Source organism: Theobroma umbraticum, unplaced genomic scaffold (assembly GCF_002168275.2).
Source record: "Theobroma umbraticum cultivar Fairchild unplaced genomic scaffold, ASM216827v3 scaffold_130.0, whole genome shotgun sequence".
In the NCBI taxonomy this organism is placed as follows: domain Eukaryota; kingdom Viridiplantae; phylum Streptophyta; class Magnoliopsida; order Malvales; family Malvaceae; genus Theobroma; species Theobroma umbraticum.
Genome location: NW_018397264.1, coordinates 1,348,494 through 1,401,581, shown reverse-complemented (window position 1 = coordinate 1,401,581; position 53,088 = coordinate 1,348,494). Strand labels below are relative to the sequence as shown.

Genomic DNA, 53,088 nt, shown 5'->3' with positions numbered 1-53,088 from the left:
AAAAAAACAATAAACCAGATTTTAAGTCCTCAGACCCACAAAAAAGATATTACGAATTCAGGGTCATTAAACATATATTAGCAATTTTATATATGTTAGTAAATAAATATAACACAGTTGCATCTATACACTCAGTTCCAAAATCAGCCATAATCAGGTGAGCTATACAAACAAAAAGAAAATTGCTAACCTCTTTGCCTAAGCTATGCCCTTCCTTCGAAACATGCTTGGAATTGAGTACAGAGCCTAAAATCTCAAATGCAAATCAACATGCTTCAAGCTTCTTCCACAAATAGAAAGCTCTTCTGATTATTGGGTCAGCTGAGAATCCTTCTGCATAGGCACTAATGGCAGTCAAAAGGCTTGTGAATTTCTCACCATTGTCCTGTACAAATTAAAACACAGTTTTGAGGTTTCTATATTTCAAAATAAAAATAACATGCAAATAATCCTGGACTTTAAGGACATTCATTTTGTTATTCAGTATTCCTTCCATACCAAACAAGCAATATCCAGATGACTAGCTTCATCATGCCAGTTGTAGCCAATCTTTCACCAATAGTAAATTTCATCAAATAACAATGATTTGGCCGTCAGAGCATGCAAATCTTTTAAAATAAAGATCAACTCATTCTACAAACCTCTGGTTTCTTAAATGTGAGATCTGTGGTGGCAAATGGTACCATATAGAATGGAAGATCACATCGCAGCATTGCCTACAATAACAAAAAGTTTCAAGTATCATGATGGAGTTCATAGATCACAATCTGTTCCAACTCCTGTCAAAACACACAGAAGCCGAGGAACTGAATAAGTGTAAATTGCAAGTTTCTAAACAATGACAGCATGTCGAGGATTCAACATTTCTGAACTGAAATGAATCTTTCCAACATGAGTAAAAAAAGTAGAGATTCTAAAAAATTTATAGGGGAAAATAGATAGGTGAATGGAGTTCACCAGGATCAGGAAGAGTGACAATGGCTCATTAAGTAACAAGATGCACTCACACACTATAAAACTAATCAACCTAACCTGCATTCTCACAAGGCTCAACCAAGTGCTTTTCAAATAGACTCAAGCCAAGTCAGATTTCAAATAGGGCTATATGGTTTCAGTTCAAGCTTTGATCTAAAAGCTTTCTAGGCAGAGACAAAATATTAAGCAACTTACTCTTTTCAGCTTTTATCTAAAGCTTATTGCTTTTGTAACCTAAAATGTGCTCAAGGAAACAGACGCATGCTATGCATGAGGAAATATATTGTGTGATCTATTAAGGAAGCTTTTTATGCACCATATGGTCAATAATTTAATTTTTCTTGACAGTGTATGCAGATGATGCCAAGTTTCAACTTGTTATGACTATATCCATCAGATTAACAGCTTCTGAGTAACTTCACTTTTTCTTCAGTCTAAATGTTGGGCTGTAAAAATATTTCCTTTTTGTTCCTCTAAATTTGAGAGAGGAAAGGTCCTCTACCACTTGCTAATTCCCTCATCCTTGGTGAACATATGATTGCATCCTAGGTCTGTCATAGAGACAAAGACATTCACCAACTAATCTCCCTCAATATCATATTCCTTCAAAATAGTACAACCAAGGTAACCCACGAATATCGAAGCCTATGATGGTTTTCTCTCTTTTTCTACATTTTCTGTAAGCCCAAATTATTAGAACAGTGGGAGCACCTCCTCCTCATTAAAAATGCTACGACAGCTTAGTAGCAGTTTCTAGCTCTTAGGAATCCAAGCTGCTAGTGCAGTGGAAGCACTCTCTCATCTACAACATAAGAAAAGATGCATCCACCAGGAGAAATGCCCCCAGACATTCCAGAATGCAGCCTTGATGGTCAGGACTTTGTAATTAAAGTTGCCTAGCCAACATCTCCACCACAAATGATGTGGATGGTACAAGATCTAAGTTGTTTAACAATATTAGACAGGCATTTTCATCATCAAATAAAGGGTCAAATCATCTAGTATGACTGAAAAATGACATGCTCAACATGATAAAGATTTAATTAATGAACATACATTGGTCATTAACATGAATTACGAAAGAAATTTCTTTTCACTTCAAATAGGTATTTTCCACAAGAAGCAAAGGATGAATAGATTACCAGGTTCTTGCTTAATATAGCTTGATCAGCATTTGCTTTCAAGGCCTGCAAAACATAACAGATAACTTTGGACCATCAGTTATTTGCTTAGCACGACAGGAAAAAAAGAGGGAGAGGGGTGGGAGAGAAGAGAGAGAGAGGAGGGGGAGGGGGAGAGGGAATGTAGGATCCTCATTATTTCATGTTAAAATCGAAAATGAATGTAACAAAATTTAAAACAACCAAGCAAGCATGCAGAAAATTTTCACAGAGCTATAATTATATCACCCTGTTTCCTTCCCCCACAAACCAAAAAGAACATCCACATGCCTTAGAACGAATTAAATCTTTTTATATTAAACACTAGAACAGAGTCTATTTGTGAACATAGAATGTATCCTTAAGGTAACAAGGAGATTTTCCTTTGCTGGTAAGATGAACAAATTCACCCGTGCAGTATTGAGTCTTGTTTGTAAATTCAGGGTGTTAGTTTAGGCCCTCACTGAAAATCTAAAAAAAAATTTATAGTCCAGTTAACGTCAAGTCATGAAAAAAAAAAGGAAACTTAAAGCAAAAATTGTTGGCAATAAATTACAAAATGAGACGAGCTGCCACATGGGTTAAAAAGGATGATCAGTTTAGAATATCCATTTTTAGATAATCTTCTCAAATCTTCTCCTTATTATTCTATGTGACAACTGCACATTGAATTAAAGGGATAATTCTTATACCAACCAACTATTCCCACTTAAATCAAACATGACTTTGAAATTAAACAATCATTTCTTGAAACTCCAGCTTTAGGGTATTAATTCGTTCTGAGATGGCTAAAACTTAATATATATGAACCATGATTCCTGAGTGTTGGAGCCGTATATAGGTTCAAACCTAGCAATATATGTCAACATGCTATAAAAAATAATGAATCCTGAATTGATTCAATAAATATAAACCATATGAGGTCTGGTGCAAGTCAACCTATTTATAGGCCAGGTTATGTAATTTCTGGGACTTAGGATGTTCTTGAATATATATCCAAATCAAAACCCAACCAATCAGCTCGTGCCTTATGCAAATGGCCTCAATCTCATTGGTCAGTTCACCTAGATAACTGACCAATGAGATTGTAAACAAAAAGGAAAATTTTAGTAACATGCATCTATTCATGTTGTGTTCATCCTAAGCTGATTCTACCTTCCTGATGTGGTCAACTTCAACTTGATCAACACACTGCAGTAAATTCTCCAATGTGCCTGCATGTGTAATGAAAGATCACAAACCAATATCCAAAAACACAACAGCCTACAAAGGAAAAATAACAAAAGCAGTACCAAAGTAGCGTAGAATAGAGAAGATTACACACAATGCATGAAAATCAGTAACCCTAGGATAAATGTCAATAAGCAACCCAAGGCTAAACCTTTTGGACTTTGCTTACAACATTAATAGTTACAGTAATCCATGATCTCAAATCCCATTCCTCAAATCACATAGCGATACATCTCTAATATATGACGGATATGACAAGGACATTGACATTTTTGTTTATTAAACATTTCATTGACAAGAGCACTTGACTCCATTTGAGATGACAAGCGTCTTGAACCACATTTATCAAGTTTTCACTTGCTACTCAGGCAACTTCTGTTTCTCCTCGCTTTCAATGGAACCAAGTAAAAGCTGATTATATTATAACGAGGGTCATTTTTGAATTGGGCTTATGAAGAGGGTTATTTCTCACAAATTCCTCTTAAATTTATTCTGGCAAGGGGTTATCAGTTGCCACTGATGTCCAGGTCTAGGTCTATAGATAGCACAAGGGCTTGCTGCAAATCATGATGATATTTGCATATGCTAAGGGAGGTGCACAAAATACACAAGAGAGAAAGAGAGGGCACAGACCATTTCTCAGTTGCTTAAGAGTGCGAATACAAACGCATTCAATTGTTTTTGGATATGACAAGCCACTTCGTTAAAACCATGTGAAAGGATTTTCAAAGATAAATCTATAAAAGAAGTCTATATAACAATGAAAATTATTAAGATTACATAGAGGCATGGTATACCCAAAGGAATCTCAACAAAAGACTACTCAAGCATTGCTCAAAACTGCAACCTACAGGATACTTTTCCCAATCTTGAAAATAGTGCCAACTATTGTTGCTTATAATGAAGGGGTAAAATTAATTTGTACTTTATTATAATTCCAGGAGCACTGGCACACTCATAATCTAGCTGACTTCCATTCATCAGAAAAGAGGCCAGAAAAGGAGTTTTAAAACATAAGAAAGGGGTAGATTGTTCCATCTGATAGAATGAAAACAGATGCAGCTTTTCAGTTCTCAACAAAACAACATACCAAATTTACTGATCAACTGCACAGCATGGACATTTCCAATACCATCAACTCCTGCAGTTAAAAGGCATTGATGAATCAATAATTTGAGGCACAGTCTGATCGCAAAAGGAAGTAAATTAGGAAGGAAAACTCCATAGCAAATCAAAGGTAATGAAAAAATATGTATGCTTAACTTAAAGTTGGAAGAACTCAATCTTCAAGATAACTAAAGGAGTGCAGAAAAAAAATCAAGAAAAAAGGAAGACACTCCAACTCATTCCAAACTTAGAATTTAAGAAACCACAACAAACATCACATGCATCTAAACAACATACTTGCATTGTATATCAATATCTCAGCATCACTACTGCCATACATGTAACATCCATAATTCCAAAGAAAAAAGGTTCAAGCCTCATATATCTAAGATAATAAGAAGGAACTCAGGAGTCGCAATTTATTTCAGTAATCAATCACCTCCTTTTGATACAGCATCAGTTTCCACTAGTATAGATAAGCAAGACTTAATTCTATGGTTTCTGTCTTTGTGAAAACCAACTTTTTACATGTTTTTCAAATGGGGACAAAGCAGTGACTAAAACATATGAACTTCATTTCTCCTTATACTTCCTGCCAAGATACTCTAGTACTAACAAGCTACCATGCTTTTACTACAGGCATGGCCATCAAATCAGATCCAGCTGATCCTAAATCAAGGCGACTGGCAAAAATAAAAGTGAATCTCTACACACAAAACGTAAGTGACGTTTCTATAGAATATCTCTACAAGTTGAAGACTTCTCCACACCCAAATAAAGAGAAAATTCCTATCACAACTCTCAACACCAAAGAACATATTACACCTATTTTTTCTATTGAATGACTAGGAAGAAAGATTCAAATATATAAAAGGTCCTTAATTCAAAGTTTGGTTTTTAAAACAAAAATATATCAATGAAGTTTCAGTTCGACAACTAGCATAAGCATTTCTACAATAACCAGGAAAAATCTTAGTCTACAAAGATGCTTCGTTTTGGTTAATTACATTTACCAATTTACACCTATTCCTTAGGATCTCTGGAAAATATGTCCTTCAAGTATGATTATGGTAGTAGGTTTAACCCCAAGACTAGTGGCATGGCCATTTCTAAATTAAGTTCATTTTCTTGGGGTTATGTAGAAAGTAGCCTTGATGGGTCCATGAGTCATATTCCACAAATGGCATTATCTCTACCGTTTGTTGCAGACTTACAGTACCTGTCAATCACCCTAAAATATACAGTTCTTATAGTATAAAGCGAGATGGAAGCTTATTAGCTGCATTAAATGTGCTAATCTTGTATATAAAACCAAACCTCATTTTGGATGAAAATACTTCCCATACAAAGCTCTGTATTTCTCCACTGTGTTTCCAGCTTCTGATTTCAATTCCTAGTTCTCACTTCTCACCAGCTACTTCCTCATTCTTACATCCTATTCCCTACTCCATACTTCCCACTTCCCATTCCTCATGTCTGATTCCTACTTTCTTCATCATGTACTCAAAGGTGTGCAACAATCCTCCTCTCTATCCTTTCCACCTCATCTCCTTTATTCACTTTTCATACTTTCTCACCCCAACACCAAAAGAACCATTTACAAGAAACATAGCTCATACGAGAGACGGTGAACGCAAACAGGCAAACATCTTAAATAGGAAATGAGTTAATACTGCATATAACTTTAAACTTATACATTATGAATAAATAAAAAAATGTATAGCTTCTGTGAATGGGAAGATAAAAAACTAGGCTACGGTATAAAAACACTGCCCATGTCAATTTGTGATGCTTCTCCATTTATAAACTAATTTAATGGAATAATAAAGAATGCAGGAGAGAAAGGTGGTGAACAAATTCTTTCTTTTTTTGTTTTCTGAGTCTTAGAAACTAATATAATGAAACCACCTGGAATATTATCACATCTGTCACCCATAAGAGCGATCATATCAACGAACTGGGAAGGTTTCAGATCTCCATATCTTTTGGAGAAATCCTCGAGTCCAAATGAAACCATCCTGGGAAAGCAAAGTAATACAAATCTAAGCTCAGGTACTCAAGAACATGGCAATATATCTACAACAGAAAAGAAAAACAAATCTAGTTATCTTAGGCAGAAGAAAGCACAATACGAACAGATTAGTAATTTAGTAAAATTCTACAAGTTTCACACTTTTCAATACAATGAGCCACTTAACCATCAGACTATAAATCTACACAATTGACAGAAACAACCACGATACATGATTTAGAGACATCCAACTCTATAATGAATGACATACGATACAACAGGTAAAACGAAACTAACTTGGCAAATAAGATAATGACACACAGCTACTTTTACTTTTAAATCCAATTGCATCATATACTGGCCTCAAACGAAGTATCTTGAATAGGGTATCTACTTTCCTATACTACTTTTCAGTAATTAATTAATGAACCTAAGCAAGTAGAAATATTCAAACTGTTAATTATTAGTTTATTACTACCATATCATCAAAACTCATGACGAAAATGAACAAATAACAAAAAGGTTGTTTAACTGTCTCAAAAACCCTGTTGAATGATCCCATTGAAAAAGTTCAATTCTCACAAGAAATCAGCTCCAGACTTTGAAGCTGCATTTATTTATTTGTCAAATAATTGGTTCTCGGTTTTGTATATAAATCTGAGGGCTTTAAATTTACCATATCATTTAATTCCTACCTGGAAAAACAATTTATATTTGTAGTAAACTAAGAGACCATAATTATTGATTACTAATTAACTTCTAAATCATTATATAAATAGTAATAATGATTATAATGATAATCAAAGGGGCAATATAACTTTTGCTTTAGAGTTTTGCCACTTTAAGATTCAGCGTGTCTTCAAAAGATAACAAAAACACAATGCATCTTGAACATGAAGCAGTCTACTTCAAGTTTGCAAAACTTTGGACAATATAATACTTGGGTAGGAGCACACAAACCAAAGATCTTTAATCTTCCAAGATAGCAGCCTCCTTAAAATAAAGGCTAAATGCCTTAAATTAAGATCTAACCTTTAGTCCAATGATCAATTAGGGACCTAACCTTTGATTTTATATAATTAAGTACTTCCACTAGTTAATTTGTTTAAGTAATTGAGGAGAATTATTATTGATGCTGGTGATACTTCTAATTTGCCTCAAGTGGAGACTCAACCTAATGAGTTGGACATTCCAATAGCTCTGAGGAAAAGGGCTAAATCATGCACCCAACATCCTACTTCTAATTACTTATCTTATAGCCGATTGTCACAAGCATTCCAAGCTTTGACAGAAAAAGTTGAAAGGGATGAGATTCCAAAAAATATTCAAGAAGCTTTTGAAAAACCAGAATGGAGGGCTGCTGCACTTGAAGAAATGAGAGCCCTAAAAAGGAATGAAACTTGGGATGTAGTGGAGTTACCTGAAGGTAAGAGTTCTGTAGGATGTAAATGAGTGTTTACCGTTAAGTATAAGTCAGAAGGTGAACCAGAGAGGCACAAGGCTCGTCCAGTTGCCAAAGGATTCACTCAAGATTTTGGAGTGGATTACACAGAAACGTTTGCTCCAGTTGCAAAGTTAAACACTATAAGAGTGCTACTATCACTAGCAGCTCATCTTGACTAGGCACTACATCAAACGGATGTCAAAAATGCCTCCAAACGGAGAGCTTGATGAGGAGGTTTACATGGATTTGCCTCCAGGTTTTGAAGGGGCAAGTGGTAAAAAAAAAGTATGTAGATTGAAAAAGTCACTAAATGGATTACAACAATAGCCAAGGGCTTATTTAGACCGTTTTGCAAAGACTATAAAGAGGCATGGTTACCATCAGGTACAAACTGATCATACTCTTTTTTTCGAGCATTCACAAGATGGAAAGAAAACTATCTTGATCATGTATGTGGATGATATTATTTTAACTGGAGACGATAAAGAAGAAATGGAGAGAGCTTAAGAAAACTCTTAGAAGTGAATTTGAAATCAAAGACCTCAGGCAACTAAGATATTTCTTAATGATGGAAGTGGCCAGAAGCATGAAACGTATTATTACCTCCTAAAGAAAATACACATTAGACCTTTTGAAAGAGACAATAATGCTTGGTTCAAAGCCAGCTGAAACACCCATAGTTATGAACATGAACCTTGGAAGAGCAAGGAGTGGAATTCCATGAGATAGGGGGAGATATCAATGTCTAGTGGGAAGATTGATTTCCTTATCTCACACAAGACTAGCTATTGCATTTGCTGTAACTGTAGTGAGCCAGTATATGCATTCTCCGACTGAAGAACATCTTGAGGCAGTCAATCGAATCTTTCAGTATCTAAAATCTACGCCTAGTAAATCTTCAAGAAAAATGAGCTGAGAAGTGTGAAGGCATTTACTGATGCAGATTGGACAGGTTCAGTTGAGGATAGAAGGTCCACACCAGGTTATTGTACAAAGGTTTGGGGGAACCTGGTTACTTGGAGAAGCAAGAAGCAACCAGTTGTAGCTCGTAGCAGTGCAGAAGCAGACTTTAGAGCTCTTGCACAAGGAACCTGTGAGCTGATTTGGTTAAAGAAGCTAATGGAAGAACTGAAAGTGACTAGTATGGGACCTAAGAAGCTATATTGTGACAATAAAGCTGCAATGAGTATTGCACATAATCTGGTTCATCATGACTGAACAAAGCATGTGGAGGTAGATTGACATTTTATCAAAGAGAAATAGAAGATAGGGTAATTTGCATGACCTATGTGCATACCAAAAAACAAATAGCTGATGTTCTAACAAAAGGGCTGCCTGGATGAAGTTTAGAAGTGCTAGTAGACAAGCGGGGAATGATCAGCATCTATTCACCAGCTTGAGAGGGAGTGTTGACAGCTCATGAATTTATTTTTATTGATTATATTCCAGATCTGTAGGAGTTAGTTTAGGGATATTATTTCCTTTCTCTATTTTCCTTCTTTTGCTGGATTATTTCCAGATTTCTTGTTCCCTAATTTCTCGTACTTTACCAGATTCTCAGATCTAGCTTTACATAGTTTTTCTTCTATATACTTAGCACCGAGTAATTCCAATAGAGATATTAGACGATTTTGTTTCATTCTCTGTTTTCAACTTTTGTCTTTCATTTAGGTTAGAAAGGAAAAAAAGATTATAAAAATGTCAAATGCACATTTCCTTTTTCTTGGCCCAGTAACTAATTATCACAGAATCAACGAAATCAGTAGCACCTGTCCGTAATTAAACCAACTTAACAAGCTGAAATCCTTGATTAAATATTTTATAACAATGTTCAAATCTTTAAATGAACATTGGGTCATAGGTTTAATCTTACTTAGGGCATTGAGCCTAAGATGAAAAGGAAACCAGTTAAGCTGCTGCCAAGATATTGGCTCCTACCAACCCCAAAAGAAAGATTAAAATAAAAAATTGTCAAGCACAGCCAATGGGCAGCTTCCACTATATTTAGCACTAAAAGAGTCAAAAGACAAGGTAAAGCTTTGATTGTTTTTGACTAGCCTAATGTAACAATATCCACAAATTAGAATATTGCATTCACTGTTACCATTAATCAGGTTATGCACATACGTAAGTCAGTAGGCAGCTTATAGTATCTTCAAGTTACAAATTTAGAATGTATTGGACCAATATCCATGCTTTAGGTTATCGAAACACAGATACATATACAAGTTCCTACAAAGTAACATACATATGGAAGATGACTTTCAAAAAACATTTATATATGGAAGATGTGTATTATGTATGCATAGAAATAAACAAGCTGCCTACTGTATTAAAAATGGACTTTATTACCCACTGCAACAGAAGTTAGGAGTGATAATGCATCAAAGAATGTATACTAACTCATAGCCACGTGGTGCAATTCGTAGTAGACGTAATGAAGGTGATAGGATTTGAAAGAAATCTTTGTCTGGGGAGACAACTCTAACCTGTCAGGAAAGAAGTGAAATCCAAAATAACAAATCAGAACGGAAATGTACTAAGAAATTCCCTATTCTGACTGTAAGAACAAAACTAATTTTCTTTGCCCATAGGAATAGACAATAAATCATAGACAATTAATTTTCTATGTCCATATGAACAAATTATCTACAAAAGTAGAAGCCCTTTGACTTTAGTCCTGAAGATCAAATTTCCCTTTCAAAGAACTTCCTGGAAACAAGACCCCAATCACCCCCTGGCCTCTTCCCTTTCCCAACCTTTTAAGTGGGTGAGGGCCTCATAGAGAGTTGAGAATTTAAGTACACAGAGGACCTCAAACAGCATGCTTGACCTACTAGGAGAAAACTTACTGAATAATACTAGCATCTTTATTTTCTCATAGATATTTCACATTAAACAAATTATTTTATCTATTTTTCTTTTTGATGTTCATTAATTAATTATAAATTGCAAGAATTTGTTTAAATGCTTAATTTTTATTAAATCTAAAATCGTTAATGCAATTCTATCTTTTAACAAAATATATTTTGATACCAAAAACCATTGATGTAGATATTGTTTGAGTGAAATACGAGTTGCTTTATATTTCATATGGCACCGCCAAACAAAAACTTTAGTTTCACCCCTGAAAGTGACCAGAACATCTCCAATTATTTTACTCCCGCATAAGCAGATAACAGAGAGAAACCTACATAAATAGCTATCAAGCAAACAGAGTCAAAAAGAAAAACTTCAGACCACTTCCAAACTTTGGAAACGGTAAACTCTCAATATAGCTCCAGCACCAGGTAACTTTACCCTTTCCTAATCAATATAAAAGAAGTCTGTGATATGAAATAAGTTGCTAATTTTGAAACAGTAAGCTTGTTTTTCTTATTATTGTCATTGGTATATGGAAATCTCTGAAGATAATTCCACGTAACCTTTTTCATTTTTTCATGTCATATCACCGATAAATTGGACAGCAAAGTGTCATATGAGAAAGGAAATAATTCTGTACCGGTAAAACTTCTTTACTTCAACCAAGCCCAAAGTCCTATAACCACGTCAAAGGGCATGCTCAAGGTTTCCCAAATACATCGTAAGAAAATTACCTTAAACCCTGCATCAACACTCCTTGCAGCCAGTGTCCCAATCACGTCATCAGCTTCTACCCCAGGTACCTGCCTTAGACTAAATTCTTAATTACTTGCCATACACGACATCAATCAACCAAATCATAAGCATCCTGGTGTCCAGCTGTTTACCTCAATCACCTTAATGGACATAGCTTTGATGGATGCCTTCAAATATTGAAGTCCCTGCACTATGGTATCGGGTGTAGGAGGGCGATTGCTCTTGTATGAAGGGTACAGAGTATGACGAAAATTTAAACCTTCAAAACATTAAGACTACATGATTAGACACTGCTCAGACAAAAGCATGTATATTTCCAGCCAAAATGTGGCATACTACTAAATATGTTTCCTTTACTTGCTAATGCTACACTTAATACTTAGAAGTCAAAGATATTTTGACAAGACGAAAATGCACCATAGGGGAACAAAAGACCAAATTGCAGGCCCTTAAGAAAGGCATATGAAGGATAAAGAATGGTGAAGCCAACATCCAAATATGACATATTAGACATAACTGTTAATTGTTCTCCTCATAACTGATAAGTCCATGCGTAAAGCCATCAAGACAAAGAAAAAAGGCTCACACAAATTTTTTGTGAGGTCTAAAAGTCATTGGCCAAATAGGAAGTAGCTTAGAAAGGCAGATCTACTGATTTAGCTTTGACTCTCTACAGAAGGTCCAGTATCATCCATATGAACAGAGATCCGGAAAAGGATTCATACTGTACTAAAGAAAATGTAATAGCACACAAGAAATCAAGATATCTAAACTTATGAACAGAGAAAAGGATAAGCAACATGTTTGTAAAAGTTGAATTTAATATGTCTTCGCCAAAACCTTTACACTATAGAAAACATCCAAAATGAAAGGAGAGAAAGGAACCATTACTTTAAGAACAGATGGCAGGAGGAAAAATCATATACTGCCAGATCAACGATGTTTTCCTGTTCCAAGGTTGCTAAATTTCTTGGAATAGTAACATAACTTGAATAGGAAATAGCCTCCAAAGGAACACAGCAGGCGTCCACTTTATACTAGAGAAGAATTTCAGGATTTTATTAATAACTTAGCACCTAAAATAGCAGCGTAAACTTCATTGATGACCCCAATCCATCAATTACTACATATTATACGCTTTATTAAGCAGTCATGTGGTTGTTGAAAATGACCACTGCTCTTTCATCACTTGCACATAAATTATGTTGATTAGCAGACACATTTCTCAGATAAATGAGTTTCTTCAATTGGTTAAACTAGAATTTAAATTAAGCAATTATTCTCTGTCTATTCATCTCATCGAGAAAATTCATACTTCTTGGAGTATTTCTTCAAGTCATAGTAATAGCAATGTTCAAGTAAAATCTAAATCCAGAAGCATCGAAATCTCCTAAAGGTAAAAGGCGTCATAATATTGCCTGTAAGGTGGTGCTTTCTGAAGGACCACAATTAAATGAACTAATAGCTCTTTGATGGGAGAAACAGGTACCTATGGTATTAATGGGAGGAAAGGGGGATGGAATCTTGAAGCAAGCAACCATAAAAATAAATAAATCAGCAAACACATTGGAAACTAGTATTCCTACGGAGTGACCTGCGTATGAAGCAGTAACAAAAACAAGAGCAAAAGCAATCTGCAAGAGTACTTATTCACAAGATATCATGAGTGAGGAAGTAATTGGAGTCACATTATTTGTTATTATAGCTTTTTTAAAAAAAAAAAGGTGGGGGTTATTATTCAGTCTTGGTCCACAAAATTGGAGAAGAGGTGAATTGCGAAATACTATATGCTTATATTTTATTTATTTAATTTTTTGTTTTTTGGTTGGTGGAAGGGGTATACTATATTGTGTAGCAAATACTAAATGGCAGAGTGATGAGGATCCGATAATAAAGGTTGGTTGTGCAGAAAAGTCAGAGACCTCAATGTTTATTCAGGAAAAAGAAAAGACATGTCATAGTGAAAGAACCAGCAATCCCCCGTAACCATAAGCATCACTAAATTTTGCTTATCAACATAAAAAAGGCTGATGGCTTATTGGACTCCAACATTCTCAGACACTTTCAATAAATATGCACATTCAAGGGCCACTCTCAATCTGAAAGATCCAAAGACTTAAAGATCTGCTCTTCTTGTCTACATGGGCAGATTTGGCCTTTACTACCGTAATATGATATGCACATACGCAAATGTGTGTGAGAGAGTGTGCTTGTATATAGACACACATGTTCCACCTCAGCCCAAACCCAAAAGCTTCACCAATATTATAATGGTTTACCAACTGATAATATTCCAAATTTCACAGGTGTGATTTCTTAGAGATCAGTCTACTTCAGCAACTTGACCACATAATAGAACAAAGATTGCATCAATAAAGCATACCTTTTGCCATGACATTTTCTTTTGAAGAAATAGAAGTATGACCAAATGGAATTCCTGAAAAGAAGAGGTCTTTTTATCAAAAAAAAACTGCTTGAAACAAGAGCTTCACAAACCAAGAAACTCCATGCCACTGACTATAAAAGGGATTATCATACTAGATGACCATCTACTGCACATAAAGAGCAATCAGCTGCCTGGAAATAAACTAATTTAGATACAATGCAACTCACAACAGTTTCAAATAGCATTTAAAGGTTTCAATTCTGACCACCTAGGGCATCTTAAAAAGTGCTAAAAGAGTTAGTAAACTTCAATGAACAAGACTATCATTTAGATTTCATCAATGCCCTTAAACAATATTTTGTGCACAAACAGAAAACTTGTCCTAGATAATATTTCTACCTCTTGCGTAAATCATAAGTACAATTAATTTCAACTTTTAAAGCATTTTCTGAGGAAAATTCCTAAGTATCATTTCCATGAAACTTATTCATCTAGTACACCAAAGCTAAGATTGGAAAGAGTTTCAGATCTCCTTCATACAAGGAGATCTAAGTTTTAATTTAGACTAAAAGGCATTTTAAACAATAGATGCAAAAGCATTCAAAAGTGTTTTAGCATATAAAGGAGCTTTTAGGCACAAAATCCAGTGAAATTTCAGCGTTCACAAGGTATTCTCTTTGCTTCAATAGTGAAAAGTAGAGAACTAATGGGGGCTTTCAAGCATAGTGTGGGCGAATGACTTCCAAGTCCCTTGATATCAAGATGCTAAAAAATGCAAGCAAGTGCACAAGAGAGAAAGAGAACAGTTTGAAAAGGAACTATACTTATGTAACACATTGCACCAAACACTTTGATCATATTTGAGAACAGGACCAGCAGTGACTTAGAACACATATAACACTTACAATTACCCCCAAAGCATCAATAATTAGTCAAAGTTTCTAAATACGTCTCATTTCCAAATAGAACTTAATCTGAAATCTGCGGATATACATGATACTTCCTATCGTATACTCAAAAATCAGAATACACATACACAAATATGCATATGAGAACATCCTGCATACCTATGTAGATGTGTGTATGAAAGCATGGTAGATGCATGATAAAAAAAAAATACAACCCCATATAATTAGCAGCACATATCATTATCTAAAATCAACACTACTTTGAATTTTGATTCATAGAACCCAAATTGTTGAGCACTTCAAAATTGAGGAATCTAAAACAGTATACAATCCTATTGCACCACTGAAAGAAAAATGCGTTATTGAGGATTATCCTAACCAAAATCTTACAAAAGTGAAAAGCACTGGCCCAGAAAATATATTGCTTCCAAACTATGAACATAACGAATTTAAGAATCCTTAGGGGAGATATCGGTTATATGTGGCAACTTGAAGGGGAAAAAACATCTTTCATGGAGTAATAAAATGGCAATAGAGATAAGTATAATAGAGACTCTACATATTTAAATGGAATTTGATATGAAGTTAACCTTTATTTAATAGTCACTGTCCACTCAATACCTTAAAGAAACAAAATACAGGGAAGGGCATCAACTTTCAAACAGAATTTGAAATACTAAACAAGCATGTGACAGCATAAAAAAGAGAGCAGGTAAGGCTATGAGCAGGCATAAGTGAATAGGAGCATGTTTATCACAAAAATTGTGCACTAAACATGACCAACAGGATTGATTTGGGAACACATCTTAGGACAGACTAATTGGAATGAAACAATGTTGTCCAGCTGTCCAAAAAGGTCTACACTTTAGCTTGTTTAGGTTTTAAATGAAGGGGAAAAAAAAGAGGGATCAACTGAAACAGAAACAAAGCATATATAAATTCGTAGAGCTCAGCATAGATATTTTGGAAATTTTTTTACTACTCAGTTCAGTTTGGTTCATGTTATTAAAACATGATCCACCTGAATCAACCCAAAGCACAAAATTTTGTCACAATCATTTTCTTTACAATTTATTAAGAAAATGAAATAGAATGTTTTATCACAATTTTGAAATTTTTAAAAGATAATGGTAACTAAACCAATTTTCACCCTTCTAGTAAGGTGTTAAAACTAGTTTTAATTCAGTCAAATTTGATTTGTCCAGTTTAGGTTTTACTCCAACACCTTAACATGACCACTAACAGATATGTATATGAAATGAAAACAGATTAAGATAATGAAAAATGTTCCCAAGGGAACTGGGAGCAAAACTACTTCAAATCAGACTAGTTTAAAATCCATTAGAAAAAGCATAAAAGATTTGTCTAAATAGTATGTAAACAACACACATAAGGACTAAGAGTAAAATAATTTTCAAAAAAAAAAAAGGACTAAGAGTAAAATATATGGTGAATTCAAAGCAATCATATTTAGCAATTTACAAATTCAAGTAATATAAGGAAAATAATTATTACCGAATTTTAAATCTTACCATCATGGTCAAACACCACCTGCATCAGAAAGGAGGAAAAAATGGGGTAAGATGAATATTTGGAAAATTATACAGCTACATACAGTAAAGCTATAATTTAAAACAACTGCAAAGACAAGCTACAAGATAAACTAACAGCAAGTAATATCTAAGGACAGCCTAGCAAAACCATAGAAAAGAAAATTTTCAGCAACACAGCTTTAAAAAGACTACACAAACTATGCAAAAAACAACTTTCCAAGAGAGAAAGTTACTGAACGGTTAACCAAAATGCTCCAAATATTTATGTGTTAGCTTTGAAGCTAATCTGGGACAATGGTGAAGTACATAACAGACAATCATCTCTAAAAATGTTATAGAAAAATGACCAAAAAAATATAAAAACAAAAATAAAAAGCATACATACCGCCACATGCGAAGGAAGAAATTCCAGAACATCAATTATCTGCAAGATAACAATAATCAAAAATGCCTTAGACCAGTACAAAAAAGTTGAAAATTAAAATCTTTAAAGACTCAAAACAGGGGAAAAAAAAGAGAAAAAAGAGGAGTGCAATTCACAAGAGAATTAATCATCAATTGAGACATAGCCATTGACAAGAAACAACAGAATTATTGGGAGAAAAGAAAAATAAGAAAAAGATAACTAGGAGGAAATCCACAGTTGCTTTACAACTTATTACATACATAAAAATAAATGTTTAAAATTGAATAGCAGAGGAGCATTTCATTTTGTTGCTGGAACTTGAAGGACAAATATAATATTTATTCCAAAAAAAAAAGAGAGCGTGTAAAGAAAATATATTTGCAGTAGCAACAGAAATTGTTTGGATTTATCATGGCTTAACCAGTGACCATAAGACAGTGCTACCACAACATTAGTGCTAAAGTTCAAATTTTGGATTAAATTTAAATGACCTGTTACCTAAGACGAATTTATGAATTGAAGGAAGCATAACCCAAATCCAGACATAGAAGACAAGCATGCAGAGAGAATCATGTACACGCCAGAACAAGCCTATAAGATTTTGATTTAGACTTGACAGGAAGTGGAGAAATAGAAGCTTTGAATAACCTTTTTACTGATTCTTCATAAAAACTAGCATTCTAAAATTTGGAAAAGAATGAATTCACCTACCAAATAATCTTCGATGATCTAATACAAAGCACCCTCTCTTTTCACGTTGGTAGGACAGACTTCAGTCTCAAAATCCAACATCAAATTCAGAAAAACCTAGCTTCTAGAATCAAGGCTCCATTTGTTTCACAGCTAGAAGTCGTTTTCCATATTTTCCAGTTTTTTGTATACACAAAAGAATTTTGTGAACAGAAAACAACTTCTGCTAAAAGAAAGAATAGCATGCAAAATGAGGAAAATGTAGTCCTTTTTTGAGATCCAGAAACCATTTTCCTTCCCCGATGGCTCTCTTTCTAAAACAATGATAGAAGGAAAAAATAAATAAATAAATACTTCTACATATATTTATATCTCCTTCACATGAGAGCCATCCCCTCTCCTTAACTGCCTCTCTCATGCCACTGACCAAAGTCACTTTCTCGCTCTCTCTCCATTTTCAACACCAGTTACTGTAGCCTATTTCTCCCATTCTCTCCCTCTTCGTCACTGGCAACCAGAGCTTCTTTGTATGCAAAAAAGAGTACCAGTGAAAACTCAAGCAAGTATTTGTATTTTATGATTTTTTTTTATGTTCCTTGTGATTGGTCTTTTTTTCGGAACATCCAGGTCAAGAACTTTGCAGACCTTGACTATAATGGCCACTGTTTGTGGTGTACTGCTTTTGTTTCTTACCTTTCCTTCGTAACCCTTGTCTCCAAAAAAAGAATATTGAATGCAACAAGTATAATGCAACTTTTTACCCTATCCTCCATGGTTAGGTAGCTATTTTGAAAAAAAAAAGGTATAATGCAACTTTTCCTTCAAACTTTTTATAAATTCTCATATGGTGTTTTATACTTCTTTTAATTTATACTCTACTATTCTCTATTTCCTTTTAGGTTGTAATTATTTTAATTTTCATTATAAATTATTCTACAAACATATAAAAGCTCTTTTCTATAAGTATACTTAACAAGATTTTCCTTACTTTCCAAACAATAGAAAATATTCCTAACAATGTCATTCATGAAAGAGAAAAAGTTTCCTGTTTTGGAAAATGTTTTTTATGGAATATATTTTCCTTTGGGAAGTTATTTTCTATGAAACAAACAGAACCCATAAAATGCAACATCCAGCTCCTGGAGCCATTGACAAGAATTATGCCACCTCTGGTAGCTGTCACATAATATAGCTATTTAATTCAGAAAATAATGTATACATTAACGATCAGACAACTCCACTGTGTAATCTATTTTCCATGACAAAATGAAATCAATAGTGGCCAGCAATCGGAATACATCAAATAAGTGCTTTAAGCATAAATACAACACAAAGACAAGCAAAGTACTTCCCCTAATGACATATATATTACTTACAAGAGATAAAGCTGTAAATATAGTTAAAACCCAATCTCCATTGCCATCGGCATGTGATAGATATCCATGGTGCAGTTTCGCTACTCTCAACCATACATGCAAAGAGAGAGAAAATAAAACAGAAAAACGATCAGTGTAAGTAACATATGAGGCACATAAAAAGAAATTTATGCTACCCAGATTTAGGCTATATATAGGCATAATTTTTAAGGAAGCTAGCTATTATGACTTCCACTTTTAGGAAACAAATAATATGCCTACGCTTGTTGTTTTTTCATGTTTTCCTTAAGAATAGTTTACACCAAAAAGAAAAGCCAGCAGCTTGAAACACCTAAGACTAGCAGCAGAAAAGAAGAACACAAAAGGAACATTACTTTCAATATGATGAAAATAAAATCCTTTAACAGAAAGCAAAAATCACGAGCAACATGAGTTACCTAGAAGTTTGTAGTAAGCCCTGTAAATAACTGATGTGCCATCAATAAGCATTACTCTATTATTTGAGTAATTAGCATTCACCACTCTTTCTTGAACGTTGGATGTGTCAAGAGCTGCCCCTTGGTGCAATATTTGTTCCTTTTTTGAAGAAATCACCGCATTCCCATGAGGAGTTGCATGACGAGCACCTGGTAAAGTGTTTAAGGTATAAGATAAACTACAATACCCCTGCCAAAAAAAAAGGTCCATGAATGACATTAGGTGATAGTTGCATAATCTCCATACAATATTATAAGGAATCTATGAAATATCTTCCAACATAAATAGAGGAGCGTAAAACCTAAAAAGCCACTTGCTGTCCGTCAATCATCTTTCATTAGAAATGGTATTTTGCAGCTTCAAAGTCTACACTTAAAACATTTTAATCTATAGTTGCAACAACATTTGTAGGTCTCCATTGGCCCCAGAGCCAAAATTTGCTCAAAGGGTACAGCCAAAGTGAATATACAATAATAGGCTACATATATTAATGAGAATAATGTATCAACTATAATTCAAATTATTGTTGATATTTTCCAATCAAGAATAAGAAGATTGACACCTTCAACAATATACAGCCAATAGCAAGAGTAAGACCGTGTCCAACAGACACTGTTGAGAAGTACCTTAATGGTTTGACAGGGTGAAGGATGAATCACACAGAATTTCTTAAAACTGGGCAAGTTATTTCCAACCCTCTGAGTCCTTGAGAAGTTTCTTTGAAAGCGATGAAGACTTCTCCATAAGGAATGAGTCTGAAAATTCAAAGACTGAAAACACGCCATAAATTCATAACAGCAATTCCTCTTTGATTAAGACATGAAAAAAGAGCCTTCAAAGATGAAATTGACCAGAAAGCCCACCAATGTCAATTCTCCTGCAATGGAAATGACACGATTAAATGGAATAACTCAAATGAAAAACGATAAAAAGAAGAAGAAGAAGAAGAAGAAGAAGAAGAACATATCAGCCTGCGATGGAATCATAAAATTTAATATTCTTCGCTCTTCCTAAAAAATACAATCCACTCCTAAAAAATAAAAATATTGCATTGAATCTCTGTCAATGGCATCAGAGAAATTTGAATTTAAACCTTGAAACTCTCCCATTTAGACATATTTCTATTTCCCTGCAATTACCAAACAAAAGAAAACGCTTTTTTTTTTGGCTTTTTCTTAACAAAAATGTTCGCATTCCACTTCAAATATTCTAACCTAACAACAACAGCACAAAAACACAAATTAAGCAACAATATAGTGGGATAATAAAAATTTTTTAGAAAAAGGCTTCTGAATACAGTAAATAGAGCTTTAGAAGTGAGAGTATAAAATAAAGAGAGACGATAAATTCATATTGAAAAAGGAAAAACGAGTGAAAATTACTCTTCATTTCTCCATACCTGGAGTGGGGACGAGATTGTTGCAGAGCGTCGAGAGATGTTCTTACTGATTGCCCGCCAAAGCAAAAAGGGATTCTTTAGCCCTCTTAGTTTTGAGGGTCCGTACATTTTCTTCTTATACGGTGCATACAAATATTTTCAAAGTAGAAGGTACAGGTACAGTAGAATGACAGACAGGTATACGGAACCTAATTAAATGGGTAAAATACCTTACCTTTTAAAGATTATATCAAAATCACGCCTAGTTCTATTAATTTTCAAATAAAAAAATAAAATATTTTTTATTAATTTAAAAATTATTATTATATTTTTTTAAAGAAAAAAACACCTTTTGGTGCTTTATAGCTCTCCAAGAAAGGGTGCTCTTTCCGGGAGAAGTTTTTGTTTTTTAAATTATAAAAATAATAAAATTATATAATTATAATTATAAAAATTAGTTAAAGATATTTTTGTTAAGTCAATAAATTGATAAAAATATTAATAATTGATTAACAGCTGAATTGTAGTGTTTAGTAAAAAATATTTTTTTAAATAAAGTGTTTATTTTTAAAATAATAGATTTTTATATAATTTTCATTAAATTTTAAAAAATCAAAATATTTTACTTTAATTAAATCTTAAAAAATGAAAATTACACCATCTGTTGTATATTAAAAAATAATTAAGTATATTCCAAAATAATAATAAAAATTTAATTGATTTCTTATGTAAAATAGTCTTAGGCAGGTTGGGAATAAAATAAACAAATATGAAAAAAACAGGTAAGAATATAAGTGGGTCCCTTTCCTCTATAATCATTTGGGCTGGCACATTGACTGACTTTGAGCTATTGAGCTTGGAACAGCTGGCTCAAGTCAGCTTCTTCGAGGAAGACAGAAACCTCAAGCAGGGACACTCGGGAACCAGAAAGACATCAGGCAGAGCACAACTAAACCAAGCAAACTTAATTTACAGGTATGCCCACTTTGCCACTGCTTGTCTGAACTGTGTCTGTGTTGAGTTGCTGCAAGGAGCTACACTATCGTATCCTGTTGCTTGGAAATTAGATCATGAATTGGAGATCAATATCTTTATATATAATATAAAAATTATCATTATATTTTATATTATTCAAACAACAATAATTGTTTATTATTATCCTTTATTTATAATAGTCTTAAAAATAATACTCCATAATTTATTTATTTATTTAAATATATTATCCTTTATTTATAATTTTAAAAAAATTACAATTGAAATAGTCAAAATATTATAATTCAATGCTATCAAATAAAATACATAATTATATTTAAATATATAATAGTATTGCAAAATATACGAGTTGTAATATAGAATAATAACATATTAGACATTCTACAGTATAGTATAATCTAATATAATGTATATGTTCTCTAAATAATAATATAACAGATTGTATGATTCGTCATCTGCTTCTTTATTGTCCAGCTTTAAACTCTACAAGCGACTTTCCAATCAAAAAATTAAGGCGATCAATCTTTGCAAATTGATCTCCCAAACAATCAAAATAGCTGTTGTACATTAGTCTCTTTTACCCAGAATGATTGACTGAAAGATCTTTTGCTTGAATCTCACCCTTTTTAGGCAATTACTATACTTTTCAATCGCGAAGAAGTTCCTCATAATCGGAATCAAGTGCAGATATCTGCGAAGCGTCCACGTCGACCAATGGCTCGCTGCTTTTGGGTCGTGGTACAAGAGAGGCTAGCCAAGACGGTGAGTAAGGTATATCAGCTTCAATACACTCCTGTAACAACAAAACAAGCTGAAGCCTCTTCAAGACAGCAGACATTCCGGGTCTTTCACTTCCGCGTCCGTCGGTGCAGTTATACGCTAAATCCGCCTATGCTTTCAGACACTGTGGTGCAATCTCACCCTTCAGGCGAGGATCAATTATTTCGCCAAGTTTACCATCTTCCACGCATTCTCTGGCCCATGCAATTAGGTCTATCCCTTTCTCATTTATAGAGATAGGTTTTCTACAGCACAACACCTCAAACAAAACAACTCCAAAACCATAAACATCGGATTTAACTGTAAGCTGGCCAAGATACGCATATTCAGGGTCCAAATAGCCCAAAGTGCCCGCAACGGCAGTGCTGACCTGACTATCTGATTCTAACAAGCTTGATGGCAGCAGTTTCGAGATCTGAAAATTCGAAATATTTGCAACCCAGTTGTGGTCTAGAAGAATGTTCCTGCTTTTGATGTCCCTGTGGATGATTAAGGGGTTACCTGTGTGCAGGCTTTCTAGTCCACGAGCAACTCCAATGCAGATTTCAAGCCTTCTTTTCCATGATAATGGGGATTTGTAATCAATTTTGCCGTGGAGATGATCATGGAGGGTTCCATGGGCCATAGAGGACACAAGTTAGCAAAAGGGGGCTTGCCTGAGGAAGGCTGGGGAAGTCTTGATGTGGCCATGTCCTCGAGAAAATAGAAATGAGGGGAAAGACCAGGCAAATAAGAACAATAGCAGCTGGCCTCCGAGGAAAGAGAAGATGCGTGATCAGCGGACAAACATGGAAACTTGTGTCTGTCTATTAATTTATTTACAAGGTCCCCGGTCGGTTTTCTTGAAAGCGACCAGGCGCCAGTTGACATCTTATTTCTCTTATCTTCCCCCTGCCTTGCAGCTCAGCTGCAGGTGATGTTTGGTTGCGCGAATGAAATAGCTCACTTCATACCTTTGATTCGTGGGATACATGTTTCACAGAATAGTTATTCGCGTCTCATGTTTGGTTGATAGAATATAATACAAATAGAATAGAGAAAAAACGGCAATTATTACGTAGTTTAATTCGTAAAATTGATCAAGAAGAAATATTATTAAAATATTTGGTTGACAAATTGACCTTTCAATGAAAATGCTAACAATCGATTTCTGCAAATTTAATACATTTTCCTTTAAAAAAATTATTTATTATACCTAAACCCAAACGCTCAAGCCCGACCCAACTTGGACGGAGCCCCGTATGCCCGGCCGAGTAGTCTAACTCTAACATTTGGATGTCTTTAGTCTCTACATACAAATGACGAATTTATAGAACTTCTTGTAAAATTAAAATCTATATATGTGGATAATTTCCTTGATAAAATTTAGAAAGTGAAAAGAATAAAAAAATATGTAAAAAATTATTTGCCTTATAAAATTCTTAAAATCAAATTTACGAAACTAAGATCCTTAATTAATGAAATCGACTTAACTATATGTTATAATCTAATTATATCAATTAGTTCCAGAAATTGTCTTGATCTTAATGTAATTGAACACTTAAACCCAATTTTTTTAGGTTCAAGTTTTTCATTTATTATATAAAAAAGTAAAATGTAAATAAAATTAAATTATAAAATCCCCACAATATAAGCTTAACAGTATTAAAATATTGCAACAAATATAAACAAAGATATATTCAATTGTTACTACAAACTTATTGTCTATATATTAGACTTCAAGATTCGATTCATTTGATTATTTGAATTTTCAATGTTATAATTGAAATCGACAAATTAAATCAAATAAATAAAAGTAGCAGTTGAGCATTTAACTCATTGGTTGGTGTATTATTCTCCTGTTTAAAAAATATGATTCGAATCCTCTTTCTCCTAATTATAAAAGTAAATAAATAAATAAAAGTACTTCTAATACTAATCAAATAATTAAAAAAACTAATAATCAAATTCTTACAATTAATTCAATTTTAACAAAATAATGGTCATCCTAATTATGTTGCATAAATGAATCCTAATCCAAAATACGTGAAGTTTTTTATTAGTTTCTTTCGAGTTAATTGTCTTGTAAATTTTTAAAATTTAAAAAATCAAATAAAATGACAATAAATAGTGAATAATGGAATACCTAATTTTATTTAATTTTTTTTATAATAAGGGGAATGAAAATTTTAACTCTACCCTTTTAATAATAAATCATATACTAATTAATAAATTAAATATTTAAACGTTAATTTTATCCAATTTGATTGTATAAGATTTAAATATTTTTATAAATAAAATTGAGACAAATACAAAAAGTAAATGGAATAATCGTCTTAAGTTTGAAGGTAAGTCTCTATTCTTATTAGATTTTTTTTTGGGAGAAAAGATAGAAAGGTTGTTTGAAATTCATGTTACCATGATATGACCCTACATTCTGTATTAATTTTTTCCTTTAATAAATTATTCAGATTCGGATGACTAGCAGATGTTGTCTGTCGAGTTTAGTAAGGTTCCATAGTAATTATAAAATGTAAATCGGTTTTTGTCGGATTCAAGTAGTAGAAATTTGGGTATGGTTACGGGTACCCGCCCTGTTGCAATTTTTAGTCGGGCTTAAGCCCTAAACGCTTAAAACGTACCACCATTATTCGCAGTTTCCATGGTTGTCTTCTCTTCCCAGAAAAAGAAGCAATAATCGAAATTCAACATCATTAGGTTTGCGTCTTCCTCTTTTCTTTAAACTTGTTTGGTTTCCGAGAAGCTTTTTTATCTTCTCTGAGATTTCCATTTTTCCAAGGTATAGGCTTACTTCAACTGAGCTTTTGTCTTTGCTTCAATTATGAGTAATGTTTAGCAAAATCCTCGTTTGTTCACATTTCTGAATTAGCTTTTAAAAAATTAGTAATTCTTATTGAATACATAGATTTTAATTTCTATTGCAATCTCAAATATATAGAACCTCAACTGTGCCTACGATTCGAATTATTGTGGATTTATTTGTTTTGTATTTTAGTTATTTGAGCTTTCGTTAGTTTGAAATTGTAAGTTTTGTGGAAAAATTTTGGCAAAAACGAAGGATCTAATACATTTGTGTTATCTTCAGTGTTCTTTAGAAAAATGGGTTAAGCAAATAATTAGTTGATTATTTGTATATGTATTTGAAAATGCAGATGGCGTTGCGAGGTGTTTGGCAACTTCAAAAGCTGATTGTAAGCTATTGTGATTGGGGAGGGAGTAGTAGGGGCATCAGGTATGATTGTTGACTTTTCTCCTTTCTACTTGGTCACTTTTACCTATGAAATTGAAAGAAAGGAGATGTGATTGAACCTCTAAGTGAAATTAACCTGGTTCTCTTGTAGCCAGCTACCCCTCACTGTTTGAGGATCTTGGTTAATTTTGAAGTAAATCACTGAAAGCAACATAGGGTAGATATTAATAGAAATGGGCATCTTCTCCCCTTAAATTGTTTGCTAAATTTTGGGATGGGTTTAAGGCAGGCGTGTCGTTGTATTTTTCTATATCTTGACTTGAGCATGTCTATGTCAATTTTGGGAGTTTAGAAGCTCTTTATATTTTTATTTCTTTTAAATTGTTGTGTGGTCCTGAGGGGAGAGGGGTTTAATGAGATGAATGAGATTAGTATTTATGGAAATTTACATCGTTCTTTCAATCCATGTTGAAGTTTCTTTTTTTCAATGTTCATCTTCTTACATGTGGGCTGAATGCTAGAATATATAAATTTTATTTAGCAGGCTGGATTCATATGCTTTGTATCATCCAATGTTGTCTCATGGTATTCTTCACCTTGTTATGACCATAGGTTATTAGGAATTTGAATGTGTGAGAGTACCTTAGGGTAGTTCCTGAAATTTCATTAAAATATTTTGCTTTCTCCAAATTTCTTAGTTGAATCTTTCTTTGATTTTTCATTAATCTTACAAAACTTTGCCCAATAATTATTAACAATGGTTTGCCATGCTTGTTCAAGATCCTTGCTTAAGCCACCTTTCTTCTTTTAGCGTTTTAATGTTGTTGATTGGATTTATATTTTTCTCACGTTTCAGAGACCCATAGTGAATTTCAGCTGTCATTTGAAGTTCCTTTTGTCCTTTTGCTTTCTCATGTTGTGTGTGTGTGTGTGTGTGTCTTGGGGGGTGGTCTCTTGAAGCCATTTTGAATCACCAAAAGTGCTAGCTTTTGTTTGTTTTTCATTTTTTTCTTTCTTCTCTAAGTTTCTATCGCTTGAATTTTTTGGCTTTCATCCACTTTCTGAAACATTTACCTAGAAATTACAAACATTTCTTATTGCAGCTGTATGGTTTGCTTGCCGGAGAAACTTTTCTTGTTAAGCTTTCCAACCTGCTGACTTTGTGTTTTCATTTATATTTCTGGAATCCAATGAAATCTTAATGATTATTTTGATTATTTTTCAGTAGTTTTTGCTCTTTTTAGAAAAGAGTGTTAGTGTCTCTCTAAATCTCTATGCACTCCCACCCCAGAAAAATAAAATCCTTTTTCCCCCATTTTTTCTCTTCACTTTTAAGTGACACCTGTCAGGTTGAACCCAGTGAATGCTGGGACGGTTGCTAATTAATCCAATTCACCCAAATTGTAGGGGACAAATTTTTACGTTTTCCATTTGAGGTCCATTATTGTTCATAATCCTTAAAGTCCCAAGATTGCATAAAATTATCTTACATCACAAAATTTTGCCTCAATATCTTTGTGCAAGTTTTGTTTCACAATCTTGTTCCATAAGCTACTTTTGAATTTTTTTTTTTTAATTAGAAGACGGGTGATTTGAACCCTGCTCTTTAGGCAGGGGATCATGTACCAATTAATGAGCCAATGCTCGGGTGCTACTTTTGATTGCTGATTTGTCACTTATGAACATTGCTAGTTATATGCAAATGAAAACAAATTAGATAAGCTAAGTGATGCAGGATCTTCATGTTGTAACTTGTAGAGTTTAACAAATTAGCATATTTGTTAACTTGTTAGTATCATAAAAGAACAGGGCAATAGGATGGTTTGTCTAACTTTTGGTTCTTGGATTCATATGCTATGTCTTAAGTTCAAGCTTTATAATTAATAATTATGAGAAGCATGTGCAGATATAAGTTCTCCTTTAAATGGCTACTGAATTCTTCAAATTCAATCTCACTTTCATATTTTGGCATTATTATGTCAGGGCATTTATGGAGTCACAGTTACCAACATTTAAAGAGAAAAGCCCTCAGCTGGAGGTGGTTACTGAACTCATTCGTGGACAGCATCCACATCTGAAGGGCTTTTACAGTAAGTTTTCTTACTTTCTTGGATGAGTACTTTGGACATACCTGCATCTAATGAATGTATTGTTATCAGAATGCAAGTCTCTGAACATGCTTGTTTTCTCCAAAGGCACTGCCCCTATCTAAAGCATATTTCTTGCCAATTTCTCAGAGAACAAAAATGAGCGAGTGATATGTGTAAAGAATATGACTCCAGAAGACATCCTTCTGCATGCAACTAGGCTGAGGAACGCTTTGGGAAGAAAGGTGGTGAAATTGAAGACGAGGCATGTAACCAAACACCCTAGTGTGCAAGGTACATGGACAACTGATGTGAAATTTTGAGACACAATAGTACTAGTTCAAACTTTTTCAGCATGATTGTTTGTCGTTCTATTTAGTCATGATGGCAACTTGCTGAAACATTCCCTTTTTGGGGGTAAATGAAACTGCTCAGCTTTGCACCACCCTAATGAAATGAAAACTGTCTCTGCATGTGTGATGGGTTTGAAAGCGTAGTAATAGATTTTTGAGCCTAAATGTTTACTAATTATTGCAGTCCTGCTAATATTTATGTTAAAGTCCGTACTAACTTGATGAAAAGTACCTTTGCTTGAAGAATGTATTCCAGAAAGCTGTTATTTTCATTTCTTTATGTCACATATCCAATGACTCCTAAAAATGATTTCCACATGTAACTTTTGTTTTAACAAAATTAAATCCAGAATTGGCGGCAAGGCTTTAAAAGATAAAGGTAAAACTACCCTCCAAGAATAGTTCATTGTCATCAGATTTGTCAGATCTAATTCTCCATCCAATGGTACATTTACTTGCCAAATATAAGGGATGAAGACAGGAGAAGATGGAGAGTAACCCACTTTCTTTGTAGATTTCTTGGAGACCAGACCAATGAGGTTCGGAAGGCATCAATGACTGTATTTTTATTTTTAACCACCATTTCTTTGCCTGCACTCTTTTAAAGAGTATTGAACTCAGAGAGATCCTAAGAACCGTCTTTCCAAGGTCTTCGCTGTGGACTCTTAATGGAAAACGATCAGCAATGTTATTAAGCATGGTGCCTTTCTCAGATGCAATATTCCAATTTTCCAGAGTGTATCCAGTTTTACCAACGGCACCCAATCCTTCAGGCATGTCAAAGCCCAAGGATGAACTACACTGCTACAACCACTTGAGCGAGAAAATACAACTATAAATCTTAAATATCATACGAATAGTGCAAACTGCAGTTCCATTATAGAAGTTTCCACAACATTAACCATCACGCATTCAAGCACCATCTCACAGAGTGCATGAGCAAACAACACAAGTATATAAACCTTCATGTTTTTACTCATCTAAATCAGGAGTGCAAAAGCCGGATGCTCAAGAAACCTTTTGATAGGTATGCCTGGGACTAAGCTACTGAGAAAACAAATGATGCAACACATGCTTGAAGGGATGTTGTATTATCTCTTATTTTTGTAAAAAGTAAAAATCACCCCTTTTAGCTTCCATAATCGGTACTAGATCTTCAGTGATATAGTCTACCAAAGAGTTGTTCCAAAATTGATCTTTTGTAACTAATTGTCCTTTTTACTACTTGATAAAATTTTTATCTGTTTCTTGTTTGTAAGTTGCACTTCATTCAATTCACCGTTGTAAGATACCCCACGCACAGTTGTCAGAGACTGAAGTGCAGCTGCATTCTAAGCATTCGGAGGGCGACAAGCAGAAGGTTTCCATGCAGAAGGATTGGCAGAGGCAGTTTCTTCGGAGGTTGAACCTTGTCCTGGAAAGTGATTGGCAAGGTTCCTTGGATCACGCATCTACAAAATGATTCTCATTTCATAATCAAAGCTCATGGTTTGGTTGCTTCAACCTCGATGGAACTAAAGGACACAATAAGTTGAGCAATTCCTCCAAGCTTATTGGGTGACTTTGGCTTCCAATCAGCTTGTGTGAACAATAAACAAAGGATCAAGTAAAGAGTAAGTATGTATGACACCATCTACGTAAGGATATATATTAAAAGGGAGAGATAAAAGAAGAGAGAGAATTGTTTTCATGTCTAATAGCAAGAGAGAATAAAATGGGAGGTTTCTACTTTGTTAGTTTTCCTTAAGTCGTTGACAAGGCAATGGTTAACTAGCTAGTCTCTTTGTTGTTTAAAAGTGAGCAACTCGATCTCTAACTCTGTCAGAGATCAACACAGCATCCAGCTCTTTATAGAATTAAAAGCAATACTTATGAAGGTGACGGCTATACTAAGTCTAACCCTACAGACCTTAATGAAGAATTTGCCATGAAGGTTATAAATGCCTGCATATTAGTACAGTATCACACCAGTTATTAGGCATCTTTTAGGTTTGACCTTTTCTCTCCTGCATGGACTAATGCCCCAGCTTTGCATCTTATTTTCTGGTTGTTTATCTAATGGTTTCCAGTGTCATAACGTGTTATATTTTATTTACTAGTGGCTTTCCTAGTTCCCTATAGTTGTCCACTTATAAAATAGGGATTGCGCTCCAATTTTACTGCAAAAATGTAATACAGTTCAATTGTTTCTTTTGTTTTTATAATATATGTACATGCTAACATTTAGGAGAGCACGATTTAACTTACAAATCTCCTTCTAGATCATTACTTAACTTCCATTACTGTGATACTCATTGTGAGTGTTACCTCCTAGATTCTTTTAAATAAATTTTGGTACTTATGACATGTTGCTCTCTGTTTCTTCTTTCAATATTTTCAGGGTATTCTTGTGGAATCGACTAGTGGAAACACAGGCATTGGCCTTGCATTCATAGCTGCCTGAAAAGGATATGGGCTCATCTTGACAATGCCAGCATCAACGAGTTCGGAAAGAAGAGTCCTTTTGAAAGCTTTTGGAGCTGAGCTTGTTTTAACTGATTCAGCAAAAGGCATGAAGGGAACAGTTTAAAAAGCGGAAGAGATTTTGAAGAGCACACTCAATGCTACATGCTTCAACAATTGAGCAATCCGGCAAATCCTCAAGTTTGTAGTTACATTTCCCTATTAATACCTTGTTGAATTTTATGGGTTTAGATTAAAATCCATCTTTCCTTTTCCAGATACACTATGAGACAACAAAGTGGACATTTTTGTTGCAAGGATTGGAACTGGTGGAACCATATCTGGAGTTGGTAGCTTCCGTAAAAGAAAACAAAATCCTAAAGCCAAGGCAATCATTCCCCTTTTATCAAATCCTGCATTTCATTTATCTCATATGCCCTTGTGAACATTATTGCATTCAATTTTAGGGAAACGTTTTGGAGAATTTACCACCAAACAAAAGTGCCTTGCCTTCTTTTGCAACTGAATAATTGACTGTTTGTATTTTACTTTGGATGCATCAGGTTTTTGGTGTAGAACCTACAGAGAGTAACATACTTTCCTGTGGAAAGCCTGGGAAGAGGAGATCATTTTTCTGATATAATCATATCTTCATGTGTTATTTTTCAGGAATGTGCATCTTACATTAAGAGCCCCCTTTCCCCCATAAAATGCAGGTCCTCACAGGATTCAAGGGATCGGAGCGGGTTTTGTACCAAGGAATTTGGACCAAGATATGGTTGATGAAGTTATAGAGGACTGATTTTTATTTTCCTTCTTCCTGATTTATTGTTTGTGGTTGCTTTCAAGCATTTTTAGCTGGCCTTATTATGAACAAGAGCAGTAATTCTGAGGTTTCTTCTATCATTTTTCTCCACTAGCTTTGGTTCATGAAGCTTGCTTTTGTTTTAGTTGATGCAGTTTAAATCAAATTTGCCGACAAAGTTTTTTTGGGTACTGACCTTGGACCCTGCGTCTGCAGTGCGATGCTTTTCTGAATTGCAATGGTTGCTTCACGGTTGAGGAAAGAGCTTAAAAGAGAAACTTTAAACGGAGGAAACCTGATCCAGAAGCTTATCTTCTTTGCTGTTGCAAGAAACCAATCTGTTACTGCCATGGTTATGGCATCTCTTTTACTATTTCAGGAAACCAGGTAAAGAGGAAGCCAAAACTCGTTAGCCCAACCTTACTTATGCCATTGACCCACATGCTGTGTCTTTGTTATCACCAAAATGTAAATGCTATATATATACCCCAATGGAGATCTCCATTCGCCAAGCCATAGCCAAACTTAAACAACAAGCAAGGAGTCTGCAACTGTGTTAAGCAAGCTGCTGCCCGTTTCACCACCATTAAGGTAGATGCAGCGTCATCTATCCCTTCTAAAGTGCAAGCTCAAATTAATTTCTTAATCTCCCAGCACACCAATTGCCAAGAGCAAGTCTATTTTCTTTACACTTTTTTTCTTATATTTTCTAATTAAAATCAATCTTACATGTGTTCTTATAATATACACTATTATTGTATGAACAAATTTCTGGTTAACACTTTTCATTTTCTGCCTCTGCAGCATCCTCTAAGATAAAAGCTATGAAGAATTTTTAAAGAAACAAAGTTTCGAGGGTATTGGCATCTCCTCAGCTATTATCCTAATTAATTTTGTTGTGTTGGGATTTATCATGTGCTGTGAAAAATCATGCAATGTGTATCCTAATTTTCATTCTTATTGGAAAGAAGTATCTCTCTAATTTTTCCAATGCTTTGAGATAGCCCTAGTTTGTTCCAAGCTGCTTTTTGGCCTAATCAACATGAAAAAAATGGCAACTAACAATCCTCCTCCCTAGTTTAGATTGAAATATTCCATCTCCAATTTCCCACCAAACCCCAAGATTCCTTTTAAAAAAGAAAAAACCTGTGGGGTGATGGGAGCTGCTATTTCTTTTGCATTTTCTTATCTTACTTACCTTAAAATCTATTTCTTTTGCATTTTCTTATCTTACTTACCTTAATATTCATTACCTTCACTAGGATCTCTAGATTGGAATTTCAACTCAATTTGCTATCTTTCCCCTAATTGTCCTAACACAATTACCAATCAAGCAAGATTTACAAGTCAGACTCTGGGTGATAATCGGAAAAGTGACCTCTGTCTACTTGGTAGCCAAAAATTCTAAACAATTTATCTATTCTTTTTTCCATGAACCTAAATTTTTTGGCTATATAAAACAAAATTCTATAAAATTAATGACATAACTTGATGAAATTTAGTATTGAGTCAAGTGATACTAACTCGATTGATAAATTTAAATCAAAATTAATTTTTTTAATAAAAATCATGATTATTTTTTTCACGTGCATTTTAAAGAAACTAATTTTTACAAATCTAGTGTACTTAAAAAAAATGCGTGCATATAACCATATTTCCTATCTTGATACACTTCCAACCTCCAAGTCTATTTTCGGACTATCATATATATATATATATATATATATATATATTACATGCATCAAAATAAGTATTTTACCATTTTCATTGCGGGAGCAGGTCTCCACAGCTTCACTGTCACTTGCTTTGTCTCATCCTCTCCATCCCACAAGTGGCAGACATGTATCTTCCCCAAACCCTAGTTTATTGAACACATGACTGAATCAAAGGAGAAGATTTCTGCTTCAATCTCTCTCCATGGTTTGGAATTTGTGATGGTAAATCTCACCACAACTTCTCCCCCAGTATAGATAAATTGGTAGAGAGAAATTGCAGGGATCCCAATATATGTATGTCCAATAGTACTGGGCTATAACTTGATAAGAACTAGATAAATTAAGGATATGGACTATGATCAATGTCTTTCCCTCCAACTTCTCTTCTTATGAACCATGATACTTTTTACGACATACAATGGTTTAGCATGGTGCATGGTAAGTAATGATGATAATGCATTCCTTCTCTCTAGGAGCCTGCAAGAAACATGAAATGAATACAGTTAATTTGACTTTTGTTATCGGCTGATTCCAGATTTCCTTTCTCCTAAGTATTTTCAATCAACAAATTAGTATATAATTTTTTTTTTGAAAAGTATATTTATTAATATGTCATTCTAAGTCTCTTGTTTAAATAGTAAGAGACATTTCATGACATAAAGACCTGATAATAAAAAAAACTTATTCAATTACAAAAAACAATTACCGCTCAAAAAACTAGTAACGGTTTATCTCAAAATCTTATGTAGCTGCCTTAAAAAATAAATTGCAGCTTCCTACCCATAAAACAAAAACTTGAACATTAATCAGTTCAGAATAATACTCATGTCAATCTAATCAAACAATTATACTCACAAAACTACACTCCTACGTATTCCTATTTCAAATCACACGAGCCATTTCTTTGCAATCATTTTGCTCACATCGATCATGTGCAATATCACAAGTCCCTGCAAGTTCTCCAAGAATCATGAACAAATTAGTATATAATTGAACTGGATATATTCGAAAGATAAAAGTATCACCATGGTAATGGCATGTTGCTGGCGGAACAAACAAGAAAAACAGAAGATATTATTCCAAAAAAGACCTGTCTCACAGCAGCACTTTACAGAAACCGAGAGAAGGAAAATCTTCAGTGTATAAATGATCCCTATAGCAAAACTAAACCTTCCGAAAATTGATTTTCCTAATGATATGTAGTGCCCAAATCAATTCCTAATGCTATATATTATGATTACACACATTCTATTCCTAAAAGGCTTATACAGAATTCTATTTTATTTGGAGCAAAATGAACAAAGAGTCAAGTGACTAGTCTTAACCCAAATTTGGGGTTTCCTCCGAGAGATCAACTCGACTCCATTTTGTATATAATGTAATCAAGAAGAGGATGCCAGCTTGACAAGACAGCCCGCAAATTAAGCCCGTCCATAATCCCTGTACAAAAATAAATCACAGAAAGGAATAAATAGGTGTGTATACATATGTAAGTATTATGGATATGGTTTATTACTTTTCCTCACCTTAGTATGTAGGTTAAACTTAAACCCAAGCAGGACAGAAATTGAAAGACCAATCTCGTAGAAACACCCCAAGTTGGTATAGGCAGCTAGGTGTTGCCAACCACATCCTCTGGCCACCCCTGGGACATCAAATCTGTAAATGTATTACTCCTATAATACTGATGAATATATATGCATTGCTACTGAAATAGAAATTTGCAGAACATTAATCTGAATCTGATAAGACGCATTGTATGACGTCAATTGCTATGGAGGCTGCAAGTAGGGGTGACATTGAGGCAAATTTCTTTATCATTGAAGAACTGTCTGTAAAGAAATTAGCCAAAATATCATGAGTACAGCTACCAGAGCAAGAAGGAATGATAGTTTCAAAGCGACAGCCATCGCATGCTTAGCTAGGTTAGGATTTCCAGCTCCCAATTCATTAGACACCCTTACGCTGTCAAAAAAGGTTTTCCCTTGTCTCAATATCTATAACAACGTTAACATTCTCGGAAATTTTAATAAATTTATACAAAATAGGAGTGCAAATTACTAACCTTGCTGCAGCACTAAGGCCATATGTAATCATGTAGGCAATAGCTTCTATATTCAGGCTATAAATATCAAGAAAAAATATCCATCACCATCGAGCTTGGTAAAAATGCTTAGGAGAATTTATGAGGAAAATTAAAGGAAAGGAATATGCTAAACAGTCTGAAAAGGTTGCCATCCATGCAAGTTTGCTCAAAGACAAATATATATACCCTTGAAAGCCATTGTTTCTGGTACTATAGTTTGGACTCAACTTTTAGTTCAGACTGTTTAACCAAAATGGAAAGAGAGAAGCCTACCATATTGCAATCAATGAAGACTTGATTTTTGGATTCGGCATCAATCCTGCTAAAATTATAAGAACCCCTAATGCCCAATACTCCAGATTAGCAAGACGAAGAAAAGTGAAAATAGGTGAGCTTGTTGATATTCAAGTTATACAAGGAAAGTACTGAGCACATTGAAGAGATATTTAAAGATTAGCGTCGAAAACTCACCACACCATGGCTGCAGAGGGTATGGCTAGTCTCGAGATTTTGAGAATGTTACCAAATGATTCTAACGATTGCCCTTTCCACGTGTTCTCAAACCTCTTAGAGAGGATGACAAACATTGCTAGCGAAAGACATGATATCCATATTGAAATTGAAGCTGCCACTGGCGATCCTATGAAACCCATACTTGTCCGATTAACCAAAAAGTAAACAAGCCCAAAATGAAGGCCAAATGGCACCCCCGTGAACAAGACCAAAGGCAACGTAATGCCTTGTGCCTGACAGTACCTCATGATGTTTTGCTCAAAGCCGATGGCAAATAGCCCAGGAATGAGGTACTTTATGTAAAGGGTGGCAGCAGTTGCAACTTCAGGATCTCGACGGAGGCGGACGAGTATGGGCTCTGTGAAGAGCCATAGAACGGATATGAGAATAGAGAAAAGGAAAGAAATTTGGCAGGATGTTTGTAGATAAATTCCCAGCTGTCTGTAAATTCTGGCACCAAACGCTTGGCCACAAAGCGTCTCCAAGGCTCCGCTTAACCCCGTCTGCAAAAGAAACAGACGAGAGAAATCATAAGTTCCAATGGAAAGTGGCTAAAAGGAATGATTATATATGTGAAGATCGAGACACCAAATATTTATTTCATTTTCATTTCTTTTATCTCAATTATATTCTCTCTGAACAGCTGAATATATTTGGAATTTCTATATATGTACATGGAGAGATCAGAGAGAGACTTATAACAATAAAGGTATATAGAGATGAGGGTCACCATTAAACCAAAACCGGTCACCGTGGCCCATGAACTGGCAAGCGATGAACCCGCAAGCTCAAGTTCGCCAAGGTGGCCAGCGAACATAATGGACACCATAGTCATTGAGTAGCAGAAAACATAAGCCACGATCAAAGGCAATGCGGTCGATATTTGTTCTTTGGCCTCTCTCAAATCCAAAATCTTTCCCCACCACCTCCCTTGATAATTTTCTTCTCTCCGCACGTCACTTACCACCTCAAGATTTGGATTCGTGGCCATCACAAAACCAGAAATCCAAATTGATGGATGGAAAAATTACTAAGAAAAGAAAGAAGAGACAGGCAGGAACAAGAAACAGTGACGAAAGGAAGGGAAACAAGGTAGTGTCAGACTAGTTCACACAGTTGAAACAGTTAAGAGAGATCCTGAGAGGTAGTACATGGTGGTGCAGTCAGCGGACTTGGGGGAGTGTCTATATACATAGATTTGAGGAGTAGGGGTTGGGAATGGTAGGGTTATAGGTTTTTCGCATTCTAATTTTGCATATAAATAATTTGTAAGAGCAAACAGCAAGTGAAATCAGATACATACAGTATGTTAATATATGGTATGAATATTATAAGATAAATAACACGTCTTGCATGTTATTTCTTATTCTGGTAAATCAAGAAGAAGGAGGAGTACATGAAAATTTATTAATTAATCAATATATTATTTAATCGATAAATTAATAATTTATTAATTTATATATTAATTAATAAAAATTAATTTATTAGTATATTTTTTTTTTCAAAATATTGACCTTAATACATGTATTGTGTATTGTAATATATGAATATTATATAATTACCAAATTATAAATTATCATTATGAATAAATTATTGAAAATGTCATGAAAAATGATAAAAAATGTGAAATTGAAAATAATAATTTTATAGTAGAGCCTGTCTCATGCAAAATGTACTCAAAGTAACAATCACATTATATAATTTTCTCTTGTAATATAAGAATATTACATTAAAGCTTATTAATGCACTAAGAAAAATTAGAGATGAGGTCCATGATAACATCAATTTTAAGAAGAAACAAGTAGTATTAGAGTCATATTTGACAAATGCTTAATAAGTGAATCATATATATATATATATATATGTATGTATGTATATATATTATTTTGATGTATAAAAAGATTATTAATTTATATATCAAGTAAGACCAATATGTTTTTTTTAAATGCATTATTTTATAAATTTAGCGAATTATTAATTTATCACGTTGGTCTCAAGTTAGGACCAATCAAAAATATTATTTAATCGAATTTATTAATTTATAAAAATTTTACTAAAATTAAAAAAGTAAAGATAAAAAATTAAAATAATCTAAAAAATACAAAAATTATTATTATAAAATAAAAATCTTAAAAAGAATCAACAAAATATGCAAGAATTGAAATGAATGAAATAAAATTAAATACAACATTTTGATGAATTAACTTGTCTTTTAAAAGTTAAAAAACACAATTATACTTTATAATATGAAAATTCGTTATTAAAATTTAAACATTGAGAAAAAAATTTAAAATGCCAATACTTTACAATAATTATCTTTGATTTATTATTACTGTTATTATTTATATTTTTTAATTTAAAATTATTCTTTCTTACTATTATTATTATTTTATAAAAATTTTCAATTTGAAATAATTTTTTTTGTAAATATTTGAAAAAAAAAAAAAGCTGCCAACGCTAAGCAGGCGCATCATTCTAATTATGATGCCAAAAGAATGTGGAACAAAGGAGGATTTTTAACCCTTTAAGATTTTTTATGGCGCTAATTTGATTAATTATACGGCCAAAAAAAATTTATATTTGATAAACCTCATAATATGTGTTTGATTTTATTGGAGTAAGGCCAAAAAATTTTGAAATTCATAAAAATCATCCAACTTCAATATTTTGATCTTATTTCTTACAATTGGACTTAATATGTTTTAAACCAAACGAACTAGATTTTAAAATAGATTTGTATAACATTCAAATCAATCTAGAATTTCCTTTTTCTGTCCATGATTGAGTTAATTGAAAAATTAGTTCTAGAAGGTAAGTTTCAAATCAAAATGTGAGTTTTATCATTTAAATCTTATTGGGCTTAGCTCAAGTAATAAAGATGGGGCAAAATTAAAAGTTGTGGTTCCCTCTATCGTACCCAAAACTCTTATCCAGCTCAAGGGCATTTCCACCTATTATATTGAAGGAACTCCTTTACTTGATGGTCAAGATCAAAATATTGGTCACGGAGTATCCAAGTTTCTTCATTAAATATTAGACTTCTTCCTGGAAGCGTTTTATATTAATAAAATATGAATAAATTTTAAATATATAAAAGTAAATATTTCTTCATCTAATAAGTATAATTTTTGAGTTGAAAATTTAGATCTAAGACAACCTCTCCCACCTCCTGCCACCAAAGGATTGAGAGGCACAAAATAACTGCTGCTATTGTTACCTCAACAGAAATTTTCAACGGTCAACCGTCATGTTATTTAACATTTTGCACCTACAGCAGCCATGGAATTACCCCTCCCGTAATTTGCAAAAGCTCTGTCCAATGCCTGATATGTGTTGGCACCAACAAGTACAACAATGGGACTATGTCTCGGGAAGACCTGATGATACTGAGTCCACGGAGATTCGCAACCGGTCGATGGCCTCATGAAAATGTTCTTCCATGGTTCCCCGGAAAGGCAAGGTCACAACTCACAAATCTGTGATTAATACAATGACAGAATAAAATATTTCAATTTTTTTATTTTTTTATCTAAAAGTCAACAAAACTAAAAATATAATGACAAAATTGTTATTTACATTAACAAAGTCTTTCATTTTTTTTATTTTATTCAAAAATTAAATAAATTGAAAGTACATCTACGAAATTCAATTCGTTTGTAAGGACAATTCCACCTTAATCATAAAAAAAAAAAGAATTACTTAACTGAACAGTTCATGTGATACACAGCCATCTACAATTTTGTATTGCTCCAGTCATGATGATATCCAAGACTTTTTTTTTTCTCTTCCTTATCCCATTTTTCCTTCGAATCATACACAATAATTCCTCCACTCCCCACTTTGAGCATGCCTTGCCAACAATTTTCCAAGCCCTGACCCATGATTGTACATCCTCCCTTCAACAATACAAAAACAAACGCAACACCCAAATCATGGCAATTGGCAATTGGCAATTGGCAATTGGCAATCGGCAATCACAATGTTTCTTATGTATCTTCCCTTTTTAATGAGTTGACAAATTTAAATAAAAAACCCATTGTTTTAATTACAAAGCCCACCCAACTTGCGATGAGTGAATTCCCTTCTACGTCCCCTCAAGTAACCATGATTTACTGCCGTCCATTTTTTTTTTTTATTTTCCTTCACTCAATCTTGTATTATATGTGGTATTTAGACATTTAACTTATTCATCTGTATATAATCTTTTATTTAAATAGCAAAATTTGAATCTTATTTTTCAATTTTTTAAAAAAATGTATTATATGTGAGCCTTAGGAGTACGTTGAAATAGTCTAAAAACTAAAGCCATCAAAAATGGGTTCTTTGTGATTAATGCAATAAGGATTCTTTTTGCCTCTCCAACCCCATAGGACATATATAGGGTAAAAATTATCTTTCTTACTGAATAACGCCAAGACAAACTATTGGGTAAATAAAAAAGAAAAGCATGGCTTTGAACTTATTAAGAGACTTAATTTGTGATTAAGTATATGGTTTGGTTAGTCCTTTTCATATACATCACAAAAAATCATCTAAGTTATGAACTCAAAATTATGGTTTATGAGTTAAGTTTGAATTTTAACACCATTAATATTCTAATCTATATTTTAATTTCATATACATCATAAAATATGAATCATAACATTTAATTCAATGAACATGAAGAAATTAAAAATCAGATTAACAATTTTTTTTATTTAAAGAAAATTTAGCATATCAATCGTATCAAATAGTAAAGTAGTTATACTCAAACAAATCATAAAGAAATATTCTCCTTATTATAACTTGCAAATAGAAGCACCCAACAAAGAACTTACAATTAAAGCAATGCCAAAAGAAGAAAAAGGAAAAACAAGTGTATGCCTTCTTGTGTTTTTCTCTTTTTTTTTTCAAATAAATTAATAAAAAAATATTACTTTAAGTTTCGATTTAAGATGTAAATATACAGTTTTCTTACGGGTTTTATTATTATGAAAAAAACTTACGTTATGAATAACATCTAATTATTAGAGATTATCGATAATCAAATTCTGTTAAGACAAACAGGGTTAACTAACAGACTTAACTAACTATGACTACATAAGTAGGCAAGCCAGTTCCACCGTTTAGGCAGGAAAGATATTTTAGTTGGGGCAAAATGGAGAATAATAATCCAAGTGAAGGTCATTTCCGTTCAATTAAACATACGTTGGTCCCTTTCGTAAATTCCGCCACCACAACCTTTTTTAAAACCCAACTCCCCACTTCCCCACTCTCTCTCTTTCTTTCTCTCTCCTTTGTTCTCCAACTAAAAAAGAGCACAACTGTAGATACAAGCCATAGGCGCACACACACAAAAAAAAAAAAAGGAAAACCCAGTAGAGAAAGAGAAAGGGAAAGCGAAAATGGTGGATGATTTCATGGTATGTGTAGACAGAATCATAGCATCAGCTTGTTTTGAGTCATCTTCAGTGAATGAAGGACAACCAAGCTCAACAACAACGACTGGGAATACTAATGTTGTTGTTTCTGTTAAAGAATCAAGTGGTGGTGGTGGTGATGATGATGGTGAGAAAGAAGGAAAAGAAGGGTGTTTTTCAACGAAGCTGAAAGAGATGGTGGAGTGTAGGATATGTCAAGAGGAAGATGATTTGCTTTCTTTGGAAGCTCCTTGTGCCTGTAACGGCACCCTCAAGGTCTTTCCTTTTCTGGGTTTCTTCTTCTTGCTTGCTTTTTTTTTTCTGTTAAAGGTTACTTTTTTTGTTTAAGTTTGAATTTTTGGGTTCTTTTATTTTTAAATGAAGATGGAGGTTCCTTGTTTCTTTCTTGTTTTCTTTGTTCAAGATTGTCTTTCTAAGTTTTTATTTCTGATGTTTCTTTACTTAAATGAAAATCTCGGGATAGGAAAAGGAGGTTCCGTTTAAGATTTAACTCATTTGTTTTTTTTTTTTAATTTTACGCTTGGATGATTGTGATTGTATGTTCTCTTGGTCTTACCATATGCTTTATTTTTAGGTGGGGTGGTTGTAAAAATTAAAAATTAATTGATCCCTTGGGCTTGTTTTTGTTTGTCCTTTGACTTTCTCTCTCAAGTCTTGGTGATGGTTCAGTGTTTTTGGCTTATTGCTGTATATAAAATACAAAGCTTATTGTAAAATGTTAAAAAAAGCTTTGGTTAGCTGGGCTTTTTGTTTTGTTGTTCTGGGTTAGCTGGGCTTCAGTTATGTAGAGCTGGTTATCTGGTGTTTCTAGTAAAGTGGGTTTCAAGTTTTGCGCCTGTGAAGGCTTGTATTGTTGGTTTTGGAAAGTGAGCATTGCTTGGTGTGTACCCTTTTACTCTTATTGAGTCTCTTTTGACTTAGTCTCTCTCCTCGCACGTTATTTCCTATGCCTCAATATCAAAGTACCAATCCTAAAGTTTCAAGTGCTTTTCTGCCTCTGTGAAGAAATTTTTAAACAAAAAAAAAGGATTAAGAATGATTGTTTTTTAAATGTCCAACCTCATCTAAGTTACTACTATAAAAATAATTAATATTGTACATTTGTTTCCTTATCCTTCTTTTTCTTTGCCAGGCATGGTTGAAGTTAATGTCAGAATGGTTTTCTTTTCGTACCTGATTAGCTTGTAGATCACTGAAGTTATATTAGTTTAATAACTTATAATTTTAGTTTAGCTTTGGGAGGATTTTCAAATCCCATGTAGCATATATTTAATTTCTGTTGCTGTTTAGTCCTTCTTTTTTGCTTTGTAAAAGAAATATTAAAAAGTATATTACTAGTGCTACTGCATTTTTCAATGTTTCTACTGTCTTACAAAGTTTATTTCAAGGAACCTGGCCGCTGCAGATGTCCAGTTCCTTAAGGCAACTTACAATGACCTGATAGATCAGTCTTTGAACCAAACAGTTTGCTAATATCTGAAATTGTTAGTTTTCATTTATTAAAATTATAATTTGAGCTGGTAAATTTTGTGCCATGCTTTTATCTGTAGAGGTCAGCTAGTGTAAATGCACGGTATGTGAGTGAATAATTTCCTCTAACATCAGCAAGTATGTGTACGTTTATAGATTTTAAGTTGTCTTTGTGGTTAAGGTCTGCTTTTCCTGGCATATATATGTGGAAATTGTCATCAATGTAATGGTTGAATTTGACATGTCTGTTGAGGTTTAAAATCTGCTTTCTTGATATGTTAATTATCTGGTTATCAATTTAGATACCTCATAGATTGAAATATGTGAGGCATCAGCTAAACTATTCTTTGAATTTTTTGCTTTAGTTTGCTCACAGGAGATGCATTCAGAGATGGTGCAACAAGAAAGGTGACATAACTTGCGAAATATGCAAACAGGTTGGAGGCTTTAGCTCATTTTTTTTTAAAAAAAAATCTTGCATATACCAAAAGAGAAAAAAGATGACGTCAATGTATAATTTGTGCTATATTGCTCTTTTCTATTAGGTTCTTTTCACCAAACTATTCTGTTCCACCACCAGAAGCAGTCCTGATGTTTTGGCCATTGACATAAGGTAACCTTTTTTCTTTATTCTTTTATTTTTTGGGAGGGGGGGTGGGGTGGGGAGCTTTTTAGTAGTGTTTTTTCATTATTTGTTTCTTCTACTGCTATATCTTTCCTGTAGCTTGATTCAAACTGTATTTGATATGGAATGTGAGACTTATAGTTCTATTAACATTAGTGTGCTAGTCTAAATCAGAAACTAGTTTGGGCATTGCGTCATTATTGCCCTTATAAAGATTAGAAAATAAAACTATTGATGGCAGAAATCTATCTATATGCCTTGTTAGGTGTCAGTCCAATCTAGGCCAGCTTGGTTCCAATTTCGATAGCTTTGACTCAGCCAAATTATTAATTCCTTTATGGCAATGGACGTGTGTAACATAAGATAACAAATTAACATCTTCATAAGTTAACATCAACTGATGTTTGATTCTTTCTTTTTTTAAAAAAAAAAAGAAAAAGGACATAAAGTGGCCGTATACTTTTCAAAAAAAAAAGTAGATGTATAAGAGTTTTTTGCAAAAAAGAGATATTTATAATTGAAAAAAAATCAAAATGAGTGGAATAGAGTAAATGATTGGTCATTCCATTCCTTCTGAAAGAAAATGTCTTAGGACCAGCCACATGTGCCATTCCTGTATGACTTTTGGTTGTTTGCAAGTTCATGGACCATAAAATGAAGGAGCCAGAAAAATGCTTGTCAGTTCATTGATGTTAGTAGGAAGGATGTTGTATGACATTCTTTTTTGTGTTCTAGAGCATTAGCCAGTCATAAATTGTGGGGATGCTGGTTTGAGAAGGGATATTTAGTTAGTTTTCTTTTCACTTAATCTTTCTAAGTGCACTTCAGATTGTATATATGCATCCAAGGAACATTCTTCAAGTTCATAATTATCCTACTTTTGATCAGGCAAGCATGGAGCCCTCATATGGATCTTCGTGATTCACACCTTCTGGTGTTAACCGCTTCTCAAACCCAATTACTCCATTCAGAGTATGAAGATTATGTTGCTGCAAATAGTGGTAGCCTTGCCTGTCTTCGCTCTGTTGCTCTCATTGTAAGCAGATTGAACTTATTATTTTACCAAAATTCTTTGCTCAAGAATGATAATTTGTCTCAAATTTGGAAATTTATGTGTTTGCATGCAGTTGCTTATAATTTTGCTCATACGCCAAGCCCTTATGTTGACAAGAAATTCTGGCATGGTGCAGGAGTCATCAGCATTCATTAATGTGAGTACAACATGACACCAAATGGAACATTGCACCATAGTAGCACCTCAGTGAGCATTTGCATGTTTATATTTGCACATGGTGCCATGGAAATGTTGTACATGCATGTCCAGGGATGTATATGGACATATGGTCAAGTATACTTGCATCAATTTGTGTGTATAAATTCAAAATTTTCCTTTAAAATGATGCTGCTAAGAGTACTAACATAGTTGTAACTTGTAAATAGAGCTAAAAATTTGTTTTCTAACAGGGAAGTTCAAGCAGATGAATGTTGTGGGATGCTTGAGATGCTTTCATTTTTTTTTTAACCTTTTAAGCCAAGACTGAATTAGAATATCGGTTAACAGTTTCAGGTTATGCTTCTTCAATTTGCTGGTTTTCTTCTGCCATGCTATGTGATGGCTCGCACATGGTACTTACAAAGTCGAAGGCGGAGACAGGTTAGTTGTAGTTTTAGATAGATATTCCTTTTCTTTGGTGTATCCAACAATATTCAACATATTTCTCCCTTTTTTTAGATTGTTATGATCCAAGGGTGAATCAGCTTGGTTTAAAATTTCATGCCATGTGACTGCTGTTGATAGAATAATCAGTTTTAATATTAAGCATGATTCATTTAAACAAGAAATGTTACGTCCTTCACTAGTTTTTTCTATCACTGAGATTTCAAAGACAAACTTCTACAAGTTCTTACTCCAAACTTTTGAGAACGTAAGATAGAAAGTGCTTCTTAAATAGCTTCTATGTTCTGATCAAGTGAACTTCAAAATGGCTCACGTCTATGGGGTAATGATATGCACAAATTTGGAAGAAATAACAGTTATGTGCTTGTATATTTATGCATTTATGGTGTTATTTTTCATGCCACATATTATGATTGAATCCCCTTTTGAGCACTAGAGAAGTCTTCCATTCCTGCATAACAACTTTGGTTGTAAAAGAAGTGCACAAGTAACAGAAGTGGACCTGCATTTCATGTTCTTGGACTACATGGATTAGTACATCATGTTTTTGAGGGTAATGGATCTGTAGCTTCCTTGTGTCTAGATGGTGTATTAGTTGTGTATATCTATGCCCTAACTATATGGATCTAACTTTGTAATGCTGTTTGTACAAAGTTGAGCATGATTGGGGGAATTAAACTCTTTGTTCGCCAATATCATGTTTAGATTGAAACTATTAGCAGTTGGGTGAATCGGTACAAAATATAATTTCAATTTGACTTCTGTTTGTGTGAAAATGCCTAGTCTGTCTGTCAATTGCTGTCTTATTAAATATCTTTCTTTTGCCACTGTAATTGATTTTTATCTCTTTTTTTGTTTTTTCAAGGGTTAAACTGGCTGAAGTCAATTTATCTGCATTTTCACAACGGACTGTTCTTTCCTTCCATGCCGAGGACAGGCAAGTTGTATTTGTAAATGGCAATATCTCAAAGTTGTATCTCCATCAAATAGGTGCTCTAAAAGTCTAATGGCTGAAATCCTTTGTATCTCAATTACAGAACTCGGAAGCAAATGTAAATGTGATTATGAGTTCATTAGGATTTTTTACTTTATTCTGGTAATCCTCAAAAGACCATGAGTATCCTAGGTAGGGTTGGCACAATATTGGCTTGAGACTGTAAACAGCGCTTCTGATTTAGCAGTCTGCAGACTTATGTAGTTTCAAATTGACTTACATGCTGCCTTTTGACTCCATTGGTACTCATGCAATTCTGCTTAATAGTTGTTTAAGGCAAAAACAAAGAGTAAAATCCATGGTTGTTTCAGCGCTCTTGAGCAGGGGAAGATTGGCAAAAGCATTGGTATTTGTCTTTTCTGTTAGCAATCTTTATTGGAAGTTCTTTAAAGAATTATATGAAAAATGTAGCCAGGCGGACTTTCTCTTTGTGGTTGTGGTATGTGCTGCCAGGCTTGAATCGATTTAGCTTGGTGGGTTGCTTGGAATTGGACCTGTTTACCTTCATAGCCCGTCAACACTCAACAAAACAGGCAGAGCAATAGCCCATTCAGCAATGTCGTCACACTTTTTTTCTGGGCTTTGACTTTCTATGAAATTAAACGTTGGCAGAGATGAAGAATTTCAATCTTTGTGTTGCAAAATTTCCCATGACATTTATCTCTGTACAACCAACCTATTTAAGTTGAGCATGATGAATTTGACTGTGAGACCTCTTTTTCACAGCTAATGAACCCACCACATGTTTGCGCATTACAGAAAGAACATACATAAGTATTGTATTGCACTTGAAAGGAGGCCCTCCAAAATTTATTCATTTGCAGTGTCCATAGGAAACTAATTATTTTGTAATTAAAATGTTGGAACCTTCGTGTGAGTATATGTACATGTATATGGACACGCGCGTTAATAAATAAATATATAACGTAGTAGCGACGGTGCGAGTTTAGTTATGAATTCGATAAGCATCAAACAATTGTGGTAGGTAATAAATAAATAATTAAACAAAATGACCAACTTGAATGAGTAAAATTAATATATATATATATATATATAGATTCATCAAGCACAAGAAAACAAAAGGCAGGCTCATGGAACTTTGCATTTAAAAATTAAAATAAAAGCTATATTATGTCTTAATCCTTTTGATTAAGCCACCTTGAATGGAGGCATTTTAAAAGATCATCAAAAGATCCTCCCGACAAAGCAAGAGCATACCAACGTAATCTTCCTGCCTATCTTGTCATGAGAGAAAGAGAGAGAATACTACTTTTTTCTAGTTAGTATTTGTTTAATTACTCCATTATATGCTTAAAACGTATTAGGGGAAAGGTATGTCTTCTCCCTTGTAATATTCCATAATTGAATATTGTACACATAATTATTTGATTAAAGGTTATCTTATCACACCATTATTTTAACCATATAGAAAAGAACAAACGAGGCAGGTTCCTTTTCCTATCAAAAAAGCTTGTGCCTAGACAATGATCTTCCACCTTCAAGAAGCCTTTTTGAACTCTCGAAAGGAAGGTGTTGACCCTATCTAACTTTATTTAACCAACCACATCAGATCATTCATTCATTGGTTTCTTTTTCATTTTCTAATGGAAAAGTTGATTAGCAGCCTACACAATCCGTGATCACTTTCTTTTGAAAAGAGAAATAAAATTTAGATTTAGTTTCTAGGCATACTTATTTAGGTAGCACAATAATACTATGATTACTGTTTAAACTCATTAATTATCTAATTATAACATAATTCTTAAGTGGCTAAGTGAATTGAGAATTCAACTATTTACTATTTTGATTCGTTTAAAAAAAAATTCTTATAAACTTACATTTACAGACAATAACGATCGAATAATTTTTAATATGTATCACACATAGGATGCATGCATGAAAGAAATTAAGAAATAAATAAACATAAGTTAACCAAAAACAAAGAGATATACATTTTTATTGACAAAGAAACAGAAGTTAAAGAGTAGAATGTGCTAGCTAGATTTTGATTTTGACTAGTTCTCCTTAATTACCCTTGTTAACTAAAAACAAGAGAATATATTGAATTTGTAATTAATTTGAAGAATATTTACTTAATTTCCTGTCAAAAAAAGCATGCATGAAGGTTTGAAACAGTCTCCAATTGAATTTATTTAGCCATAAATATATGTCCCTTTCAATCACTAGAGCAATTGACAGAAGCCTTAAAACACACTGATCTTGCCGCATTATCCTCCTACGTTATTGACCATGATATTTTTGTGATGTATGATGCATTAATATTAATGAATTTCAGGATTAATTTTGAAGGAATTACATGAGGAAAATGCAGTATAAACTAATGAATGAGGCTCACTAATAGTAATGACCATTGCATGTTTCCAAAGGGAAAGCAAAATTTTTGAAAATCTCTACTTTGAATATTTCTTGTTCAAATATTGAAACGATAGTTCAAAGTTATAATTAACTCAATAAGTTTTCTCATATAAATTAAAAAAATTAATCATATTATCGAAACGAGATGCATTTTCATATTCAATATTATGAAATATATTAAATATGTATATGAATAGAAACCTAAATTTTATCATTATTATTATTTAAGACGTAAAAAAATAAAATTAAAATTCAAACTTAAAATTTTATTCAGTCCGTGCTTCTTTCACTATCTAAACAAACTTTCAACAATTTCGCCAACTGTGATCATTTGAAATATGAAAAATAATGCTTGAATGTCTACAAAAGTTAAAAGCATAAAACTTTGGTTTAATTTGTCATGGGGGAAGCATGAAAATTTTGAAAGCAATAAAATCAAATCTGAATCTTAATATATGAATAAGAATATTCTTTGGCTCTAATCCTCAGATTCAGTCCTGATTTTCACAGGTGACCCATCATCAATAATCGTAATGTTACCCCACTTTCACCGAAAATTGATGATTTTCCATGTAAATTGGTTGTCATTGGGCACTTTGTCATAGGCTTGCTTGTTTAGACAAAGAAAGAGGAGATGTTCACTGCTAAGCAATGTTTAAGCAACATTTTAGTTTGTCATAAGTTTCATTATCAATCGAAACAATGGATCTTAATCTGAAGCAATTTTCAAGATTTGCTGTCATTTTCATGGGACAAAGAAATCCACGTTTTGTGCCACAATCTCCGTTTATTTCCTTCTCCTATGGGTCTAACCCATGCGAAATATGCCTTCCTAGGTCAAACAAGACCCCTACATACATGCTATCTTATATCAGTATATATTTGTATATATATTATCACACAAAAATAAAATAGAAACATAACCCATTGGTTAATTCGTTTTCAGCCAATACCTATGGAAACTCAATGCCAGTTTATAGTTTATTTGAATTAAACAATGTTAATGTATAATATAATTAACCAGATGAGGTATATATTAGTTTAATTTTGTCATTAGTCTCGACAGTAACTAGTCTTGGATCCAAATCTTTTCCATCACCTCTTATTGGTAATATCTTCAATGCATTTATTTTTATGTTAGAAGACTGAACAATTTATTTTATCTCTTAATTTTGTTTTTTCAAAAAATATTAAAACTAAATTTTTTGGTAGAAGAAAACAAGTATTTAGAAGGGGATATTTTAGCTTGAACTGTTGGCATGAATAGTTTATAGTATATTGATGTACAAAGAAAAGTATTTAGCTTTTTATTAGTTGTCCAAGATGAGATGTCCAATGGATTTGCATGGAAAAGTTCAGACATAGACATAGTAACCCTTTTTCTATGGTACCATTAAACAACAAAGAAACAAAACACCTTGTAATTTGAATGTCACCATGTTAATATATTTTTTTTATTCTTCTACTTAGGGTAAAGAAAAACTTACCCCAATATCGAGGAAGGAGCAAGGACCTAACATATTACATGGGCCATAGGTTGTTGAACAAGAAACCATAGGTGGTTATAAAGCTTAAAATAGTTTGAAATTAAATAATTAATCGTCTCTAAAAACGTCATTGATTGTATGTATCATAATTATTATTATCGTATGATACATTACAATATTAATAGAAAACGATACATATTTATAATTATATCGCATTTAATCAAATATAAAAAACATATCATATGATACACAACAAGTATTTTATGATACGTCTCGTATTATATAATACAGTTGATACATTTTTTTTATAAGTTTAATTCTAATTAATTATTAAAATTTTATTTTTATTAATTTTTGAATTGAAACAAGAAAAAATATATTTTATAAATTTCAATCTTTACATTTTAAATTTTAAAAACTAAAAAAGTGAGTTTCTTTTTAATTTTAACGTGATAAATGTTCTTTATTTTTAATTAATAAATTAATGTAAAATTATATATTCTATTTAAAAATTTATATTATTAAAAAATATGTTAAAGGTTTAAATTAAAAAAATAATTATCTTTTTTCAATTTGTATCCTATAATCTTCAATTATATTAAAAAATATAATATTTTTTAAATTTCTTTATTTTTCATGTATAAATGTTATTTATAATTAATTTTAAAATTTTTAACCATATCTTACAATACGATCAGATACTCAATACTAAAAAATAAAATTTCGATACATAATACATATATCAATTTAACAACTATGACACATAACTATATCTGATTAAAACAGTACTAAGAATTGTTTATTTAGCTTATACTTTTTAAGAGATTATGCATCTTAATATATAAATTTAACGGTTAAAATTCGAAAATTCAAACCAAATACTGTTTTTTTTTTTTAAATGAAAAGTGTACCATTTTCCCATGGTCACTTATAATTGAAGTTGTGGAAGCTAGAATGACCCACAATATAGCCTAGGCCCCTAAATTGAAAGAAGAATGAAGGTTTTAAGGTATCCAAGATGTTGGAATTCCTTGACGAGTGGGAAAGTTACTCAAGCTGACCCTTTTAGAACCTGGCCATACTTGATAAAAGAAGAAATAATTGATATTGGACTGCAAAAATATTGAATCCAGTTTATTATTTGTCTATGTTCCACCAACTCTCCTACCTGTCCTTTTGAAAAATTACAAAACTGTTACTGCTCATAAACAATACATGTCTTTTCCCCTTTGATTAATAAATAATAAAACTATAATTATATGTGACTATTTTCTCCCACATTTCCACTACTTCAATTTAAATTTTAATTGTATCAATAATCACGTACACTTGGATTTATGTTGTTCACAAAATAATAAAAGAAAATATATTAATATTTGACTCGGGGAATGAATGTGTGTATTTCTTATTAAAAAAAATAGATTTAAATCTTTTTTTTTCGAAATTAAAAAAAGAAGAAATATGTTATTTGTTTCATTCTCATCCTAAATTTGATATTCGGTCTTTAATTATTGAGAAATTTATTTTATTTAATATAAGTTTATATCTTCTCTACTCAAATAATTGAGTTTAGAAACTTCTTCCTCAAATTAAAAAAAAATATTGACAAAATTTTTTTTGAAGAAATAATTGATGTATCACTAGAGTATTTGATCCTTAAGAGTAATTAGTTAAAACGTACACTTAACTCAAAAACGTTATTCAAAGAAAAAATTAATATCTTTTGTTATTCAAAAAAACTTTGCCTCTAAAACTTTCTTTGTCTCAAATAATGCCATAAGAATAATCAATGATTAAGAATAGAAAGTTACTAACTAAGGCAAAAATTTATCTAACTTGAATTCAATTAGATCTCTCAAAATTCATGCTAACTTAACTTATCCAAAAAAATAATTTACCCAAAATGACCACACATGACCTAATTCCTAAACTTAATTGGCATCTCTAACAAAGTAACACTCCCAAACTTGAAAATTACCCAACCATTTATCGCCTCTAACACTGTGAATATATGTCTAGTAATTAAAGAGGAGAAAAACAAGGGATATATATATATATCCTTCCTCATATTTTTTTTATACACCGAAGGAAGAAAATTGATTTCCTCTTAACCTTTTCTTTCCAACGTCATAATTTCCTTCAATTCCTATATCTCTCTCCCACCGGATATAATATAAATTTTAGAGTACGTAGACCTCAAAACAAATCCTATTATTTGATATGAATATCCGAATTTTATAAATATTCGATTAAATTTTTGAAACGTCACTAGAACTTGACTTGAATATTGTTGACATTATTCGTTAAATACTCATATCTATTAAATATTTATTTAAAATCAATATTTACGTGTATTATTAATAAAAATTAAATCAATATATTAAAGTTGGTTCATAAAAAAATTAAAATCATGTTTAGAATAATTATTGAATTTTAGTAAATATTATATTAATTATTAAAAATTTATAAATAAAAATAATATATATAATTAAAATTTAATATTAAAAGTCATTATTTATAATTAAATTCAAATAATAGTTATCAAGAGACTATTGCAGAAAATCATAACAGGAAGTAGTTTTATTACATAAACTCAAGATACTTTAATCTAGATTAGACAATACAAATTACCTGCTTATAAGATATCTATTAACATCCCTATATGTAATTGATAAAGAATACAACCTCCCTAAGTCTTAACTTGTTGGATAAAAGGCTTGTCAAGCTTGACCTATAATGGAACTAAATCGAGTTCAAACCTGTTTACTTAAATTTTATTAAACTTGAGTTTACCTAATATATTTAAAAAAAAAATAGCTTAACCTGAGCTTTGAAATGAACTCCTATACGTGTCTCTGAGCTTATAACTGAGTTTAAATTGAAACGCTGGTAAGGAAACTTGTTTAGTCTAATTAAATATCTAAAAATAATAATGCTTACATCTTATTTTCTAACCTATTTACATAACATAATAAAAACTATAAACAAAATACATTCTAAATTATATATATACATTGAGACGAAAGGGAAACAATTTATTTTATAATCTTTGATTTTGATACATGCTTCCGGAATTCATAATTAAGTTGGACTAAATCAAACTATGTTAGAAGATTAGAAGCTACCTCTAACCTAAGACCATTGGTATTTTGGTTGAATTTCATGCGACAAATTATTGGACCAAAATCACATGCCGGTCTACATAATCTCAATTATGGACCTACCTACCTACCTACAGCCTACACCTCCCAAATCTATGAACAAAGAAGAATTTACCTAAAGTGTAAAAAAATTTCTTCTAAGAAAATAATATTGTTTTCGTTTTTTATATAATGTCTTATTTTAATTTTGTACA

The 53,088-nt window shown here is 32.9% G+C and overlaps 3 protein-coding genes, 1 long non-coding RNA gene and 2 pseudogenes across 4 annotated transcripts; 3 read left to right on the top strand and 3 right to left on the bottom strand.

The window, feature by feature from the left end:
• Window positions 1–26: 26 nt before the first annotated feature.
• Window positions 27–20,848, bottom strand: LOC110421887 (5'-3' exonuclease family protein). The gene is made up of 17 exons (XM_089784399.1): window positions 20,788–20,848; window positions 20,205–20,218; window positions 19,968–20,111; window positions 19,302–19,530; window positions 18,865–18,944; window positions 16,778–16,816; window positions 16,372–16,390; window positions 13,929–13,982; window positions 11,677–11,804; window positions 11,524–11,592; window positions 10,331–10,416; window positions 6,381–6,490; window positions 4,456–4,506; window positions 3,291–3,349; window positions 2,118–2,162; window positions 642–716; window positions 27–385 (listed from the first exon to the last, which is right to left on the bottom strand). Exons 1-17 carry the CDS (start codon window positions 20,846–20,848, stop codon window positions 266–268), a joined length of 1,383 nt encoding a protein of 460 aa, XP_089640525.1. The 3' UTR covers window positions 27–265.
• Window positions 20,849–22,601: 1,753 nt separating this feature from the next.
• Window positions 22,602–23,117, bottom strand: LOC110422023 (receptor-like protein kinase ANXUR2 pseudogene; annotated as a pseudogene).
• Window positions 23,118–25,087: 1,970 nt separating this feature from the next.
• On the top strand, window positions 25,088–28,280 carry LOC110421775 (mitochondrial ribosomal protein L51/S25/CI-B8 family protein). Its single transcript, XM_021435449.1, has 4 exons — window positions 25,088–25,189; window positions 25,645–25,724; window positions 27,666–27,772; window positions 27,920–28,280. The coding sequence occupies exons 2-4, from the start codon at window positions 25,645–25,647 to the stop codon at window positions 28,090–28,092; spliced, it is 360 nt and encodes a 119-aa protein (XP_021291124.1). The 5' UTR covers window positions 25,088–25,189; the 3' UTR covers window positions 28,093–28,280.
• A 1,361-nt stretch (window positions 28,281–29,641) lies between these two features.
• LOC110421998 (uncharacterized) lies at window positions 29,642–31,669 on the top strand. The gene is made up of 4 exons (XR_002445679.1): window positions 29,642–29,735; window positions 30,503–30,765; window positions 30,843–31,457; window positions 31,586–31,669. It is a non-coding gene; the product is annotated as an uncharacterized LOC110421998 (long non-coding RNA).
• A 2,735-nt stretch (window positions 31,670–34,404) lies between these two features.
• Window positions 34,405–36,674, bottom strand: LOC110421336 (protein DETOXIFICATION 18-like; annotated as a pseudogene).
• A 4,257-nt stretch (window positions 36,675–40,931) lies between these two features.
• Window positions 40,932–46,597, top strand: LOC110421677 (uncharacterized). The gene is given in 8 exon segments (XM_021435320.2): window positions 40,932–41,358; window positions 42,939–43,011; window positions 43,121–43,147; window positions 43,150–43,186; window positions 44,087–44,234; window positions 44,326–44,409; window positions 44,760–44,852; window positions 45,742–46,597. Coding segments are annotated over 8 exon segments (759 nt in total). The 5' UTR covers window positions 40,932–41,067; the 3' UTR covers window positions 45,748–46,597.
• The last annotated feature ends 6,491 nt before the right edge of the window (window positions 46,598–53,088 follow it).

Coding starts and splice junctions, on each gene's coding strand:
- LOC110421887 (XM_089784399.1), bottom strand. CDS start 20,848: ATGTACGGACCCTCAAAACTAAGAGGGCTAAAGAATCCCTTTTTGCTT. Junction 19,531..19,967: donor CACCCTGTCAAACCATTAAG/GTACTTCTCAAC, acceptor TTTTTTTGGCAG/GGGTATTGTAGTTTATCTTA. Junction 11,593..11,676: donor TGTCCATTAAGGTGATTGAG/GTAAACAGCTGG, acceptor AGTCTAAGGCAG/GTACCTGGGGTAGAAGCTGA.
- LOC110421775 (XM_021435449.1), top strand. CDS start 25,645: ATGGCGTTGCGAGGTGTTTGGCAACTTCAAAAGCTGATTGTAAGCTAT. Junction 25,725..27,665: donor GGGAGTAGTAGGGGCATCAG/GTATGATTGTTG, acceptor TTATTATGTCAG/GGCATTTATGGAGTCACAGT. Junction 27,773..27,919: donor ACATCTGAAGGGCTTTTACA/GTAAGTTTTCTT, acceptor CCAATTTCTCAG/AGAACAAAAATGAGCGAGTG.